Raw genomic sequence first — 59675 nt, 5'->3', positions numbered from 1 at the left:
ATGGATCTCTTGGGAACATTTTGTTTTCCTTAGTAAGGTTCGGTCTTCATACTAATGATGTTTGACTACTAACTGGTCTATGTTGCTTTAACAGGTAGACCAGGCTTTAAAGCCTTGTTGCCGCCTGCTGTCAGATATGTAATTTTTATGGTCAGAGATACGAGTCTGCTAATATGCATAAAACATGCAGTGTCTGTGCCGCACAAACCACAACAGACCAGAGCAATTATCAGATTACTAGCTGATATTTACTTTAATAAATATAACTGTTTATTACATTCATTCACCCACAAAACAAAATACATGATTACAATGATTTAATACAGTGCATACAGATAATCTTAGTGTAGCAACAGTAGGCTGTGGATTATATGTACAAGAGAGACAATCTGTGGAGAACCAAATGCTGGAGGAAGATGAGGTCTTGTCTTTGTGTTTATATAAAGGTTAAAACAATGGTTCCCAAAATTATACTAAAGCATTTGACCAGGAAAACTAAATTTTGGTAGTCAGAGAAGACTGAATCATAATCCCATATTTAGCTACAGTGGTTGGGTATAATGGATTTTCTTAACAGCTGGTGGAGTTGTTAGAAACCCTTTCTTGTATTGTCTCAGATGGAGTAGAGTTTGAGCTGCTCCTGCATGTCTCCTTCCGACACCTCACCAAACGTCTCTTTGTTTTCTTTCAGCAGCTGGAAAATGGCTGCCAGCTGTTCCCGTTGCACCCTTGGACCAAGAGATGAGGATGTTTATTTATGATTATTTTGTGATGACCCATACAGCAGCTCAGCATTAGAGATCACAGATTCAGTGGGCACCTGTGGTCCCAACAATAACTCCACAACAGATTTATTTAAAAGGTACCTACTAACAATAACACTAAGGTCATTCCAAGTTAATACTGAAGCTCAGTGTACAGCTCAACTCTGATGAGAAAACGCAAACAAAGCAAAACTTAACCATTATTAGGGTTCCTCCGTCTGCAGGAACCTATTGTAATTGTTGGTATTATTATTATTATTGTAATTTATCTCATGAACACATTGGTAAATAGTTTGGAAATTTAGTTTATTGATACAACATGCCACAACTACGGCCCAAACACAGACTGGCCCACATTAGACCCGAGGGGGCGCCACAGGCCACGCCCAAATGTCCACTTTTCAGAGTGGTTGCATTTCCACCCCATTACTCCAATTCTTCTGAAACTTGGTGTGCATGTCTCATTTTTCATGAGGAACAAAAAAGCCTCAAGGACCCATAAGGTCCACCATGATGGATTTTCCTGTAGAGTGATAATTTGGGAAAACCTTCAAAAACCTTCAAAATAGATCTCCTACAAAAAGGTCAAACTGACTTGACATTTTGTACATATATGCATCATTGACATATTTAAAAATGTTACTTAAGATAGTTGAATCAAATACAACATGTCTGAAAGGGGTGTATTTATGTAAATTTCCACATTGCCTCAATAAGTTTGTGTCACTAAATCGAATGTAATTTTGAATGATGGTTTTTCAAACCCAATGGGCTTTAAGATGACACCACCCTGGAGTACCCTGCAAAGTTTCACCTTGATATGTAAAAATATGACTGAATTACAGCTGTTTGAGCTTGGACCAAATCTGACAATGCTTTCCATTGGAGAAACATCTTATTTTACTATCCAGTTGATGACTGAAGAAATTCCAGATCTGGCAATGGCTCAATTGGCTGGGATGTTGTGCTGATAAACAGAGGGTTGTAGGTCCAAACCAGTCAGAGGTTATTATTATTTTTGGACACAACGGTTTCTAGTGTTCCGGTCAATCCTCCGGTTGTAAAACATAGCAATTAGTGTTTATTTGAGCCCATAACAACACTCCGATCATCTGTTAAGCGAGACTGTGTAAACCACTGCAAAACAAGCCAGGTTTACAACAGTAGCAAGCTACTTGGAGTCTACATATGGTAGTGTCAGATTTACAACCGAATTAGTTCAAATTAAGTAAATTGATCATCAGACATCTCTCTGAAGTACCATAAACAATTTCACCTTGGTATGTCAAAATATGATTGAATTAAAGCCGTTTCAACTTTGGCTGAATCTAACAATGCTTACCACAGGAGAAACCGCTTTCTTTTTTGTACAGTTTTGAACATGACAATGTTCAACACTGAGAATAGCTCAACGAGCTGGAACGGTCATCTGCAAAGTATAAGGTCGTAAGTTCGAACCCAGCCACACTGTTTGAGTCTGTCTAAAATTTGAATATATGTTTAGTTAAACAGGATGACATTGTTCTGAAGTACCATGCGCAATTTCACCTTGATATTTCAAAAGATCATTGAATTACAGCTGTTTAAACTTGGGCCGACTCAAACAACACGTGCTCCAGGAGAAACAGCTTTCTCTTTGTATACAACAAACTGACCAAATATTCTCATCCTTGCGGGTAGCTCAATGGGTTGAACAGTGTCCTACAAAGTGCAAGGTCAAGAGTTCGAATCCATGCACAGTCTTTTGGCCTGTCATAACTTTGATTACTTGTTTAGTTAAACAGGCAGACATCCTTCTAAGATACCATGCGCAATTTCACCTTGAAATGTCAACCGTTTCTTAACCTTTGTCCCAAAGCTGACCAAAAACTAATACTCATATCACGCAGTCGGAGCACAGCTAGATAATCAGTGTCAGCACCCTTGGGTACCCAGCATGCAGTGCGACAAAAAACACAAAGACTTATGGAAAATAGTTTGTTTACAAATGCCGTGCCAGGGATTTCAGTTGTTGTGTTTGTTCAGTTAGATGTTTGTAATGTTATTGTTGGTTGGTTAATATAATCTTGTTGGTTACCCTGATTGTGCATGTTGTGTAGTTTAATGTGACCAGAGCGTCGGCTGCTTTCACAGGCCATTCTCGCAAGAAGTTGAATATGAGCTCTGCCCTAGCCCAGTTGCCCACGTCGTCAAGTTGTTTTGCTCTCTTGTTGTCCAAGTCTCGATCTTCTGAAGTGTACATGTTTATAATATTTTGCGGAGGAACCCGGATCGCTGCTTGCAGCTATATTTCATTTTTATTTTTACTACCACTGGTCCCACAATGAACGCTGCTGCAAAAAAGTTATATTTAAGGTCTATACACACTTTTCTAAAGATTCTTATATGTTTACTGTTTGCACCTAGCCTGGTCCTTACCAGACCCTCGTACATTTCATTTGTACAGAGGGTCTGGGATCGCTCCATTGACAAGCGTTAACTTCCTTGAAGGCGGGTACTCTGTTGAAGTTAAAAATTATTGGATCTGCACAGAGCCACTCTGATCTGCCATAATTAATCGCTAGTGTTCGCCTTAGCCAACTCCTTCACCACTACTTTAACGGAGCTAGCTGCCGTAGCTGGAAAATCCAACTTTTCCCAAACCCCATGGGGAGGTGGGATACAACATCATGGCCACCAACAAAACTTAGCAAAGATTGTTCTTGCTCCAGCTTTAACCTTTGGATATTCGGCAGCTTTGCCACAACGGACCAAATGGCTTCGCCCGCATCTTTCTCCACTGCCATTACTGAACTACAACTCAAACTAGTGCACAACATCATTAATACCTATTCTGATTCTGATGAAAAATTAGGTGTGCTAACCAACTGAAAAATATTTTATCGTTGTTGTTAATAAGCTGAAGAAGTTCATTGAGGATTGCAAGTATTGTAGAACATCAGTGATTTTCAGAATACATTTCCTGCAACAATATATAGATCTGATCATTAGGAGTAACTCATTTTAATACCTAGTAACCATTATAGAAAGTAGCGATGATGAAAGGATCCATGTAAGAACTCAGTCGATTAGTGTGGCCAAGCTGAAGCGAATGCCTTTGTCAAGAGGAGATTCAGACAGTCAGAAAATGAGAGGATAGACAGAGAGAAAAAATGAGGGGGATAGACGAACACTGAGAGAGAGAGAGAGAGAGAGAGAGAGAGAGACAGAGAGAGAGACAGAAATGACCTGATGAGCAACCAGGGAGCCTGGGTCCTTCATTCTTAGTGAACTATATAAGCAGAGTACACTAAAACGTCTCTAAATCTGACCTTGAATGTGTTTTAGTGCCTAAAATTCAATACATAATTATTTTTTTTTGCTTTCCTAGCCAAACAAATGTGGTGGTGTTGTTTTGGCAGCAGGGCCGGTTCTTAACATCTATGACAGGGTGGGCAGTCAGACTTTTAGTTGGGAAACTACTGTACATTACTTTTTTGTTAAAATTGCTACGCAAAAGGCCTACTTGATCATACTGTAAATTAAATTATTTTTTATATTTTAAACCACCCCCACCCTCTTTTTCATTGCATTTAGCACTTGATTACCACTTGTCTTTATACTCCTGATATCCCATTTTTACACAAGTACTGACCTCTGCTCTTCCTCCAGCTCCTCTCTGGTCATCATCTTCTCCAGCGGACTGGTCCGCAGCGTTCCGGGGGCATATTTAAGGGATTGACTGCTTGGACCTACATCTTCCACATCTTCTTAGAAAGGGGAGAGGGAGAAAGCAAATCGTGGGAATTTACTTCTTCTTCGTTGAGACAAAGTGAAAATAAACCACATTTATTTTGTTGGTTCAGGTTTGGATCAGCAATCTCCCTTGCTGATAACTCATGTAACTTGCTATTTTGAAACGCTGGTTCAAAATAGAAACAATGGAGGGTGATAGTAAGAAATCCGATATTTGCAACTGAAAGGTGGTATGATGTTGAGAATCCCTCCCCTTCAGTTGATGTTCCAGAGCCTTATCAGTTAGAGCTGTTGGCACCAGACTCAGCCAGCCTGTCGACTAAGACAGTGGTAACTGGGACTGGGACTGCATTTTCTTCCAAGTGAAAACATTTCATACGTCCTAATGCCACCTCTCCAGTTGCTAAAGCACTCCTCTAGGTTGTGGGACACAGATATGCCATACAATTTGACAGCCCCATCCAATACGAGATAGCGGCGCCATTCTGTGGGGAAACTACGTAGTCAGGACCTGGGGTCTCATTTATAAATGTGGCATACACACAAAATGGGGCTGAAAATGATTGTATGCCACTTTTTAAACGCAAAGTTGTGATTTATAAAAAACAAACTTGCGGACCTCCACGCGCAGGCCTACGCACATTTTGGAGACAGCGGGAATTGGCAACGCAGATGACCGTACTGTAGTCAGACTGCAGAAAGTAAATGTGGGAAGAATGATTACTTGTAACATATATATATATATATATATATATATATATATATATATATATCTCACACAGGTTTTTTTTCACTCCATACCATCATTATCATAAAGATTAAATCAAGCCGTGTTTTTTGCACTTGTACTGAGTGATAATTGTTCCATAAACACCTTGTAAATCCAACTCAAATCAAAATTCAACGCTGTCTCACCATCACATTGTCCACTACGGGAGTGCAGGAGGAGGAGATGCCCCGACTGCATACAGCATAACATCACATATCCCACCTTTAGATAACTGCAGAACACAGTATACAACTAAATATATTTATTTAAGACTGTGCATATATCATCATATGTCAAAAACTGGAAATACAGCAGTTAAGCTCCGGCGCAATCCTTACACTCTACGACCATGTTATCAGTCCAAACTTTAATACTGTTCAATAACAAAACCGGCAAGAAGAAACGGGTTTTTACCTATTATGCATTTGTTTTCAAATTGTATCTCGACTCGGGGTATCACTGGCACAGTTGACCGCAGCAGCAATATGCTGCCAATCTCAGTTTTTTTGGGGGGGTGATCCCGCTGCTGTGGCCAGCAAATAATGTGGTTTTTCAGGCCTCCACCTCGTATTTCAGTATTTCAATGTTAGTGTCAGAGAAGTTGCGCCTTTTCGTTCTTTTCCCACCTGTCGTCATGAAGAACAATCGCCTGCCAGGGTCATTAATATACAGGATCAGCATTCATGAGGTGCTTTGCATCGACTATTTATGTTTAAAAATGGGTGTGTTCAGGGCGGGATAAGATACTGATTCGGGTACGCACACTTGTGGGTAATCTGTGATTTATAATGGGAACATTGCTTACAAGTGTGTGTACGCACGGTTTTAAGTTTGAATTATTTTTATCTTACGCCATTTTTGGCTTTTGGAAGTACGTACACTTTTAGTATGAAGATTTACCACCAAATAAAAAATAACCTGTTGGACCGGATGTTGGATCGGCGCCGTCAGTCTGATCTCCGACGAGTGATGTTAGAATCGGCATCCGATACGATATTGGATCGGATTGGTCCCATTTCTAGACCAAAATTCTTCTTAACTTACCCCAGTCATCTAGGCTCTCTGTGGTTCTTGTGTGAGGGTAGCTGGGAGTGCCGAGCTGAGACACTGAGCTGGGGAACCCCATCATTCCATGTTCGCTTCCTGGACTTGAAGTCCGGTCATTCATCTCTTCAGTGACAGCGGTTTCCGAAACATCCTTGCAAAATAAGACCAAATAATAACAATGTATACATACACTCTTACAGACATCTAACAAATAGACGCATATCATACTCTACATGAAGCATATGTAACCGGTGTGAACTGTTGAAACTCACTCCTTGGGTATGTAATGGGCCACCCGCATCAATAAATAGCTAGCTTTTCTTTGGCGTGGTTGTTAGTGGTGGCACTTGGAAGTCAAGAGGTGGCAGGTTAGACTCCCAATGGGAGTGAACATTGGCCGGTATGCCTCTGACGGAGCTTGCAAGACCACGTCCGTTACATACCCGTTACACATACTTGAAAAAAGTATTGCTTTTCAGCTACATAAAGATGATGTTAAACCAAGATGAGATGCTGTAGCACAAACATTTCTTAACTTCAGCACATACAAGTGAAACCTGCAGAGGAAGTAGATCTTCTGTTGAATGAGTGGAATGGAATGAGTCCATGTTACTGATGGTACGGCAGCCACAGCCTACCCACAGTGGACAGTTCTCATTCCCGTGGTGGTCAAGCTTGTTTGGCCTATTGTGTCTGATTAAAGCGTTTCAGATAAATTAAGCCGCTGATAAATGTTTGTGTCCAAGCAAACCACCATTCTACATTAAATCATTTATATGTGTAAAACAATACAACATGGCTATGGGTAAGGTAAATGTTTGATAGACATGGTACAGTGGCAGTAAAAAAAATATATATATATATACACAGGGCTCCAGACAGCGACCAAAGTTTTTGAGACAGTGCGAGCATTTTTTTACAAACAATCGCGCATGTGCGACCTACAAATGTTGAATTCATTGGGTGTGCACAATGTCAGCACAGCAACAACGCATAGATATGACGTTCTAGTCAGACAGCGATATCAGTGTTCCTTCTATATTTGTACAGTAGCTAAAAGTCTAGGAAAGTTTAGGCTATTTTTTACTAAGTAAACCTATAAACCTAGCTAAAAGTCATCTTTTGATGAGCAGTTTCACGAACCTTTCTTACCCGGCGTCATGGAGCCTAGCAGCTAAATACTTATTTAGCACTAGCTTTGCTACTGTATCCCTGCCTGTGTTTGAGCTGTTGCGCTGTTATACTCAGCAAGTATCGTGTTGTGGTGTCGGAGGAGGACTGATTGAAAGGTGCATCATACATTTAAGTCATTTAGCTAAGACTTGCATGTACAGTACGTAATGTCACATTAAATAATGTATTTAAATTGAAGCTTATTTGGTGTGTCGCTTTTACAACTGATATATCAGTTGTAAAAATTACAGTAAAAAAAAACGACCCATCTGCAACCGACACAGGCACACCCTAGCCTGGCTGTCAGCCCAACTTCTCCCCGCCCACAAAAAAATTTGGTCGGGAAGTTGGGTCTGGAGGGTCTCGTATTGGGAAACAACTACAGAAAACCTGAATCTGGGCGTACCAATGAAATTGCCAGGGCGGGCTTTATACGTCACATATCACCCACGTCACAAAAGAGCGCTTAAGTTGAGCGCTTAAGTTTTGAACAAACAACATATTACATTGCTCTGATTGGTTGTAGGTCTATCCAATTGAGCGAAAAAGGGAATTGTTTTCCAGGCTTGTTTGAAACACGCCCCGTAGTCAAAGCCCAACGGAGAGTTTTCAGACTCATATTCTGACTAGAATTATGAGTTTGACAACGTCAGGCTAGGCACACCCCACAATTTCCCCAGAAATTCCCAACGGGAATTCCCATAATTTCCCCAGAAATTGTCCCAGGGTGATTCTAGGATCAGACCTTTAGGGGGGCTCAGCTCCCAATGAGAATGTGACATGAATACAGTGCCTTGCAAAAGTGCTAAACATAAACCCCCTTGCTAATCTAAATCCCTAATTTCACTGGATAACAATTGATACATTTATGTATTACTATGCAAAATATTGAATGAAAACACTAAGGATGTCCCTTTCTTTATGAACTACCAGCATCAAATGATAATAAACAATATATTTAAAAAATATATTATTTTTAGGGGTGCTGAGATTAAATTTAGGGGTGCTTGAGCACTCCTAAAAAGGGTCTAAAAAGCATTGCTACTAAATTGTACCCTCTCTAGTTACATTAATAAATTAATTAAGTGATTAATAAAGTGATTAATAAAGTGATTGACCTTTATGAAGTAATTTTTAGTAACAACAATGTTGTCACTATAAGTATTGCCATGCATGGTAGTTAATGTAAGCTTAATGTAAAGTGTTTTTGGGCCACATTTTCAATATATGTATATTCTTTGTACAGAATGCGAATAGCGAATGACATTTTGGGGTGGCACCTGGGGTGGCCAGTCCGATATCAGGGGGTCCAGTGCCACCCCGGCCACCCCTCTGGCTCCGCTACTGATCTAAAGGTAGATGGCATCAAGTGTGTGTGAGAATACAAACGCTGTAACGCGAGTGTTGTACACTTCCTTGTTATTTGGATAACCGTTCTGCTGTTGGTGTTATGGCGCGCGATATCCGCCTTTCTCCTCATTGAAATTAATGTGAGTGTGCATCTCTGCAAACCAGGGTGATCAGATGAGAATGGTTAAATTCGAGGCATCTTAAAGCAACAGGGGCTACGAGCCATTGCAATATATCCATTGTAAATATTAGCGCATGTTGCCTCTCTCCTCCTCATTAGCATTTAAAGCTACAGACACAGAAACAGCGCGTTCTGAGGAAAGCTCATTGTGGGACTGCTGGTAGTGGGTGTAATTATGCACCAAGTCTGAATTTCGGGAAAGATACTTCAGATACAGTAATAAGGAACCACTAAGGCATATATAAAAGCATCCAAAAACAGCATGTCATGTGACCTTTAATTTAATAATCGCTTTTTCAGAATGTATTCAACAAACACATTACAAAAACACATCGAAAGATTAGGAATCATAGGACATGCCTATTGAGCGCAAAGCTTACATTGGAAGAATACACATAACTTGTATTTGTCCGGGGCGGCTGTGGCACAGGGGGTAGAGAATGTCATCTGTTTCGCAAGGTTAGCGGCAGGGCCGGCCCGACCCAATAAACAAACTAAACATTTGTTTAGTGCCTTGCGATTGGTTTGCCACCCCCCCCAAAAAAAAACAACCAAACCAAGTGTCCTTGAGTCCTTGTATAGCTGCTCTTCGTATCATTGGTTGTGCTGAAGTCCCTATGGTGGGCTGAATTCTGTTGTTCCAAGGCTTCCACAGCCTCTTGGAGGATACAGACTTTGCCATCACGCAATGACCGCGAAAGTCAGGCTTGGGTAGGTTGCTTAAGGTGTTCACGCAAGAGAAAAATTTGACGTTTTAACTGAAGACCCGCCTTGAGAGGGCTGATGGAATTTTGTCCCTAAAAGAGCGTGGTAACTTGAAAATGGAAATGAACTTGACAGGGGGCGCTGTTGAGCTTATTGCATTTGTATAAAGTCCTCTATGGGCTTCCGTATAAATGGGAAACATTATTAATATTGTCACGATTTATTACATGAGGCCATTACATCTTTGTGGGCCCCCCGCACCGGGGCGTGTCGGAAGCCTCTGTCAAACGCTGATTTAACGTTTGTGTCACCTCACAGGGACTAACCGGGACAGTCAAAACAACCTTAAGACAAGGATGGCCCAGACAGGGCCTCCACCACTGTCCTGAGTACAGCCAACGGCTTGAGCCCCAGACAGAAGGCCTGGCCAGGATGTGAGAGACAGGTTCGCTATTGTAGACCAGTAATCCCCCTGCCCCAGAACGCAAGTCTACTGGTACTGTCAGGCCAAATAGTGTCCTAGGGCCAAATAGTGTCCTACCTTACGTCACAATGCCGTTCCGTAGCAAGGACGCGTCCGTCGCTATGCCGACCTTAAATTCCTGAGATATCTAATTGTGCTAACAGGAAACTGTCATGGTTGCTATACTGGTTACTAGGTAGGAAGTTTTGTATTTAGGCTTATTTAAACCAGTTTATTCTACTCTACTATTTAAAGTTTTCACTCGTTCAACATTCCCGAGACAGCAACGCGCGCAGGTAGAATACTATACGTGTTGCCTTCCCGGTCTGTTAAAATTGACGCTAAATAAGTAATTTTGTTTTACGAAAACAACTGGCTAGCTAGCACCAGCGAACGAGTGAAAACTTTAAATAGTATAGTAGAATGAACTGGTTTAAATAACCCTAAATACAAAACTTCCTACCTAGTAACCAGTATAGCAACCATGACAGTTTCCTGCTTGCACGATTAGATATCTCAGGAATTTAAGGTCGGCATAGCGACGGACGCGTCCTTGCTTCTGAACGGCATTGTGACATCAGGTAGGACACTATTTGGCCCTAGGACACTATTTGGCCTGACAGCACCACATCCATCAAGACTTTAAAGGTCTGTACAAATACAGTGTAAGAACATGGTGTTGGGGTAGCCTTGTGTGTCTTGATGCCATGATAGTGTGCTTGTGTGACAACACTGTGCTCCAGGTGTCACGTCTGTGTGTTGGAGGTGGGGTGCTCAGTACAGGACTCTCACGGTGGGCAGTTTGTCCCTGGTTCCAGGAGTCGTTATGGCCTTATTTCCCAAACATAACGTGTCAATTATGTGTTTCGACGTTTCCCTTTAAATGCATCCCTAAATCTAATTTCTGAAATGGATTAGGGCCTGCCTGTGTAGCACTTAAGATCCTCTTTCATTAAGAAACACCTACGGGCTAAAAACACTACATTAGGCCTATTGCCCAACATCACATAGACATCAATTATGGACTGTATTTTAATTGTCAGCGCATACCATGGGAGATTGCCTTCAGGGGTTCCCAATCCTGGTCCCAATCCTGGTCCTCGGGCCTCCCTGCCCTGCATGTTTTAGATGCTTCCCTGCTCCAACACACCAGATTCCAATGAATGGGTCGTTATCTAGTTGTGCAGAAACCTGCTAACGACCATTCATTTAAATCAGGTGTGTTGGAACAAGGAAACATCTAAATCATGCAGAGCAGGGAGGCCCGAGGACCAGGATTGGGAACCCCTGGATAGTGTTAGATATACAGCTTTGTATTGAAATTGGATACGATATTATGAGTAGAGACAAGTTTCTTAATAAATGTCGTCAATATTGTCAATTAAAAGTCTAAACTTTTTACTTAGGAAGAATTTGTTTGTGGGAGTGACGCAAGTTTTTTCAGGAAAGAATTGGCACGGCTTGGCCGTTTGTGACAGGCAGCTATGACGGTAGTAGCACTGTTTAGCCTCGATTTGAGTAGATTTCTATGAAACTCTATGTACACTTTAAGCTCAATGTACATGCCTTGTCTAGTCAATTGGGGAAGAATGTCAAACTGTTTTAGTTACGGAGAGGAGGATCCAGTCATAGCGCTAGCTACTTTTGGGGGAGAGGAATTCCGGTTTCCCCCATGTTTCCATCACTATAATGGTCAAAACTTTTAATCAAATTATATTTCTAATCTGTCTTCTGTTCTATATTGCCCACAGATTTGTGTTGATATTCCACCTACTCAAAGTATTCCTCCATCTTGTAATTAAAGTGGTTACAAATTCAATTGGCTGATGAGGTATGCAGGATGGAGAAGATTTTTGTAAAAAAATAAATGGCTTCCTGAAATCACCTTGATAAAGGATGATTTGTTTAAGTAATCATATATTTACTCACATCATAAAAATCCCCAAGTTCTCCTCTTCAATAATATGGTATTAACAGTTAGTGTATTTAATATTCAAATTCATAACATATGAATATTAATATGAATATCATATTTCAACAGCATATAGAATGTTCAGAATTTTGGCTCAGACAGGAAAGGGCTAGCTAGAGCAGAGGTTCTTAACTCTGGTCCTCATGGTACTCCCATATGAGGCATGGGATCCTGCATGTTTGAGATGTTTCCCTGCTATAATACACCTGATTCAAATGAATGGCCGTTATCCGGCTTCTGCTGAGCTAGATTGTTACGACCCATTCATCGAAATCAGGTTTAACACTGAGTGTGTTTTAATTATATAGTTACAATTATATAATACATAATCCTATATCCAGGCAAAGAAACGCGCATTGTCAAGACGGTGTTACGTCCCAACTGGTTCCCAATTTAACTGGTTCCCCAGCTGTGCGTGCACCTATCAGTCTGCCTCTGTCACCAGATTCGTCACAAATTCACAAACATATTACTGGCGATTTTCAAGTCGGATCTCATATTTGCTGCGGCAAATATGAAAGTAGGCCTATAGGCTACGTGCGCACTACATTAGGCTACCATTCGCGACAAAATAAATGGAGACAAAATAAAACATTTGCAGACTCGCATGAAGTGGGATTCGATCGCACTAGAGTAAAAACATAAACGCACCAAAGTGCGTTGACTAACACCATGAGCTATATCAGCTCACAAAATGTGAGAGAATCGTTAGGTATTTCTTAACTACATTGGCCTTCAGGTAACATTTTGAATTGGCGTCTTCTGATTCAACTGGTTCCCATAGACACTACCCGAATGTAGGCTTAGTATGCACGTATTTGGGGTTGTTTCGAGGCAATAGCCGTATTTTCCACGACATCCCAGCTGCTTCTGACACCACATATTACAAATTCATACTAAGAACGTCGCTGCTAACCCAGACGATACGATAAAAATACGCGTAACACAACATGGAAACATTCGTTTCCTATGCGATTTCGTATTGCTGAGTGTTTCTTCGCTATATCTTTTGAAATCAATTCATTTCATAATTGTATATTCTGAACAAATGTACTGAGCACTACATTACAGCCATTCACGCCATAATAAATGGAAACTAAGAAAATAAAAGATTCGAGTGGTCTTCGATCCCACGAGCAAAAACACATACAAAGTGTCAATCCTGTGCATTACACCGTAAGCTACTGGAGCACGTGAGTAATTTAAGAACTCAGTCACAACTTGATTAACTACGTTGGCCTTCAGGCAACAAGTTGTTTAGGTTCTTCTGAATCAACTAGTTACCGTAGACACTACCAGAATGTAGGCTACTCATCACGTATTTGGAGTTGTCTCAAGGCAATAGCCATATTAACCACAACCACCATTTGTTCAGAATATACAATTATGAAATGAATTGATTTCAAAAGATATAGCGAAGAAACACTCAGCAATAGGCTACACGAAATCGCATAGGAAACGAATGTTTCCATGTTGTGTTACGCGTATTTTTATCGTATTGTCTGGGTTAGCAGCGACGTTCTTAGTATGAATTTGTAATATGTGGTGTCAGAGGGAGCTGTGATGTCGTGGAAAATACGGCTATTGCCTCGAAACAACCCCAAATACGTGCATAGTAAGCCTACATTCGGGTAGTGTCTATGGGAACCAGTTGAATCAGAAGACGCCAATTCAAAATGTTACCTGAAGGCCAATGTAGTTAAGAAATACCTAACGATTCTCTCACATTTTGTGAGCTGATATAGCTCATGGTGTTAGTCAACGGACTTTGGTGCGTTTATGTTTTTACTCTAGTGCGATCGAATCCCACTTCATGCGAGTCTGCAAATGTTTTATTTTGTCTCCATTTATTTTGTCGCGAATGGTAGCCTAATGTAGTGCGCACGTAGCCTATAGGCCTACTTTCATATTTGCCGCAGCAAATATGAGATCCGACTTGAAAATCGCCAGTAATATGTTTGTGAATTTGTGACGAATCTGGTGACAGAGGCAGACTGATAGGTGCACGCACAGCTGGGGAACCAGTTAAATTGGGAACCAGTTGGGACGTAACAACGGCTACAGTGTTTCGGTCATAAAAGGTTAGATAAAAGATCAGAACAATTCAAGCATTTTTTTTGTTTTGCGATTTAAGATGGATCCGGCCATTCACCCAGCTAAGAATAAGAAACCAACTTTAACCTCGGTGAACTAATCGCCTACTGTAATGCAGTAGGCTATGTGGGCGCGCAGGGCTCCTACCGTAAAACCCGATGACACAATCTCTTCTTTTCTTTCAACTTCAACTCCGGTGGCGGTACACTTTTTCTCCGCAACTGCACCTATTTCCGCAGCAACATCACAACTCTTTATCCTTCCAGTGATTCCATGTTCCATGCATTTAGTTTGATCGGCATCTGGTAACCCTTTGTTTGTCTTAACCAGTTTTTCTGTCACATTTAGCAACCGTCCCGATACCTTTAATCCTGCTTTAACCTCTCCTTTTACCAACTGTGCTTTATCCGCTTTGGGTTCAGTCGATGAGCTGTTGTTACGAAATAACTTTGAAGCCAAAATAATTGCGAGAAGCGTGAACAGAACGGCTGGCAATAGAAAAGTTAGATCCATGATTGTAGATGGTGATAACTCAAGACTAATTATGTTGTCCTCGACCTTCGTTTTTCTGTCGCAGGCTAAGAACGGGAATCATTTAATATAGCATTATTGAAGAAAAACTGAAGCTAATAATAATCTACGTTCACGATTACTGGTACAGTTAAAACATGCATCAGTGCATCATTTACACTCTGATCCTGTGAAAAATCGCATATCGTTTTCCTCGACGCTGACCACAAACTCAATCAACCTTAAGTCACGCCTCAAAACGGATGCGTCACTTCCTACTCTAAAGTCTCCGTTAACTCTTGCGCTTTGTTAGAGAGGCAGGTGGCTGAAGGGCAAATAAACGCGTTGCAGCGTGTATTTGCATATGCAATACAGTAGGCTACACATCTTGTTGACTGGATGTTTGCAGTTCGGTCTAATATTTTGAGAAAAGCGACTACCAAAGCAGTAGCCTAATGTACTAAATAAGTGTCATGCAAGTGTTGCTAGTAAGGTAATGGTAATCAACCCCTCATTAGACGTGTTACATCAACTATGATTTTTTTAATTTTATAAAATACAGGGGCAAGAAATGAATTGTTTCTACCACTCCGTAATTCTTACCTGAATTTAACACGAATCAGGATTCAATTAAAATATTCTTTAATCTTTCTCTAGTTACCAACCAACTTAGATTTACTTGAATCATGTTGCTCTTAGATTTAATAAAAATGTAATCTTCAATTTGGTTCATATGCAGTGGTTTAAGTTAGTAAGCTTGGCAACATTTTGGGGTCGGCATCCCCTTAAGTGGTGGTGAACCTGTGTTTCTATACCACTGGATGCACTGATGCTTCTAGATGAGGCGAGCTTCCAGATGAGGTGATGGTATCTAGGGTTATAGCAAGTCTGAATAAGTTGACGTATTTAATAGATTCTTAACAATAAGGGAAACCTCAGCTGGTTTCTAAAGGAGCAGCATTTTCTGAAGTTTTGTTAGCAACTCACTGTACACACATTTACATTCGAACTCTGGTGTATCTAATGAAAAACGATGCTGCATGGTATTTTTCTATCCCATTTCCTTACTAACTGTGCAAGTTGTGTGTGATGACAAGAAACATATCCCAAATATATTGGCGGGATGGCCAGAATCTATACATGACTGCAACAAGTTGACAACTGCCAGCTAGGAGCTCCGTCTGAGAGTAGCACAGAAGGCCAGCTGCTGGGAGAGGACACATCCCTGTCATGCCTTCTAAAAACCCCACTCTTCAAAGTGAAGGGCTGATGCTTTTCTAAAGGACTACAAATGCACCATTCTAGTGGTTAGTGCCAAGGAGTAGTGCATACTAATCTAATTATGATCTTAAAAATATTGCATATAATGAATGGATCATGTAATTCGCAACAACAGCATCATATTTCAAGTACATGGTATGACAATCCCAGAGAGACGAGTCCTCCCGGGTGCTTTCAGCACCAAGGACAGCGGCCCAGCCGCCTCACGGCCAGGGTTTAAAGAAGAAGCAACGCCTCAAGCTGCAGAATGGGTGTGGGACGATTTCCAGCAACAGTACTGTGAGCATGGGTGGCGCTAAGGAGGGGCTAGCAGGTGCTTTAGCACCTCCAAGAAAGACCAAAGCACCCGATAGCACCCCTAAAAATAATTTCTGGAAAATTTGATCGCGGTGGTGGGTGAGATGATCTCCAGCACCAGTACTGTGAGGTGGGTGGGATGATCTCCAGCACCAGTACTGTGAGGTGGGTGAGATGATCTCCAGCACCAGTACTGTGAGGTGGGTGAGATGATCTCCAGCACCAGTACTGTGAGGTGGGTGAGATGATCTCCAGCACCAGTACTGTGAGGTGGGTGAGATGATCTCCAGCACCAGTACTGTGAGGTGGGTGAGATGATCTCCAGCACCAGTACTGTGAGGTGGGTGAGATGATCTCCAGCACCAGTACTGTGAGGTGGGTGAGATGATCTCCAGCACCAGTACTGTGAGGTGGGTGTGTAAGGAATGTAAGGAAAACAGGGAAAATCTGTTTCGTTATTTCGAAGAAATTTGCTTTTACAACTGATATTCAGCTGCATTCAAAGGGGCTGTCTAGCTAACAGAACAACAATATAAAGTGGAACCTCTGTAACTCCACTGCACATTTCTGATCACTACTTTATCCAATTCTCTGTCTCTCTCCCTCCAAATCATCCTACCTCCCCCCCCCTCGTAACTTTCCGGCGCAACCTCCGCTCCCTATCCCCCTCCCATTTGTCCTCTATTGTAACATCCTCCCTCCCTCCCATTGACGAGTTCTCATCCCACCCCACTAACACTGCCATTGACACCCTGTTAACCACTTTAACTGCATCACTTGACTCTCTCCGTCCCCTGTCAACCAGGCCTGCGTGATCTTCTCCCTCCTGCCTGTTGCTCACGGATGTTATTTGTGAAGAACGGTCCACCCTTCGAGCAGCTGAGAGGAGATGGCGCAAGTCCAAAGACGGTCTGGACCTTGATAAGTATCACTCCCTGCTTAAATCCTTCTCTTCTCACATAACTGGTGCTAAAACCCTCTACTTTCTGAACAAAATGAACTCTGCTTCAAACTCCCACAAACTTTTCTCCACCTTCTCCACCCTTCTTAACCCACCTCCCCCACCCCCTCCCTCCACCCTGACAGCAGACGACTTCTCCTCCTTCTTTGAGAAAAAAGTCTCCGACATTAGCAGTCGGTTCCCTAAACCCACATTTCCTACCCCCTCACCCTCCATGACTGACCCAACTAAATGTCTAAACTCTTTCTCTCCCCTCTCCGAGTCAGAGCTCTCTGACCTCATTCTCTCTCATCGCCCCACCTCCTGCCCCCTTGATCCTGTCCCCTCCCCTCTCTTTCAAACCATCTCCCCCTCCATCATAACTGTTCTACTCCATGTCCTAAACTCCTCTCTTACTTCTGGCACCTTCCCCTCTGCCTTCATACAGGCCAGAGTTACCCCTCTACTCAAAAAAGGTATTTTCTAAAACAATTGAATGTGCTGCATCTAACCAACTGTCTAACTTTCTCTCTCAGAACAACCTGCTTGACCCCAACCAATTGGGCTTCAAGACCAGCCACTCCACAGAGACTGCCCTAATTTCAGTCACCACTGCCCTCCAGTCTGCCAGAGTGACTTCCAGGTCATCCGTCATCCTTCTGTTGGACCTTTCTGCAGCGTTTGATACGGTTAACCACCAGATCCTGCTCTACAGACTTTCTGAGATGGGCATCACTGGCATTGCACACTATCTCATCCTACCTGTCTGGAAGGTCCTACCAGGTCTCCTGGGGAGGCAAACTGTCTGACCCTCACCAGCTCTCCACCGGTGTCCCACAGGGCTCCGTCCTTGGACCCCTCCTCTTCTCTCTGTACACCACCTCATTTGGACCAATCATCACCTCCCCTGACTTTTCCTACCACTGCTACGCTGACGACACGCAGCTGCACCTGTCGTTCCCCCCGACTGATCCGGGATCTCAGCTAGGATTGAGGCCTCCCTCGCAGGCATCCCCGCCTGGATGACCAAGCACCACCTCCAGCTGAACCTCGCCAAAACAGAACTTCTCATCATCCCGGCCAAACCCTCCATCTCTCACAACCTCTCAATCACCCTGGGATCTGCGACGGTGACCCCTTCATCCTCTGCCAGGAACCTTGGGATTACCATGGATGATGAGCTCTCCCTCACGGCCCACATTGCTCAGGAGATACTTGTCTGAGCACTCCACCCAGCTGCTAGTCCAAGCACTTGTCCTCTCCAAGTTGGACTACTGCAACTCGCTGCCTGCCGGTCTCCTAGCATGCGCAACCCGCCCTCTTCAGAGGATTCAGAACGCAGCGGCACGCCTGGTCTACAACCTACCCAGACGCTCCCACGTTACTCCGCTCCTCATTTCCCTCCACTGGCTACCCATCATGGCCCGCATCAGATTCAAGATCCTGATACTGACCTTCCGAGCAGTGAACGGGACTGCACCCGACTACATCAAGTCTCTCCTGCAGCCTTACACCCCCACCCGCCACCTACGGTCTTCTTCAGACAACCGCCTGGTGGTCCCCCCCGCCCAGTCCCAACACAAGCTCTTCTCCTGCCTGGCCCCCCTGTGGTGGAATCAACTCCCCACCTCCATCAGAGACAAAGACTCCACCTTCAAGAGAAGGGTCAAGACGCACTTGTTCCGGGAGTACAACGGTACTTAGGAATGGTTTGCTGAACCCAATGCTAGTTTCCTCAAGGATCACATGACTCGAGACTTGTAGCTCTTGTTGGTTGGTGGTAACTGATTTAAACTGTTGTATTCGCTGTGAAATATTCTATTTTAGTTCATCTTATTTTTATTTTTATTGTTGCTTGCTTTTTCTCAAGTACACTTGCACTTAGAGATTTATGTTGTTTAATTGTAACTTGCCTGTGATTGTATTGTGTCTTAATGTGTGTGTTTTAATTATTTGCTATTGTGCAGAACTTTGGCTAACAGCTGTTATTTTTTAAATGTGCTTAATAAATAAATGACTAATGAAATAGTATAATAGTAAGTGTTAGCAGTGTAGGTTTTGCAAAAGTGTAATAGCCAAGTATGGGGGAGGGGTGTAAGAGGAGAGTGGATGTTGAAAAAGGCAGTTGAAGGATGTATTACCAAAACAAGATCAATGTTAACATTTACTTAACCCTGAAAAGCCCACCTCTCCCATAACAAGTATCGCTTGTATAATAACTTGTTGCTCTGGGCCGTAATGAAGTGAAACTACATAGTAGTTATTTTGTAACTATAATGTTGTTACTATGTTGTAAAGTATTGCTACATATGTGTTCATTTAGCAGTTAATCTAACTTCATATCAAAACCATTGATATGTTTTGACTGCAGGCAAATAATGATTTAATATAAATAATTTCTGCTTGAGGGGCTGACAAAAATGGCTGTTATAATTTTAATACTTGTCATGACCTGGAAATGTGTGGACTTCTTCTGTCGGAATCTAGAAACATCGGGCGGTTGTCTCAGACGTTGCAGTTTATCCACCACTTACCAAGACGAGGAAGGTAGACGACAGCTGAGTGTATAAATAAATATGTGAAGCTTTAACAAACAATCTGACATGATTAATAGTGTGGTGAGATGTGAGAAATTAGACTAAACATCGAAAACACTGGAATGTCCCTTTTAGTGTGTAGAAGTGCAAGTATAAATGTGAGTATTCATCAAAATTTATTTATTATTTATTATTAATTTAACAAAAATCCACATGAACAACACAGAAAAGTATCTACGTGTGAACTAAGCACTAAAATAATACAAAATAAATGTTTCACATAGGATGTGGGTTGTCTTTTAGACAGCAGATGTGTATTTAAAATAAAAAGTATTGTAGACAGGAGTGCTGTTCTTTAAAAGTGCAGTTCAACAACTGTATATGTCTTTTGGATGCAACATGGGTTTGTTGTGTGGTGTCTCAGTCCAGCTATAATAATGCTGATGTAATAGGACTGATATTGGAGGATAGTGGGTGGATAGGGTCAAGGGTTCAAATGTCATGGGTGTATGTTTGGACTACAACTGATTAACACATTGTTGTTTTCCCCCTTTGGACTCAAAGGCATACTTACAGGCATACCCTTCATGATCATTATTACATTAGGAGAGACTTGGCTCCCTGTCCCCATTTCAGTTAAGTATCACTAATTGTTATGGAACAGGTCAGCCATTTCATGATATCTTCCAAGTCTAGTTTATTACTATAGCCAAAGTCAGATACAAAGCAGGTTTTAACAGGACAAATCGCTGCTGAGAACAATATGGATGAAGTGGAAACCTCAAGAGGACTGCATGCTAAACCAGGACCAGACTCACCGGGTCCATAGAGATGTCTGGTCTAGCCTCATCCAGTGAATGTAGACTAACATTGGTCACTTGTTTTCAATGTTTAAACAGGTATTAAACACAGAACAGAAAAACCTAATTTAAACTAGATGACAGCTCACAGTAGTCCCTGATTGATTGGTTCTTGGTAGCGAAGAAGGAGAGCAGCTTGCAAAAAGTTATAATGTCAGGTAGTTGGACAAAGTCATGTGATCAATTATTCCCAAGAAAACAAAAGCACAAAGAGATGCTGGAATAGTATGGTGGTGAGCAGATAAATATATCAAACAAGGAATTTGAAAAGGGTCAAATAACCATTGGAAAGTGGTGTGGTTTTGGTACACTTCTAATAGATCCTACCAGTTGGGGATGAGTATGGATGGGCGAATGTGAGTGGGTGTGTTACATAATGAGTGGTCCACAAAGGGCTCAATTCTAGGGATTGAGGCTGAGCACCCATCAGCCAGACACTCCAGCTCACTGTGTGTGCGCTAGTGTGTGTTACACAATGAGTGGTCCGCGACAGGATGCTTTTTTGGGGGACTATGGCTGTCCCCCGCCTCTGCCTCCTGCTCCTCAAGGTTGATATTACTGGTTGAAGCATGGTGGGGGAGGGGCACCAAAACAGGCCTGTAACCCCCGAGATACATCCGACCTGAGAGATAGACAACGAGAGGGGGAGAGACGGAGGTGGTATTAAATCATAACATATCGTGTCTTCTACATGAGCACTGGTGTAAGCACTAATCAATCCAGTGTATAGGAGATGAAGGAGAGAAAATTAACACTTAAATTTTAGTCCAGGGTACTTAGGTATTCATCAGGTGACTTTCATTATAATCTCACATTTATCAGTCACCAGAGTTGGGTGTGATGATCTGGCAACACTTTGCATTAAGGTTTCACTAGCTACCATGTGTTGTCGGTGTAGGTGTAGATCAAGAGGTTGCAGGTTCAAATCCCCACACTAAGTTCCTTTGAATCATGGTGTGTCCTAAATATGTACTGTACATTACACATAGCAATCCCTCAGGTTTATTCCTTCACAACTTCAAACCCCAGTCCAGGGACCACACCTGTTTCTCATACCCTCAGAAGCCAGATGTGGTCCCCTCTGCTGCAATGTCACACAGGAGCAGCACCCTTTGGGCATGTGGAAGGAGCACTTGGTGGTGGGTATATAAGAGTGCACACTTCCCAAAAACAGCGCCCCCTTGCCCATAACCACATTGCACAGTTATGGAATTCAGTGCAAGCATGCACACCCGCATGTTCATCTGTGGTAATAGCATGACCAAGCACAATGTAACCACTGATGCTTTTAAATGGAGAATAATGTAGTCATTGTTTCTGATGAATTAACACATTTTGCCATAATTCCACACTTGTCATTATGTATGTAAATTATAGGCAGTGGATGCCATAATACATAGTAGATGGTACTATCTACATTTGTCTGAACTATGCTGTGAAGTTTGAGAGGTTGTATGGCGTTATTGTGAAGAAAGTCCCAACATATCAGAAACCCTCTCCAGAACGTAGGTGTATATCTCTGCCTACAGGCAGTAAATCAGAGGGACGACAAATAACAGCAAAGTTAGAGGATGTTTACAAATTACATCTGAGAGCCAGGAGAGTATTGCATTGATGAATCGATAAAGAAATACCACGCTCTGGAGAAGAGCGTCTACTAAATGACAGTGTAAAGATGAACAAAAGACAAAAATTGACAAATACTAGGGAGATCGATTGAAAAAGGTTTGACGAAAAAAGGAAATCTCCACGAGCATGGTACCTTCTGTGACACGGTGGAGGTGCAGTCAAGCAGTCTTACTTCTGCTGTTTCTCACTCATTCGTTTTTATTGATGATGCGACTGCTAACATATCAGGAAGACTGTGACTCCTGTGATCTGTACAAGACTATCCCACTCCTGAAACACTGTGTATGACATATTGTGCATCATGTATTTCACAATAATTGTCTGGTATTTATTTGATGAAACACAATGTTCCCAGTTTCAGGGAAATGTATGGACACTTTGTTACACTAATATTTTAAATCAAGAGTGTTAATCTGGCCTAATAGAAACTAGTAAACTCTAGTAGCCTCTTGGGCTACATCTTGGCATTGTACGATACCGTATGGCTTTTATCAAATTTTGTTTCTGTATCATTCCATGAGTTACAAATAAAATGCTTTTTCCATAACTCATATAAGTGGTAGTGTTATTATTAAAGAAACCTTTTTACAATGATAACAAAAGTATATTTTCTGCCTGATTTTTTTATTCGATTAAGTCCAGACCAAGGCTGCCATTCGGTCACATTTCACAGACGTATTATTATGAACTCTGCCATGACCATTCAGTACTATATCTGATCTCCAGTACCAGTCAACTTGAGTCATACCTATTTCTCAATGTGCACAGGGCATGAATCCTCCTCTGTCCATCCAAAAGAGAGCAGAGGAAGCAAGAAAAAGAATAGAGAAGGGAGGAGAACATTCAGAAGAGACAGACAATGATACTCAATGGTGGGAAAAGGAGATAGACACCGAAAGAGAGCAGAACACAGTTACGGCCCACACCAATATAATCCTTTAGAACATCCACAGTGATGGTTGGGATTAAAGGAGAGACAGTTAGTCATGGAAAGAGAGTTAGTCTTGGTGCTTCTGGGATTTTTTTGTCCAATGTATTTGATAATCGAGTTCTGTCACTTTTTCTGTTATATTGTATTATTTCCGTTGTTGAACGCAATAGGGGAATTGATTAGCTAACAGATAAGAAGACAACCAAGTTTGATAAGTAAAGCCTATATTCTCATCACAGTAACCCAACCAACCTTGCAGATGAACACATCTTTCACGCGGGAGAAGAGGAAAAGCTGAAATGTAATGAGAGGAAGAGGAGTGTAGTCGCAGATGTGAGGCGAAGCAGCCTGGAGCTGGCAGACACTGAACATGAACCCTGAACAGACACACTCAGACCCACCGCACAAACAGTGGCATGCCAAGACATAGTCATCAAGTCATTTTCACATACTCTAACATACAGATATGGAGGAAGAGTCCACAGCTAGCCACCCCTGACAAAACAGACACGAAAAAGGGGTAGAGATGAAAAGAAAGATTTCTGATCTGTTGAACCTGTTCAGCCTGGGAGATGAGTAAGAGTGGAGGTGATACTAGTCTTCTCAAACTAACCAGCAACCATGCTGTCCTTCTAGTCCACCAATATCTTCCTATAAACCTCACCTTTACTATGAATAAAAACGGTGTTCTGCCCCTCCTTCTCCTCTCCCTCCTATCCCCCCTTCACCCAACCCTGCCCCCCCCCTCCTTTGGCCCATGCCCAGTTCTCAGCTCTCATTGGTCCATGTTCGGTAGGTTGCCACTCACCGGCGAAATGGCTGTCGGGAGCGTGCTCATTATCCAGCCCCAAAGAGGCCGTGTCACAGAGGGCGACGCCCTGATTGTTATTGGTGAACTCTGGACACCTGCTCCGCCCACCTGTAAGCGAGGGCAAAAGTCAAACAAGAGCAGCCAGGCCCAGCATGGTTGAAGTCAGCAGTCACTGACTGGCAATGCTAGAATGGAGTACTATTTCACAGGACCCATTCATTACCACATTACGGGTAAGGTTAGGTTACGGAAAGGACTTTAAATGGGTTTGTTTGTTCAAATTGCTTAATTCATAAGCAGTTTCCACACTTGTGCCATTTCTAGCATGTCCAGGTTATGACCAGAAGTGCATGCATTGTTGTGTGTACGTATATGTATGGTGATCTAAAATGAATCAATGAGAGCAGCTCAGCAGGTATACACAGTGCATGTGGAAGCTGGCAAGCCGACCTGAAGCAGACACACGCCTGTGCATACAAGCTTAGAGTGTATCGTACATAAACACTGTATGACACTTTACAACAAGTTTTACATTTCGTCATCAATTGTTGCAGTAGGTTTACTGACATTTATTCATAATTTCAGTTTGCTTGAAAGGATCTGTGTACAACTTCAGCAATTCTCATACATGTGCACACACAATTCCCATACTATCGTACATATGTAACACAACCCTTGTGGACATAGACAGCTCTTATGGAGAGGGATCATGTCAGCATCCACACCAGTCTATCTGACCTTGAAAAAAGGAGAGCAGGAGAGAAAAGAGATAGAGAAAAGAGATGTGACACACACTCCCCTTACCCACAGACTTACGGAAGCACTTCATCCAGAGTGTAATGTGTGGATGGTGTACATATTGTAATTTCAGGCTGCAGTAGGCAATTAAGCATCCCATATAGAGCATTGCAAGCAAAAACACAGCATGAGAAAACCGCAATTCATCTACAAGCATCCAGAAACACACTCATACTAAGAGACATACAGGATCAAAAGAGCCAAGCAATCAGGCACACTCAGATGAGGTACAGTATGGACAGACATGTATGAATACAATTATAGTAAATTGCGCTGGCGATATTGTTTTCAGCTAGCCTTTCAGTAGCTATAGAATGTGGTACATTCTCTGGAGGGCCTTGTCTGATATGCCTTAACTAATACCACAGGACTGGTTTGTTAGGGTGGTCACTGACTGGTCGTGTTAAAAGCACAGAAGTGATCCAGTGATATTTTTGTGCATAGTTACCATGCTCATGAGGCGGGGAAGGGCAATCTTCCTCTGTCACATCATTTCCCTGAGAGACAGAAAGATACATTGCAATTTGTTCAATATGTGGAAATAAATTCACAAATCTGGGGATTTAAACTAAACCTATTATGTATATTACTACTGCATTTACAATCCTACTCCTACTGAGGCTTCTTGACACCATGCTCTACCTGCTCAAGCGTTAGGGTTGAGTGGTTAAATTAGGGTGTGTTCACACTTGGCAGGTTTGGTTCAATTTAACTAACTGTGGCTCAACTGCTCTGTTAGTGCAGTTCATCTTAAAATGCCAGTGTGAACACTAAACAAACATTGAGTAAATGTAACATTTTCTATTCTGGTCCGGACCAAGTGAACCGAAGTAAGTGTGAACACGTCATCTTTTCTGTCGTGCAGCCACACAGTGCAATTACTTTCTGTGATAGATTTACAAATGTATTCAAGGATGTGCACCCCATTCTTAAATCTGATGATATGTAATGGAAACGGTCCAATACTTAGTAGGCTTCTCAATGGTTTCATGGTTTATGGTTGTAAATTAAAACTGACAGGACTTAACCATTTTAAGAAAAATCTTAATTTTGGGAATGGGGAATGGCACCTTCACCAAAGCATTTATTTCCACCAATTAGATAAGCAACCCCAATTAGGGTTAGGGTTACATTTTTGTGCATTTTATACCCATAAAAACAATGTCAACAATTAACAAAAAAGTGTTTCGTTGCCTAAAACATTTGCCTTTCGCCAACGTGAAATTATGTTAGTAAATTCCACTGGCAGATACTGGCTGGCCTAATGAAACATGTGTATAGTAACCTCAGAGTCTCTTTCTTCAGACACAGCCACCACAAGGTTCTGTTCCTTTGGTTCATTAGGAATCTCCTGAGATGAAGGGAGATACAAAGAGAGATGACTGTAAATTACCTGTTTGTCTGACATTAAATATGAACATTTTAATAGGTAATTATTTTACTGGTATTTACTTAGTTACTTGGTATACAAAAGGGCGGTATCAGTAAATGACGGCTGCTCTGCTACAGATCTTTCCAAAATGCAACTCAGAGCTTTAGGGTGCATTCACCCATACACTTTTTAGTATAATCTTCCCACATTTATATTCTACAATTGATTAAAAAAAGACAATCAATCTACAAACTGATCACACATTTAAGAGCTTCCACAATGAGTGCCTGATAGATGGAGCCCTCGGAAAAAGGTTTCCATATCCTATATTGTGTTGTAATATATGTATACTATATTATGTATTGTTTGATTTTGCTGTCCCAAACTCTTTCGTGCAGGTTAGGGTTAAACTCAAGGTACAATCTCGGTCAAAGACGTTCAACTAGATACCCGTCTTTTCTTGTGCACTCACCCCGTCCTGCTGTGAGGGCCCCCGGCTCTCCATGGGGGCATCCTGGTTCTCCTCCCCCTCTCCCTCTCCTCCCTCTGGCACCTCCTGCTCCCCCTCCACCCCGGCCAGGTAGGATCCAGACATGGAGGACATGGTGTCGGTGCTGATGTGGGAGTGCTGAGAGTGAGAGGAGGCCATGGACATGACTGACTGGGCCAAGCTGCTGCTCGCTGGCTCTGGGAGAGAGGGCAACAGAGACAGCAGCAGGTACTAAGGCTGAGGCTTGGAAGTATTCAGATGCTTATTTTGGTGCAGGATCTCTTCAGAGTTCAGACAAGTTTAACTAGTGTGTACCTTCAGGGGATGTGATGGTGGAGGAGAGGGGGGTACCAGTACAGGACGACTGATCAATGGCTCCAGACGAGGACAGAGTCAAGTTCTCACTCTCTGGAGTAACACCATACTGAAACACAGAAGAAGAGTGAGACACACACACACACTGTACACACACATACTGTATGCACACACACACACCTGCTGTTCCACAGCTAGTTTTCGGCGGCTGGCTCTGGCTTGAACCTCTGATTCACTACATGATTTCTCATCTTCCTCCTCTGGGAGCACAGAGGAGTTCTGAGAGAGCGACCTGGTGGAACACAATGCTGCGCTGTGAGAGACCACACCTTCTCTACAAATACTCCAAGAAAAGAATGCTCATGTGCATGTGTGTATGCATGGCTTCATGTTTGTAGTGTGGATCAAGAGTTTGTGTGCCAATATGCCCACAACTCCACCTCCAACTTACTTAGAGCCACTTTTCTTGAGTTTAAGTTGGCTGGAGTTGTAGTGGTCTGGCGGGGAGAGAGAGCGTGCTGGGGGTAGGTTAGCCTCACTGCTGTAGGGGGGCAGGGGCCCAGACACATGAGCCCCAGACAGGGTCTGCAGTGGGGGCACCGAGGGAGACGTGCTCAGGGGGCCGTTCAGAGCCTCCAGGAGAGACACTGCTTCATACCCCGGGGGGATGTGCTCCGACGCCTGAGGGAGACAGATAAGAAGGAGATGTAGAAGAAATACACACTGTTTTACATCACCGCGATGATTCACTCTGACCTCCCAAACACAGTGCACCCTTACACAGTAGACTTAGAAAACTGTAATGTCCTCTGAGAGGCAATGTGTTGGACAGCACAGAACAGTAGGTAACTGTGTATGTGGATGTGTTGTGTGTGAGGTCTTACCTCCTCTGAGTCAGAGGTCTGAGAAGTGATGACAGGGTTCATCCCGGCCGGAGACAGACTCAGACGCTTCCTCATGGCCCGGATCTGCAGAAGAGCTCTGAAGGCTGGAGAAAAGCATGGACAGTGCAGGAAAAGTCACTTAACAACAATAATCAATGTGTAAGATGACTTTGGCGTGCTTCTGCACATACAAGCTGTTGTGACTCACGCAGTCTGCAGATGGGGCAACAGTTGGCCTGGTAACGGAGTGTGTCAGCACAGGCATTGCAGAGACAGAGGTGTCGACAAGGCAGGATGAGAGTGTCCCTCACATCAGACAAACAAACTACACATTCTGCACTGTTGTCGCTAATTTCATCATCTGCCACCTGCAAAACACCGAATGTATGTTTGGATCAGGCACATCTCATATGCATTCAGAGAGTATTGTTTGTTCCTGTCAACTATAGTTGTGACTTCCTGTGAAGTGTAGATTTAGCAGAAGAACCACTGGATCACCTTGGACTCTTGGCTGTTGTATTTGTTCTCGATGCCATAGATCTCCTGCAGGAGATAGCTCACTCCATCAACCTGAGGTAAGAAATGGCTCAAAGAATGAGAAACAGTTTCTTCAAGTCTGCAGAACAAGAGGACAGGAGGTAGAATAGTATCACCTGAAGGCAGGTAGATACATTGGTAGGTAGGTACTCACCACTTGTTTCTGCTTTAGAGGTTTGATACAGAAGCTCCCATCCATGTGCTGTAACAATGGACTCTTTTAAACTCACTTCACATAACCAAGACTTACTGAACATCCATTACTAGAATATTGCAATTTAGACTCACAGAACTAAACAGATGCAATGTCTGGAAATAAAGTTGAAAATAAATACTTTTCTTTACCTTCTCAAAAGTAGCTAAGAGTACATGTGAGTGGCCCAAGTGATCTACAAAGGGGATTATTAATTAATTCATGTGTTTTTATTAAGGACTTTGGTCAGACTTGAGGTAACAGATGTTTGCATGACTCACCTTCCCCTTCATCTACTACTGCCTGCACCACCATTGGAAAGATCTCCCTGTCCATGTCAAACAGCAACTACAGAGGAGGCAGGCAGGGGAAAGGGAGGTTAGTCGTGGGTTAACTGACACAGAAACAGCTGCAGACACACTCTACTATACCTCCTCCTCAGCCCACTCTGACAGGTTGACGGAGTGTGACGGTAGACAGAACTGCTGGCTCACGCCCCTCTTAAAGTGCACCGTCTCTGACTGTAGAGCGCTGTCCTGGGGGAGGTAACTAGACGGACCGGGAGAATTACATCAGAATACACACACACACACACAAGACCACACTGACGACACCTCTAAAACTATGGCAGTGCTTCCCTCAGTCATTTATTCCCCAGAACTGGGGCTCATGATTGTGTTTGAGAATATGCATATGTCAGTCCCAGACATACACTGGCACTCCGCTGTGGAACTCCTCTACGGCCTGGTAGAAGATGGTGATGGCCACCTGTGTGTCTGCATCAAACGTGAACTCAATGTTGTAGCAGGCTCTGTTCTTTTCCACCATCTCCTCACCAGGTAGCTTTACATCTTCACTGCACCTGTGTGTGTGTGTGTGTGTGTGTGTATGTGTGTGTGTGAGAGAGAGAGAGAGAGAGAGAGAGAGAGAGAGAGAGAGAGAGAGAGAGAGAGAGAGAGAGAGAGAGAGAGAGAGACAAACAGACTTAAGTGGAACATATAAAGCCTGATAATTATATATTATGCTAGAAATGCATTAGCAAAGTAGTGTAAATACATTACATTTTATTGGCATTAATATATTTCTATGAAGGAAAATACTAACCTTACAAGTCGCAGTGTGTCTTTGCGGATGTTTATGAGGCTTCGGAGCGTCTTCACTGGTTCTTGAGGGGGTGGAGCAGCATAGGGGAACTGCAAAAGTAAGAGTTGGTACTGTAGGTTTACTGTTGCTCAAGCGGTGGCACAAGTACCCCAGGATTGTGCAGAAAATGTTTCAACTTTACAGAGGGCCTTTTCTTTTCCCTTAGTTTTAGGCCTGGTTGGTTGTTGAATGTGTGTGTGAGCAGATGCAGGGTGAATCGACAGTCTGTGGGAGGGTGTGGTTCCCCCATACCTTCACAGTACTAGCTCTTATCTGGACCTGGACAGGGAAATATAGCATAAGTGTGTGTGTGTGTATACATGTGTTTTAGAAAATGGAGCAGTATTCAAACATCTGGGCCCTTTACTGTAAACCACTGACACACAAGAAGATGCTTAAGAGCTGCTTCCAGTAGGTACAATGTCTCATATCTTATAAGACAATGTAGCAAACATGATTAGCTGATCTGTTGAGTCCAATGCCAACCTTTTGTGATATATTTAATAATTATTTAGATACAGTATAATTCCACAAAATCAGTTCTGGGTTCATGAGAAGGCAATGTTTAATACTGTTTCATCTTTCGTTCTTTGAGTTTGTCTACAGTGAAAAAAACACCAGAGGTGTTTCTCCAAGAGCAAACCCCCCCAGACAAAGACTACAGTTTGGACATGCTTGTTTGTAAGAAACCAACCAGAGGAGTGCATAATGTGGGCCAGGAATGAGAATTGCACTCACTCACTCCCCACTCCCTTGCAGCTAGAATATGCCTCTGTAATTCCAGTGGTCAGCCACTGTATCAATTCAAAGCATTGCTGGTCAATACGCTTATCAAGACACCAAAGTTGAGACAAAGGTGATTGTAGACACAAACACACCAAAAACACTGAAGCATTGTTGAACAGAGTTGGTATAATCGGTTTCAATTCCATCTTTCTGAAACTGAAATGGTTCTTTTGCCTATAGATGCCTAAGTTAAAAGTATTGCCCCGAACAGAATAGCCTGACAGACAAATGATTGTGGGGTCCATTGGTTGAGGTCAGTGAGGTTAGTATAACCACCTCTTTGGCCGACAGAGGAGCCATCAAACTCACTTTCAGTTCTATACTGTTCACCAGTGTCAGTTATCATCTAGATATGCTGAATCATGCACCAATTTTGACCCTGGCCGGGTCAAAGTAATGCACCTAGCTCAGTTGAAGTTGTTAGCGTCATAAGATATTTACATTTTACATTTAGTAATTTAGCAGACGCTCTTATGCAGAGCGACTTACAGTAAGTACAGGGACATTCCCCCGAGGCAAGTAGGGTGAAGTGCCTTGCCCAAGGACACAACGTCATTTAGCGTGGCCGGGAATCAATCTTTGTATGTTCCAATCATTTTTCCTATGGCAAAAAGCACATCTGAATATTAGAAAATAACAATAATATATGTAAACTGAAATAAAACTGATGTTTCCCCACAACAAAATACAATGTACGCAAAGACGCACAAGCAAGCCAGTAGGACGTGGTGTCTGCCCAAATATATGGAAAACCAGAAATGGTGAAATATAGTAAATGTAGAAATGTAAATTCATATTACATTATACATTTTTTCTTATGACAACATTGACAGATGAGAACATTTATCAAGCATGTAACGAAAGTACACACAGTGCACACATGGGCTAATCTCTCATGGAAAGCTATCAGAGAGAAAGCGAAATTTGTGGTTGGTCTGTGACTTGGCACTACCATCTGCTTAGAGTCTGACATGAATGACATAATGGTGAGGGATAATGATACAGCCTCACAGACACTCATCAGAGCTTTCTGGGTACCGTGGAAGGTTACAAAAACCTTCACATTCAGCCCACTTCATCTCAGTGTCAACAGCAATAAGAGACATGATTTAAAAGTGGTTATTTATTGGGACAAGATGCCCTCAGCATGATTCTGCTTCAGCACAAAAGCTGACCAAGCTACTACAAGCCATTAACAGCGGTTACCTACCCTTCCTCAATGAATTTAAACATAACTCCACTCACGTGAGAAACATTTTTAGGTGTATCATTAGTTACTTAAAAAATAAGAATACAATGAAATGCAAGTAGTCTACAAACAAGCTTAAATTCAGCAATGTTAAATTCTCATTAAATTATTATCATTTAATATCCCCGAAGTCAATACTAGTCAACAAAAAGCTAATATATACTGGTGAACCAAAGCAAACTTGGTTCTAACTAGATTATCTAGCTAACTAGCTAGGTAGTAGGGCATGCTAGCTGGCTGGTTGACTGGCCCACAGCCACCTATATTACCCATGGAGAGTCCTTCAATGTCATACTGTACAAATCCAAGTCACTGATTTAGTAGTCATGTGTAACTTACTTCCCCACAGATGTATTATATGTAATAGTTTGTATGTGACAGGGCATTTGCAGAGTGAGTATCAAAGGGCCATACTTTTTAGATTTAAAGGGAGGAGTTAACATAACAACTAAAAAAATAACGGTAGTAATAATAATTGCAACAACAAAAAAAAATTAACAGCTTTAATTGACTTAGTACATGCACTTTGTGTTGTTGCTTTGAATGAAAGTGTATGCTGAGGGAATATTTGTAAATCTAGTTAACATTTTTTAGTTTTATTTCCCCTCTGCTGTCTCTGGGACGGGTCACTTCTGATTTGTGATTATTCTGCCAATGTAACGGGGGTGTAACAGACGTGGTCTTGCTTCGTCCTGAAGGCTTTATAAACCATTTGTTCGTCCCTGTCTGGTCTCGAACACGCCACCTCTGACTGCCAAGCGCAACCACTATCAGCTATGCCAAAGAAAAGTTAGCTATTCGTTGACACGGGTGGCCTGTTACATACCTGAGGAGTGAGTTTCACCGATTCACACCGGTTACACCAACACACACAAACACCTGTCCAATCAACTGAAGTCAGATCATAATTGATCAGATCAACCCCCTAGAAAACTTGCAAGTTAATTAATTACACCCTGATGAATGAGGGTTTTGGGTTAGGGAAGGTATTTATATTGTTTCACTCAAAGCCTGTTGTAGCCTGAGAATACCTACTGCCACTGGTCGAGTCCCCAGGAAGTTGAGGTCTGTATTCTCCCCAAACAGATAGCCTTCAGGGTGAGTAGAGTCAAACTTCTCTCCGCCCATGATGAAATGACTAGCAAAGTAACTTCCTGTGGAGATAAGAACAGAAACTGTTTATCAGGACATTCCAACAATACTAATCATAAAATCAGATCCACTGGTTCGAGACTAGCTCATGATGCTTGTTGACCTAGGTAAGGGTCTAAACAAAGACCCACATCCAAGCCAATTTCAATGAATCTACAACTGCAACTGAGGACAAGAAAAACTATTCTCTATTAGGCTGATTTGGATGCTTCATATACTTATTTTACTATCACTGTATGACTTTTTAAACATCCTAAGATTTTGATACAGATGGAAATTCTCTACAATTATTGAGCAGTTTTTCTTAGTACCTATGACAAACGGAATAGAAAAAATACATTAAGCTAATACATGTAATTTATGAGCCTAATATGAAAACTAATAAATTAGCAGTTACAAAGACCACATATATAAACGTGCTGAGTAACGCTAAGGAAAGTGTCAAACGAGTGGCTCGTCATCAGCCCACTATGACACCAGATCCCAGGAGGCCTGAGACCTCTGACTGCTTAATAGGCCATGGTAAACAAACTAGTTGTACTTCATTCACTCTCTGATATGGCCATGAGTTAACAAGAGCTGATTAGTGGCAGCTGCAAGCACATATGGTTAACACAGATAAAACACATGTCAGCTTTTGCGTGACCATCTAAACCAAGCAAGCACACTGAAGACTTTACACAGCACAGATAAACAAGGAGTATTGAGGATCGTCAAATTAGATCATTCAATTCAGACTTTCTGTGATGACAAAAAGCAACACAATTGTATGATGGATGGGTACAGTATGAACATTCAGTATCACAATGGGTTTCTAACCAGGGTCCTCTGTCTCAAGCAAGCAACAACCACCTTTTATTGACACCACTTGAGCCAGCTATACTGCCGCAAAGTTAGCAAGCTGAAGGCATGGGGTGGGTCGGATGAGTGAAGTTTTGCAATTCAACTCAGTCATACGTTTGGTATGAAAGGTCTGACACTCGTTGACAAGCTGTGAATATACGGGGTATCCCAAAATTCATTTTTGTGACCACTGTGAAAACTAAAATCTAATATTTTTACTAAAATACAATATCTGTAAATGAGGTGATATTTCGACAGAATAGTATCTAACCCCCAAGATATTCCTTGGCAACACGGTCCAACAGCGACACCTATAAAGAGAGACTCCAAGGATGGCAGAGTTGCCTCTGCCATCCATAAAGCCTGCTACCTTCTTTTGGTAGGCCACTAGTCAACAATGCATGGATACGGCCATGACAATGGTAATGGCAACATGTCTATTGAATATCACATTAGAGGAGACTGAGCCTCCGAATCACTGTGATTGACAGATACCCTGTATCACAATGACGTGTCCCTGTATCTACTTCAGGTCCAAAAATATAACTGGGTTATTAATAGTCACCCCTTTCAAACTGTATTTTGAATTATTGTTCCTTGTCTAGCTCTTGTCGAACAACTGTTCATTTGCAAAGCACACCTTTACACACAGGCTATAGTTTGTAATCACACCCCAAAAACAAAAGGCTTTCTTTTTCTGTGGCCATCTGGTGTCGGTAGAAATCTAACAGTATGAAACTTTTGTCAAAGTGATTTTTATCTAAACATACTGAAATGCATTCAATATTTAAATGGCACACATTAGTATTCTTTAAGTGATTTTCATATGCATAGATTTTTTATTTGAGGAAGAAACCTCCAAACAGGTCCAGCTCTCTGTCTTTCATTTCACGTAGGCCACAACACACTCCACTGATCTACGAAAATGTATTCCCTTAATTAGATGTTGCAGAGACCTAGCTTCCAGCAACACTACTAAACCGAAATGCACCACTGATTTAGAAAGTAAACATTTGTGTAGGCCACACTGGTGCCACTGCCCTGGTACAATAAATACCTCTAAAGCTATAGCTGAATCGTCTGATCGAGTCAATATGTTGTAGTCTTTTGCCAAAGCCTGTTCAAGACAGCTTATTTTTCCCAATAGGTTTGCGTCTCCATTTAGGTTGCGTTTCGGCGTTTGCGTATTTAATCCTTCACACATCTATAATTTTCGTCCTGGTGCCAGATGCATAGCCTAATGATTTACTGATAGGATACAGTTAGGCTACCAGCACTTACCAGTTTTCGGTGGATAACGGTATACCGAATTGGACGGAATATCCACCTCCTCCACGCCTGCATTTTGTCTACTTGTCAATGCTCCCATTTCCAGTCAAATAACTAATCATATACATAACACTACACATTCGCAATGCTATTTAAACGCTCTATTCCCTAACAGTTCGTCCTGTTTCCATTATTTGTGTCTTAATCCTTAGTTCTGCTTGTGTCTATCGTGTGTTGTACAGGTCCCAGGGATTAGTTGTTGTTCTTGTTGCTTATCCAAAGCCCCGTTGGACTGACTTCGATTGCTTATTTAGAAGCATAAAAGAAGGGTCCCGTTAAAAACAAAGATTTCTCATTTTAGCGACGCAGCTATCGCTTCAATTATGTGCGTTTCGGTGGCTTTAAGAATCTAATTTTAAAAGAGTTTTCCTAAGAGTATGACGTGTCGGTGTACTGATATCTTTCGCTACCTCTCCAATTCGACAACCGCACAGTGGATGCTGAGAGCTATCGGTTTTCCATCTAACTCTGTGCCCTGTCAAAGAACGATTCTAATGGCGACCCATGACGTCAGGCACAAATCCGGACTACAGGTTTTGCGCAGTAGAGGCTACTATCCATAGACTCTCTACAGCAGCTCGTGGCTCGCTACAACGTGACCTTCCCCTAGTGTGGGGACAGTTCACTGCATTGCAGTGCAGCATCAACCAGATAATGGTTTAGCGAATAATAACGCTTATTGGAAATACCCAGATGTCTCTAATCAGAACACATTCTTTGCCCATAATGTAACAGTGACACCATTCTGGAATTCGAATGTAGATTGAGCCACAGGCACTTCATAATAAACATTTTACTTACTGGCATACACCAATGCATGACTATATAAAGTAGCCTATTGCTTTAGCCTAGAATAGCCTACTCATACAGCTACAAATCAAATGCCAGACTTACAGACTACAGACAGAACCTGTTAAAATGCAGTTTTGTTTTGGTTATTTACTCTGGTCTATGACGATTGGGACAGTGTTCAGGCAATAATCATGGCATTTGCACCGTTAATAACTAAATGATACTTAAGTGTAGTAGGTAAACAGACTCGGAACAGCAAAATGGAGTTTGTATCTTTAATAAACCTTCCACATAACATCCACTTGTCATCATCTCTCCATCTCCTCTGCTATCCAGGTTACCTGTTTAGTAACCCTTATCTATACTGCCTTCTACTGGCAGTATACAATGCAATATACTTTTTACAAGGTAAATACTAAAACGACAACAACAGAAACGGTTGAAAAAGAAAGCAAAAGGAGTTGGCACAGCCCGGCCCCACAAGTAATGCCGGTTCTGCTAGGGTTATTCACCTCCGGTAATGCTGTTTCTACTAGAGTTATTCACCTCCGGTAACGCTGGTACTAGAGTTATTCACGTCAGGCAATGTTGGTTCTACTAGGAAAGTATAAAGCCAGGAGGCCCTCTGGTCAGCGAGTCTAAGAACTCACAATATCTCACTTTGCCTGTCAACAATGCCAGATTGTGCCAAGATTGTTTTCCGAAGTTGGAAATAGCAGTCTGAGCTGCCTCTGTGGTTGAGTACAGATTGAGCAATTGGGTGCAAAAATGTCTGTTGTGTAATGTATGATCATCTGCGTCAGGTGGATTTCATATAGATTACTGTTAGATATGAATGATTAAAGCAATAAACCTCGAGGATGAGGTATATAGTCAAACAACCCATGGGTGCAGTCATTCGTACGAGGTGCAGCACACAACAGCTGTCAACCAATCCGATTTTGAGGCAGAAATTACCCGTTGTTTAGTACAGTCATGAAGTACATCTTTCATTGCCCAAGTACGGTTCCAATCCAAAGAACACAAGTCACCAAGAACGGCAAAAATACCTGGAAATGTTCTTGATCCGCCCCTTTTATCGAGGATGCATCGGATGGTGACTTGACCAGCGAGAACGCTTCTGATTCCCCAGAAGTCATTGCAAGATGTCAGGCGAGGCGGACAAACCTCACAACTGTAATTTTTTACTTTTCATATTTCAGCTAAACGGTACTTGTAAATTAGCATCTGAATTAAAATGTGACGAGAAATAGGCAGTGTAGTTGCTGAAAATGTTCTTATTTTATTGATGAAACGGCTTATTTGTAAATTTGCTCCGACTTTTCGATAACCTAGCTAGCAGTGCAGTGCAGACACTAGTTTACATTAGGTACTGTAAGTTAGCAAGGGCTACAGAAAACGTAAAATTACAGGTAGAAGGGACATTTTTTTTATCTTTGTTATCTAGTTTTTGTAGTCAGTCAGTGTTATCATGATGCTGCGAGTCCAGGAAAACCCTAACCATCTCAATTCATTCTCCGTCCTTGCGTCCTTGCAAGACCATTCTCGCAAGGACGCTTGCAAGAACGTTCTTCAAAAGAATGTACTTGCGTTCTCAGCGTTCTTCGGATTGATAAACAGCCATTCTCTGTTACAGTGTATTCAGGGCCGGCCTTAGCACATTTGGCGCTCTAGGCGAGCTTCACTAATGGAACATTCAGTTGGTGCCAGATATTTTTTAAGTGAATCTAAAATGATACAACAAAAGTATGTAGGCTTATCGTTATTTATTAATTGTAGCTATAAGCTACATATTAATATGTAGTTATAAGCATTTTGCTGTATTTGGACAGCCTGACATATTTTTTTTATTCCAAGATGCAAAGCTCACACCAAAATCATGTCTAAATAAACTGGCTAGCTCGCTCCACCAAAACTTACGTTGTTATGATTACTCAAATTTTTATTTCATGACACATCGAAAATGACGCAAATTACAGTAGGGCCACAGCTGAACTTGAACTGATGTTTCGACTGAATGGCAACAACAAGGAACGTCACAAGTCACTGGCCAGCTAGCGTTACTAGCTAGCAAGATTACATACAATCCATTTGCTAAAGTTGACAATACAACACTTGGATTTTTACCAGTATTCCTCACTTGTTGACAAATTGCCGTGTTTGTCTTCCTTAATGGGTGTGCTATGCAACGAGATATTTGTAGTGTTGTAGCATTGGCTATTGGCTTTATGTGCGCCCCTATTTTAATCATGTGTAAAAGTAGTATTTTGTCTGCACGTTTGCCATGACATTATACAAACTACAACAGTGACCTTAGAGAACTACAACAATGTATTAACTTTTCTAACACGCCCCCGAGCGTGGTGCACTGTGGGAAGACCAGCGGTGCAGAGCGTGCTGGCCTTCCCACAGTGCACCACGCGTGTCAGACAGATTAATTCAGAGCTGTAGTTCTCTTAAATCACTGTTTGTATAATGTCATGGCAATAAATGTGCAGACAAAATACAACTTTTACACACATTATGCAAATATCCGATACGCTTTCTAGATCTGACATGATCTTATCTACAAAAAAGATGCATCAGACATAAACGTTGATCTGTGTAACCTTTTATTATATCAAAATCTCTGCAAATCAATCACTAGATTATGACTTGCACCTACACATTCACTGTATGGATAGCAAGTGGCTCCCAGCCAGCATTTCAACGTTAAATGTCAATCGTGTGCCGGGTGAGCTAGCTAGACTATGCAGCTAGCACAGAAGAAAGTTACGTAATGTGATGATACTGAATTAAAGTACAAAATACACACCATGGACGCCGACAACCTCAGCAACCCTGCGCCAGTCATAATTTTTTTTGTTTACGTCTCTGTAATCGAACATAGATGTATCATACAATACTGGGTATGAAGACACCGTTGGAACTCCATGGGAGACACATACGAGGAGTTGCTCTTCCATATTGAAATTGTCGAACCTAGAAATGTTTACCATGAGAAACAGTTGCTACGTGACAAGAAACAAGAAACCAACCCGATTGGCCAACGCTAGCGTTTTCACGCTCCTCATTTACATAAAGTTGAGAAAATCCAACCAGAGCCTGTTTAACCCTTGTGCTACCTTAGGGTCGTTTTGACCGCGAGCTGTGTCGAGACAACTTTTCATGATAAAAACATAAAGTGAAACATTTTCTTTATCCTTTGCGTGGTATCAGGGTTGTTTTGATCCACAGCTATGTTGTGACAACTTTTCATGATAAAAAAACGAAGTCAAACATTTTCTTTATCCTTGGCGCGGTATCGGCGTCGTTTTGACCCATAGCTTTGTTGTGGTAACTTTTCATGATAAAAAAACGAAGTGAACCATTTTCTTTATCTTTGGCGCGGTATCGGGGTCGTTTTGACCCATAGCTTTGTTGTGATAACTTTTCATGATAAAAAAACGAAGTGAACCATTTTCTTTATCCTTCGCGCAGTATCGGGGTCGTTTTGACCCATGGCTTTGTTGTGATAACTTTTCATGATAAAAAATTGAAGTGAAACATTTTCTTTATCCTTTGCGCGGTATCAGGGTCGTTGTGGCCCATAGCTTTGCTGTGATAACTTTTCATGATAAAAAAACAAAGTGAAACATTTTCTTTATCCTTCGCGCTGTCTGAGGTTCGTTGTGACCCACAGCTATGTTGTCTGCGTCGTTGTCTATGACATCACCCTCGCGCTGTCTCCGAGTCCTTGTGACCCCTCTGCCGTGTCTGCGTTGTGTATTACAACACCGCCACTCATGTGGCATTGTAATAATGTGTTTTGCTCCTTGTTTATTCTAAAATAAGGAGCAGGAGGACCAGCATACACCTGGTCCAAGCCACTAGTCTGAAACCTAGTTTCATTCTCAATATAATGTTTCAGTGCTTTTGAAACCATCGTGAGTCAAAGTTGAGTCATAGTTGGTGTGTGATGATGATGATAATGACAGTGATATAGCCACATCCCCAGACTACCAGCACTAACTGGGAGGGAGGGCTGAACACCTCCAAAATAATTGAAACTAACACACACTGACAACTCTGAGAGACAGGAAGAGCGAGACAAAAAGTGAGAACATGTCATTTGGACATTCTATTGTATTTTTATTGTACAAACTTGAAAAAAATAGCAACAACAATATCAGTGGTGACCCACAACCCTTATTTACAGACAAGTTTATCTTTCAGACAAGGGACAAAGTCATGGATCAGCAGACTACCCTCTTCTCATATAGGACAAAGCATTTACACCCTCATCCAACCAACCCACACCGACATGCACAGAGGCCTATATTTTGTTAGCTGGAGTGTAGACTAAATGACTCGGACTCTGTAGTGGTAGAGGTTCCTGGGCGTCTAGGAGGTGGGGTCTTCAGACGGGAGACGAGGCGACCAAGTGTTGAGTCCTCCCGTCTGACGGACCTCTTGAAGTCCGCCCCCAGGAAGGCATACAGCAGCGGGTTTAGACAGCAGTGGGCAAATGCCATTGGTTCAGCCAGCGCCAGCCACACATCCAGCACCGCTTCAAGACCGCAGCCCCTGGGGAGGACCCCTAGGCGCATGAGGGCATCCACTGTGATGCCAGCACCGTAAGGGATCCAACACAGGAAGAAGCAGATGACCAACGCCACAGTGGTCCTGACAGCTCTGCGCTTCCGTCTCTGCCCCTGCAGAGGGCCGCTGCGGGTCAGCCTGGACACGATGACGCAGTAGCACACCAGCAAAACTAGGCCCGGTACCACCAAGCCTACAAACACCAGCTGCAGGTGGAACATTGACACCCAGAGAGGAGAGTTGTGAGCTAGGTATAAGCGCTGGCACACAATCGTCACAGCCAACAGAGCCGCCGGCAACCAGGCCCATGGAAAAAGGGAGGGGGAGGGGGGAGGGGGGGGGTAAGGGAGACAAAGAGGAGATTTGGTGGTCAGATCAGGAGATGGAGAATACAGGCAAAGATGTACCTCTGTACATCTGAGGCATGGGCACGTCGTGAGAGAGGGATAAGGGATGAGGCTAGAGACGTAGCTCACCTACAAACACCAGTCTCCGTGCCAGTAGCTGTCTCGTGCTAGATGTGTGCACGTCTGTTGCTTTGACCACGGCCAGGTAGCGGTCCAGACTGATGAAGGCCAGGATGAGCACACTCCCATACAGGTTCACCGTGTAGATGACGTGCACGGCCACGCAGGCGCCTAATCCGAAACGCCAGTCCGTCAGTGCGGCATCCGCTGCCCAGAACGGGAGCGTCAGCACAAAGAGAAGATCGGCAGCAGAGAGGTGCAGCCAGTAGCGGTCTGTCAGACTCCATTTTGACCTGGGGACAATCAGAGAAAAACCCCTCTCTGTGTGTGAGTGTGTGTGTGTGTGTGTCATCTTCTACATCCAAATGTGTTTTATCCGCCATGTTGTGTAATGTGTTCACACCACAAACAAGGAATTGACTGTGACAGGAAGGTGCATATAATAAACGAATGTATACGGATCTTTCGTTCTTTCTTTTTCAAAAGATTAAAGTGTACAAAGTAACTCACTAAACGTACTAATGAACTAAACAGCTATGACATCTCATTGTCATGGTCTTCACCATTCCATCTTTATGCTCACCTGTGCTGGCAGCCAAGCACCGTCACCACCAGGCCGTTCCCAGTGATGCCCAGGACAAAGATGAAGCCATAGACCACAGGGAGGAACACTCGCTGCAGGTCAGGGGATATCACTTGATCCGGGTCACGCGGATGCTCCAGGGCCAGCCCCAAGTCGCCAGAACCAGTGTCGTTTATGTCATAGTCAAACACAATATGCTGTAGGGAGAGAGAAAGAGAAGGCAACAGTCATGAGGATACATAAAAAGACACTAGAAGATGAAGTGAGAGAGAATAAATAGTTTCAAGCCAACTTTCCTTTATCCTTTTTATAAATATAGTTTATCTAAAGATTGATTTCAAAGACCCCAATGAACTAGACAGACCTGCCACATTGTGACTGTGGGACCTTCCTTTGGGGAGCAGCAGTTGTAAAATGACCTTCAATGTACACCTACCATATGTACGTAAATACAACAACAACAAGAAAGTTGAATGAGACCTTGCTGCATACCTCATAGTAGGACATGATTGAGCGGAGCCTGGGTCTCTGTCTCCTCTTCTGAGCGCGGTGGAGCTGAGTACACTTCTCCCTTCAGTGGAGTTTAATATCTATCTCCCCCATTCACCCCCAGAGCCCATACAAGTGTTGGTAGGAGGACTACACTTCCCTGTGTCTCTAGGTTGGAGAAAATGCACTTCCTCATCTCGGTCGGACAAATGAGCAGCCTTGGTCTCTGTTGGATAAAATACACTTCCTCATCTCGGCTCCCACCCCCCCCACCACCGTCTCTGTCGGAGGACATGAGCGCCCATCGCCCACTCCTGCAACTGTTGTCTGGGGAATTGCTACTACTTACATACATTCAGTGGGTTAGCGGTCAGGCCATCAGTGGCCAGCCGTCCTCTAGAGTCACGCAGCCATGGCTGAGGATTTCACTGCGCTCCAAGTTCTACAGCACATGTTTGCAAATGTCGAGCAGGGTGACTCTGAAGAGGAGACAGAGGAGGTGTCAGAAGAAGAAGACGTGGAAGAGCGCCATGCCGAGAATGTATCAAATAAAGAGGAAGAAGAGGAAGAACAGGAAGAAGAACAAGAACAGGAAGGAGGCAACGCCAACCTGTCGGCTCCCAAAGACGTTGACAATGATCCTCACGAGGACCAAGTGCCAGATACTTTTGAGTCGAAAAACGGCAAAATCCAATGGTCTTCGGTTCCGTACGGGAGGAGGTCGCCGTCGCTGCTGCTGAACACAGAGAGACCCCCCGGACCCACAGCTTACGCCGTTTCCCACACTCACGACATGGTCTCCACGTTTTTACTCTTTGTCACGCCACAAATCGAAAGAGTGATCTTGGAGGAGACAAATCGGGAAGGCTATCTGAAACGCGGAGAGGAGTGGAAAGCCATGGACGCCACTGACCTACGTGCCTACATAGGGCTGCTAATCCTGGCTGGCGTGTACAAGTCCCGAGGCGAAGCGGCCGCCAGTCTATGGGACGCGCAAAGCGGCAGGGTGATTTTCTGCGCTACGATGCCGCTCAAACTCTTTTACACTTACTCGTCAACGATACGATTTGACGACCGTGCGACGCGAGCTGCGAGACGCGCCACGGACAAGTTGGCGGCGATACGAGAGGTCTGGGATATGTGGGTAGAGAGATTACCCCGCCTCTACGACCCAGGGCCCGAAGTGACCGTGGACGAACAACTGGTCGCGTTCAGAGGACGGTGTCCTTTCAGGCAGTACATGCCAAGCAAACCGGCAAAGTATGGGATCAAGTCGTGGGTCACGTGCGACGCTAAATCAAGCTACGCTTGGAAGATGCAAGTGTACACCGGCAAGTTGAGCGACGGAGCCCCGGAGAGGAACATGGGGATGCGCGTTGTGCTCGATTTGACAGAGGGCCTGAAGGATCGCAATGTCACGTGTGACAACTTATTCACCTCTTACGAACTCGGACGAGAGATCGCGACGACGAGAAACATGACCATGGTTGGCATCGTGCGTCGGAGCTGCTAGCGACAAGAAGGCAACGGGTGCTGTCGTCGCAGTTTGCCTTCACGCCCACCACCACTCTAGTTTCCTACCTCGCCAAGAAAAACAAGAATGTTTTACTCATGAGCACACGCCACACAGACGACGAAATCAGTGACAGAGACGACCGGAAACCGACCATCATCCTAGACTACAACCGCAACAAAGGAGTGTTTCAATCAGTGGTTAAATCCCTTCAATATACTGCAATAGTACTCACTGTAACTTCATTTAAATTTGTTTGCCAGCCTTATCATTAAGAAATATAATGTCATATGCCGCTGAACTTTGGATGCATTTTTTCTGTATAGACCTCTTGTCAAGCCAGATCACGCCTACTCTGATGATGTCAGACAAATAAAAACCACTGCATAGTGACTAGAAGTGTTGTATTTACGAGTCAAGATCAGCTCCGGTGATGGGATGTCAGTTTTGCACATATTAAATCATCAAAATGCATAACTGTACCACTTTACCTGATGTCCCACATTACCTGAACTCACCCTACTTTATATCTATGTGTTTGTTTCTCTGCCTGCATACTGGGTTCTTAGATAAAGCTACCAGCCCCTGGTTGTCCTCATATATCTTGACTGGTACATTCTAGTTACTACTATCAATTCCTCTAAGTAGTTATACAAGGTACATACTCTCTTCAGTAGTGGCTGCTAGTGCCTTATACTCAGCTTCCCAGGTGGATAATGCCACCGTTGGCTGTTAACTACTCTTCCACAATATAACTGGACCATTCTTAGTTAACCCTTGTGCTGCCTTTTCTTTTAGCCTCACAATGTGGGGGGTCTGAGACAGCCCAAGGGTTAAAAGAAAATGCTTCACTTTTTTGTTTGTTTTTGTATATGGTAAAGTTGTCGCAAACGACGGTGGGTCACAATGACTGATGGGTCAGAATGACCCGAAGATAACAATAAGGGTTAAGCTGAAACAGTATCCACTTGTGCTCATCCTATCATCCCTATCGGCTGCCCAATCAGCATCACTATACCCCTCCAGCTGTAGTAGGCTTTCCTCACATTTCTGGTAGTGTAGTTTTTGATCTATAGTACCCTTTAATTACCTCAGTATGTGTTTTGCTGTAGCCCAATGTTGTTGCTTTGGTTCTGCTAGATATTGAGATAGTTTACTAACAACACAGCTCAGGTCAGGTGCCTGTACTACAAATCATGATCAACCTGCTCTGGATTACTTTCAGTTACCCGGCTACGCGAAGCCTAACAATCGCAATTGTGGCGGCGGTTATCAATTCTCTAACTCAACCCAAGTCTTTCCAATCTAGAGACGTGCGAGTTCGCATAAAGGGGTGGTGTTTGCACCGTATGTCCAATCGCAAACATAGACAAAACAAGAGACGCATATTTCACGCAGGAGGCGCAAACAATAATCTTACAAATCTTACTTCACTCCTGCCGAGGAGCTGGCCCTCCAGCTATCAGGGTCACCACATGATGGAAGGAGTTGAAGGGGGCATTTCTTCAGACCCTGGTGGCAGCAGATTGGAAGCCCAGGCATATGTATGTTTCAAGTAGCCTAATCTATGTGACCATGTTCATTCAACAATTATTTATGAATTTTGTAGGAGTGAAATGTATTACTGTTCTCTGCAGTGACAGGAAATACGGTGGTGTTGCTGCAACAACCCAATGTCATCCCACTGTGCCATGCAGAGGTAACTGTGAAACTAATAGTCATACGCCAGTATGTATGCCATATGTGGTTGCTGAATATTGATCAAATATACCATTTACTTTCTCAAGTGGAGGTCCTAGATGATCAGGAAACTGTGTCTGCCTGCTTATTTTGGTTTCAACATAAGACAGAAGTCCTTAAAGTGCTCATTTCAAATATGACTCAATTGATTAAATTGCTATGGTGTTAAACTCAGCAGGAAGAGGAACTTCTTCCTCCCCCTGAGCATAGGGCCTCCACTTCAAGGCCAACACAAAGACATAAGGTATAAACAATGAACCTTAAAACCCAGTATTTATATGGACTCCTTCAGCTTTCTCCAAGTGTGCCTTGAAAAAGGATAATGTTATTCATTGGTTTCAGGTTGGAGCAGACAATGTGAGGGCCCTGTATAAAAGAACGCTGGAGCTCGACTATAAGAGGCTTTTAATAATAAAAAAAACAAGGCTGGAGACAGAAAAACTGGAATATGAGAAGAGATAGTACATGACTGAATGAATGACACTAAACTTAGTTACACTGACATATTTTCTGTGTTCCTAGGGAAGGGAGAACACATGAGGATGTATTTGTTCAACTTTTTTTTCTACGATTTGGTATTTTTATACCTTTTTGTGGCTTTTTTGTTGTGCCTTTTGAATCTTTTGTGGGGGTTTTCAACACTTCTCTCTTTCAATGTCCTATTTATTATTTTTGAAAAATGCTATAAAAGTGAATGAAACATCAAAATTCAATGAAAGTAGTGAAATGATCATTTATGCATCATTTGTAAAGAGCTTTGTACAGATACCCATTATTCTTTTTGGTTTGAAAGGTTTTGGTTGAAAGAAATCCCAATTTCTGATATGGAAATGATTAGAAAATGGGTCAAAGCAACCCAAGGACAAAAAGGTTAAGGGGAGACACCACAGTGAATAGGGATAACATATCAACATGAAACCTCCCCAGTTGATAACTAATAGTAGGTCAAATATTGTTTTCATTACTAGTTTCCTGTAAATGTATGTTAAAATGAGCAAATGATTAAATTGTAAAATATGATATCATTTGCATACATTTCCAGAACAGAAATAAGAACATTGAGTGAAAAACCTTGTTTCATGTTGTCAACATATTAGAGTCCAAGGTTTTATAAAGGGCACTTTGGATATCTAATTTTCATCACTCCATTAATCAGAATATGGTGGCAACAGCCATTAAAGAAAATACGTTGCAAATTGCGCGGCAGACCGTGTTCTTGTTCAGGTTCTCCGCATCACACTCACTACAAAAGTACCCATAGCGAAATAACAAAACGCTATGCATATACAGTCTGTGGGACTGTTGAGTGCACAGCTTCAATGTGTCGCATTGGCAACATACGGCTCAAGAAGCTGGCAATATACGTAATTCCCTCTGCTAAGAATCTATATCTTTCAGAAAGATACTCATGAGGGAAGGCAAAAGGGTTTTGCCGGTCTCTAAATGTTCTGGCTCTTCTGAGCGCACCTCTCACTATCCACGCCCCAAGCTCCACAGGATCTTCAATGAACAGTGACGACGTTATCGTCAAGAATGAGTTAGTGGGCAGGGTTTTTATACCGGTTGTTCTCTGATCTCCAACTTAACCTGCTCCCGACCAGGTTAGCCGTTGATGAAGAAAGTTGCTTCCACAGATGTTGCCGCAGCACAGACTGCTCGTAAGCACGGGGGGAAACCTGCTTCCACAGTATCTAAAGAAGAAACTCACATAGGCGATAGGCCTCTTAAGATTACCATGCTGCCGGGTCAGTACACCCTGGTGTATTCTGGCAGACCGAGAGCTGGCGCTTTGGCCAAGGCCTGTTTAAGAGATACAAATGATTTATCAGCTTCAGTTTTCCACAACAAAGGAGTATCAGTCTCCTTCCTTTAATCAAGGAGAGGTCTAGCCAACACAGCATAATCAGGGATCTACTAACGACAATACCCGACTGAACCTAGAGTTGTTTTGGTGTTCTAGGCTTCGGTATCCATCGGATGGCCTCCACTCTATCAGGCGTCAATAGACGCTCTGTACCTTTGAGTGTATGGCCCAGATACTTGACCTCCTAAGACCATAACTGCAGTTTTGCCTTTGAGGCCTTGTGGCCCTTCTCAACCAGTGCCTGTAGCACAACAATAGTGTCCTGTTTGCAGGAGGCAAGATTCTTAAAACATATCAAAAAGGTCATCAATATACTGCACCAGAGTAGAGCCGGCTGCTAAGGTGACATCCTGGAGGTCCTCTCATAATGCTTGACAAAACAACGTAGGTGATTCAGTGTACTCCTGCGGTACAATTGAAATGTATAGTAGACCTGGCGAAACGTGAATGCCAACAGTTACTGGCTCTCTTCTGCAATGTGAACAGAGAAGAAAAGCAACCAATAGTCATTTACAGAGCTAGAAAGTAACAGGGTTACTTGCTAAGTATCGTAACAGAGTTAGGCACAACAGGATGTATAACACAGGCATTACCAGCTTATAAACCCAAAATAAACTTCCAAGTATTTGATTAGCCTTAAAGCATCAAATTGACCTTAAGTCTACCTATGACTCCTTGTTTCAACAAAGCATCACTAACAGGGACAATACCTTTCCCTACTTCTCTATTACTAGCATACTGAGGTACGGTTCTCAAGAGTCGTACTACAAACAATGATGATAATATGATTAGCTTGTGTGGACCACAGGAGCTCAGGCCCAGCTTCTAGCAAGGCCACATCTGCGGTCGCTAAAATCTCTGCATTCCACTGCTGGGGGATGTGTATGGAATTGCTAGGCCAAGTGTTCTTTATCCTAAGGAATAGACAAGAAAAATCAGTAGTGCATATCATTTCGGTTCAGTTTGCACAACAAATTCCTTTCCAACAGATTTATTCGACACCCCATAGTTGAAAGAAATAGAACTCTAACCTCAAGGATTTCAACCAATTTTTTTCTTTACTTCAGAGGATTCTAACCTCAGGGCCTCTAACCCTATTTTTTAGAGGACTCTAACCTCAGGGACTCCAACCCTATTTTTTAGAGGACTCTAACCTCAGGGACTCTAACCCTATTTTTTAGAGGACTCTAACCTCAGGGCCTCTAACCCTATTTTTTAGAGGACTCTAACCTCAGGGACTCCAACCCTATTTTTTTGAGGACTCTAACCTCAGGGACTCCAACCCCTTTTTTTTATATTATTTTTTTCTTTCCGTAAGAAATTCATTTGCAATGTCATTAATTTCTCAACTTTCTTTCCTGCATTCTCCTGCATCAATGTACAATTATGTTTGACATAATCCGTAATCATATCCACAGGTTTGTTTTCCCAATGTAGAACCTGTTTCTTAACTTCTACCTGGAGTTCAGGAAACAATCCACATATGAACACTTGACAAAGTGGCACGGGGATGCAGCTGCTGTAATATCAGAAAGTTTTTTGGTTTTTTTTTACATTCTAGTAAGTCTTTCCAGATAATCTTTAGGATCCTCATATTTTCTCTGTTTGCGATCATACACTTTGCTCCAGTCAAGCAACACTCCTCCAGTATTACTACCATTAAACACCAACAGAAATGTATGCTTTAAGTTTTCTCAACATACCAGGCTGGAGTTCACCCTATAACCCTTGATTCAAATCAATAAAAGTAGGTATGTTAGCATTGATAGCTATTTGCAAATCTCCAAAAGTCCTCTCATGTCAGGAAATCCCTTTCCTAGCTCCCTCAGCTCAGTCACTGACCATGGGCGATAAAGGTACAGAAGCTGTCATACATCAGGGCCTGGATGAACCATAGGGTTCATTGATACCTGGGGGTTCAATTGATAGTTACAGGCCTTCCTGAATAACCTCACCAATCATATTTGTTATGATATGAACCTCAACCTTCTCTTGTAAGTACTGTTCTGGCTGTACCTGACCCGCTGCTTCCCCTAATAATGCATTTTCCCTGTCTCTGGCTCTCCTCTGTATAGCCACAGCTATAGCAACAGCATCATCTTCATTGTCGGTAAATAGGCTACAAATCTTAGGCAGACTCTTTTGTTTCACTTGAGAATTAAGCTACCTTCAACCTGTTTCACAACTACTGACTTCTCACAATTAGTTTTGGCCCTGTTAGTCTGTTCAAGCAACTTCATGCTAACATGTTTAAGCAATGTCTTGAGTTCCCTCACTCTATGACTTTGTTCAGTCTGATCACCTTTTAATAATGACTTTTCTGTTCATCTCGTCTCTTTCTGAATAGACTAGCATTCTATCAGAATCAGTTTTAGCTTGATCTGACCTTACTTTCTCAAGAAAATGCCACATTGTCTCTTAGATTCAGTTAACCATATCAACAGTTGCCAGCTTTAATATTGTTTACACGTCCGACTTGTTTCCTTGTCTTTCAGAATGGCCTTTTAAACTCCAATGTCTTTACATCAAACATTTCCTCCAGCGGAAAACAATGTCTCGAGTCATGATTAATCCACGCATGCAATCTCTCAATACTTGAAACTGCTTGAATTCCATGTAAATCACACATATATCGGGCTGGACTAACAACGTCTCTATCGCTCCCATACTGTAAAATAGATTACCCATACTGAATTACAATGTATCTGAATACAAAGTATCTGTAACAAATCTCATAACTGTAGGCTATGTAACCAACTTTTAGGATTTACTGCAACAAGAATCACACAGCACTTTAGAATATCGGCACAAACCCAACCCAAAATCACATAGCACTGTAGAACAGTCGCACAATCTGGTAGCACTATAAAACGGTCACAATATTAAAGGATAAAAGAACTACAACATCATGTGGTTGTGAACTACAAATATGGCCCTTTTCAAGCCAAACTATCCTCGCCCTCCGGGCGCTCCATCATGGGACGCGCCTACAAAGACCCAACTCTTTGGGAACGCGCATACAATAATCTCCACAACTCCGTTACCTCATAAGTAACAAAAAAACACAATTTGTGCTTAAAAGAGACGAGTTAATTCATAAACTGCCAGTCTGTCTTTCCCTTAGTATTTGATTGTGTCCCTCGCTGATCATTACATGCCAAGCTTGTCAGTTAAAAGCCTAACTGTCCCTTTACATTGTCAAAGTATCCCTAACTTGTATAAAACCACTTTACCCTTAAAGTTGGTCTCTCGCATAAAGCCTTTGACCCTAATTCATTATGACCGCCCACCTACTGTGCTTGGTCTTAAGAATAGCCCAAAACAAAACGTAATACAGTTACAATATAAACAAAAATAAAAGTCCCAATAAGATCTCTGTTCAAAAGAGAAAAGCCCAACACAAAACGTTATACAATCCAGTTCAATTTAATACAATTCAAACAAACATAATATCTCTGTTCAACAAAAATTTTCAGCTGTAAACATGCATGAAAAAATAACACATACCTTTCCTTGTTTGGTTCACCCCTGGTCTGTATCTGTAAAACCATAACTCTCTGTTAACAGATCCTTTACCTCAGATCAAGAGTATATGGTCCGTATTCTCTGTTAACAGATCCTTTACCTCAGATCAAGAATACAGATTCTGTTACATACTTTTTCAATACTTCCCGCGACCAGGGTTCTTGTACGCTATCAGAGTTTGTCAACTCTGACCTAGACAAAGTAAAAATAGCAAGTCAACAAATGACCTTAATTTACTAAACCAAAACTCTAATATTATCTTCCTCCTGTTGAGGCCTAGCAGACTCTAGTCTGCTAAGACCAGGCTCCCAACTGAACGTCACAATAAAAGGTTCTTAAATTGTTTACGTTACCAGCATCGCAGAGGGACAGCAGGCGCACCAAGCATAAAGCAGTCCATGAATGGGGTTTTGGAAAAGGATCCCCTTACCATTTTGTTTTGTGCACCACGGGTTCTGTTTTATACTGGTGCCGCCGTGGGTCTCTCCTGGATCTGGTTCTGCAATCCTGCTGCTCGACAACGCCAATTGATGAAGAAAGTGTTTTGTCCGTCTCTTCATAAACGGAATGACTAAGTTCAGTTGAGTTCTGGATTTTAATAAGTATTTATCAATCTGCAGATTGGGAGAGAAAACCAGACCTCTGACAATAAATGACAACACAACACCAGGCTTAGGTCTCTATGTCTCTCTCCGCTCTGAAGGACAGAGGACCATCTTTTATAGGGCACAAGAATGTAAACATAGATAGTGACAGTCAGGCAGTAATGACATTACAACAGTCTCAGAGAAAGAGATTCACAGCTCCCAACACATGACCACTCAAACTACAGAGTTCATAGTTGGAGCTCTCCTTGTAGTCATGACAAGGACTATTTAGCCAGTACTTTCTCCTGATCTCAAACATCTATTAACCCTGACACATAGACACAATCTACTCTTATTAATAGCAAGCTTACATGAGAACATACTAACTAGTATCCAATGACTAGTTCTCTTGATTAGTGAATAATGTAAGCACACAGGAAATCTAAATTTCTTCCACACCGTTCAGCATGTGTTACCATGGCGATCTACCTCGGTAACAAGTGATCCACCGTCGTAGTACAGAAAACCCTGGGTTGAACCTGAAGTTACCTAGCTCATGCCAAATCCTGATTCGTAGTACAGGCCCCAGGTCTGGTACATGTCATAATGTATATCAAGCTACCTACTATCTCTCTATATCCTGTTGCATCAATAACTTCACCCTCACTGTCAAAGTTTAACTTTTGCTCACATGGGGTGGATCTTGGTTTGCCTTCGGACATTCCAAATGTTGCTAATATCTTCTCTACGTGCCTCTTTTGAGTCATTTTGATCTCTCCCTCACTCTGTCTGAAATCGATACCCAGGAAGTGTTTAAGTGGACCCATATATTTCATATTAAACCTTCTCTTCAACATTTCTTTTACATCACTGAGTAAGGTGTTGTCACTCCCTGCTATGATTAAGTCATCTACCCATACTAACAGAATCACTTTCTCGTTCTCAGATTGTTTGCTGTAGACACAATGATCAGCATCATTTTGCACAAACCCATTCTCTGTAAGGTCATCATGCAGTAACATGTTCCAGTTACGCCCAGACTGTTTTAAACCATACAATGACTTGTTGAGTTTACACACTAAGTGTCAAAAACTTTTTGACTTGATCTCAAAACCTTCCGGTTTTCACATCCATTTGGTGTAGGGTAAGATCCTCCTGTACAGCCACCTGCATTGATGCTTGTACGAAGGTCATGTTAGCTTTCGGTGAAAAGGTCTCTTTATAATCAATCCCTTCCACTTGACTATACCCCTTTGCAACATATCTGGCTTTACAAGTCTCAGATCCATCTGGGCTCTCTTTCACTGCATATACCCAGCGACCTCCCACTGTTTGCCTCTTGGCAGTGGGGTCAGAGTGAAAGTCTCATTCTCTCGTTCATCTCCTCTTTCATTGTGTCAGCCCACATTTTTGACTTCTTAGAATCCATTGCCTCTTCAAGTGTTCTAGGTACATCATAAGTCACTCTGTAAAATTAATCAACATTTTCACTTTCGTCATTACACTCAGCTTTACACTGGTTCTCTTTTAAGGACTCTGGGACCTTTCTCTGTCTCGTAGGGTATCTCTTTTCTCTGAGTACTATCTGTCTGGCTCGGACCTGCCTCAGCAGTCTTCTCAACATTGGACTCTTTACTCTCCTTAGGCTGTCTCGGTTTACTCTCTTCGGTGGTGTATCTCCATTACTCTCAATGTTTTCCCCCATGTCACAATCTGTCTGAGTCTGGCTATCTGTACTACTTTTAGTGATAAATTTCACCAGCCTATGTTTTAGGTCTCGGGATAATACACGTTATATGCTGGACTATATTTGTGATAGCCTTCAAGGATCCCATTTTTGCATCTAGAATCCAGCTCTTTCTTATCCTGCTAATATACGTTAGCCTGGCTCTGCCCTCCTATGTACTTCCGCTCAATTTTGATTTTGCTTCTGTACTATATCTGGTCATTCGGTACGTAAGTCAGATTTTGCAGGTTGATTTTCAACCGGCCAATCAGCGAACAAAGAGAGTGGCTGAGTAGTTTGTGTTGTAGTTCCGTAATGGCGGCGGAGAAATATGCGAGCGAAGCTATTCAGTCCGTTGTGGCAACGCTGCCGAATATCCAACAGCTAAAGCCGGAGCAAGGACAAGTTTTGCTGAGTTTTGTTGGTGGCCATGATGTTGAGGCCCTCCTCCCCACGGGGTTCGGGAACAGTTTGATTTTTCAGCTACGGCAGCTATCTCTGTTACAGTAGTGGTGAAGGAATTGGCAAAGGCAAACGCCAGCGATGGGGCAGATTGCAATGGCGATCTGCCCAGAGTAATAAACTTCAACAGAGTACCTGCCTACAAGGAAGTCAACGCTTGTCAATGGAGCGAGGCCAGACTTTCTGTACAAATGAAATGTACGAGAGTCTGGTAAGGACCAGGCTAGATATACGTAGCATTCAGAGCCAAATATCTTCATGTTAGATAGGTTAGGTGTTTTTCCTGTGAAAACACGGTAAGGTGTCTGCTCTAGCCGCTTACTGTAGCACCTGTTGCGGATTTGAGCTGCTGTCTGTACAGCATATGTCCATAATTGCTTTGGGAGGTTACTCTCCAATAGCATGCATCGAGACATCTCAAATAAGGTTCTCCAACCTCTTTCGGCAGTTCAATTCTGATGAGGTGAGTAGGGTGCACTTTTCTCATGCGTTATCAAGTTACTCTTAAGTAAAGACTGAAACTCCTGCCCGGTAAACTCTGTGCTGTTATCAGACCTTATGCACTTTATCGTTCATATGGAGCTACATCTGCTATGAATTTTTCGGTAGCTTTTGTCGTGTCACTCTTTGCTTTAATAAAGTATGGAAAAATCATCCCACTGTAATCATCAGTAAATGCTATTGCATTTCTGTATCCATCTTTATCTGTCAGTTCTATAGGACTGCAAAGGTGGCTGAGCGTCAGGTGGCTGAGCGGTTAGGGAATCGGGCTGGTAATCTGAAGGTTGCCAGATCAATTCCCGGCTGTTCCAAAATGTTGTGTCCTTGGGCAAGGCACTTCACCCTACTTGCCTCAGGGGGAATGTCCCTGTACTTACTGTAAGTCGCTCTGGATAAGAGCATCTGCTCAAGATGTGCTTTAAGTGCAGACTTTCAGCTTTAATTTCAGGGTATTTACATCCAAATCAGGTGAACGGTGTAGGAATTACAACACATTTTATATGTGGCCCCTCCTTTTAAAGGGACCAAAAGTAATTGGACAATTGGCTGCTCAGCTGTTCCATGGCCAGGTGTATGTTATTCCCTCATAAAGGGAGTTTGTTATTTCATTGACAAGGACCAGATAAAAGGTCTAGACTTCATTTCAAGTATGGTATTTGTGTTTGGAATCTGTTGCTGTCAACTCTCAATATGAAGTCCAAACAGATGTCACCATCAGTGAAGCAAGCCATCGTTAGGCTGAAAAATCAAAACAAACCTATCAGAGAGATAGCAAAAATATTAGGTGTGGCCAAATCAACTGTTTGGTACATTCTTAAAAAGAAAGAACGCACTGGTGAGCTCAGCAACACCAAAAGACCCGGAAGACCACGGAAAACAACTGTGGTGGATGACAGAAGAATTATTTCCCTGTTGAAGACAAACCGCTTCACAACAGTTGGCCAGATCAAGAACACTCTCCAGGAGGTAGGCGTATCTGTGTCAAAGTCAACAATTAAGAGAAGACTTCACCAGAGTAAATACAGAGGGTTCACCACAAGATGTAAACCATTGGTGAGTCTCAAAAACAGGAAGACCAGATTAGAGTTTGCCAAAAAACATCTAAAAGAGCCTGTACACTTCTGGAACAACATCCTATGGACAGATGAGACCAAGATCAACTTGTACCAGAATGATGGGAAGAGAAGAGTATGGAGAAGGGAAGGAACTGCTCATGATCCAAAGCATACCACCTCATCAATGAAGCATGGTGGAGGTAGTGTTATGTCGTGGGCATGTATGGCTGCCAATGGAACTGGTTCCCTTGTATTTATCGATGATGTGACTGCTGACAAAAGCTGTAGGATGAATTCTGAAGTGTTTTGGGAAATATTATCTGCTCAGATTCAGCCAAATGCTTCAGAACTCATAGGACGGCGCTTCACAGTGCAGATGGACAATGACCCGAAGCATACTGCGAAAGCAACCAAAGAGTTTAAGGCAAAGAAGTGGAATGTTCTGCAATGGCCAAGTCCATCACCTGACCTAAATCCAATTGAGCATGCATTTCACTTGCTAAAGACAAAACTGAAGGGAAAATGCCCCAAGAACAAGCAGGAACTGAAGACTTGCAGTAGAGGCCTGGCAGAGCATCACCAGGGTCGAAACCCAGCGTCTGGTGATGTTTATGACAATTAGATTTATGATGTTAGTTTGTCCAATTACTTTTGGTCCCTTAAAAAGGGGGGGGGGCACATAACATGTGTTTTAATTCCTACACCGTTCACCTGATTTGGATGTAAATACCCTGAAATTAAAGCTGAAAGTCTGCACTTTAAGCACATCTTGATTGTTTCATTTCAAATTCATTGTGGTGGTATACAGAGCCAAAATGATGAAAAGTGTGTAAATGTCCAAATATTTATGGACCTGACTGTATATGATGACCTGATCAACACTCCAAGTGTAATAGACCGGGAAGAAGTTTGTCTTTTGCAACCGACATGCGCAGTTGAGCCTGCTTGACAGTTGTGTGAGGTAGGGTGATAATTGGTCTATACGGTCATTGGATAAATGCTGCAATTATGTCCCGCCCACGGACGCTCAGCGTCTCTGGGGATGAATGGAGGAGTGGGCTAGCCTGGACGCTGGGCTTCTGCTTGATGATTGGAGGGTCTGTCGAAACACTGCTCTCCTTTTGATTGACAGCCATTTAGGACTATAAAAGTCGCCAAAGTTATTAGAGCTCAGCCGTATCGCGGATTTTGGCCCCAGTCTCGTGCTTTCTTTGACATTTTCGCGCGGATATTTTCGCACATTATTTTTGTTTTCACTCTGAATGTTTCTAATGTTATGCGCGGTGCCGTTGACCCATTCGGCATCTGGCAACCTGAGGCCCCCCTGATCGCGAGGCCCAGGGCTGCAGCCCCTGAAGCCCATTGCCTTAATCCGGCCCTGCCTACTAGTAGTTAATCTTCACGGGAGAAAAGAGTACAGACTACCATCTCTCTTTGGTCTAGGAACTCACACTGACCGTTTTATCAGAGCCTGTTTAACTCTGCTATTGCGTTCAAAAAGTTTTTACACCTTTGGTGTTTGCGGGTCAAATTTGACCCGTGTTTGAATACATTGACAAGCACTGAATTAAAGCAAAAAATATCATCCAATGAAATGTTTTATCTCCCAAGTCACATATTAGCTATCCATATCCATAGTTAAATATATATAACTTTGAATTTTTTAAGTAACTTAGACTATATTAAACTTACATGTTTTATGTACAAAAAAGGTACCATTTATCTATTTTATTTGGTTATGATGTACAGAACAGGGAAATTATTTATAAGACCATAAGAGGGTAATGATAATATCATTCCAAAAATAGTGGCCTCATTGTTTTATTTGTATACCCCGGGAAGATACACCAGGTAAGCATTGAAATGACATGTGGAAATGGCAATGTGGCAATCTCCCTCCGACTGGCTCCCTCCGACAAACAATAGTCTTCCCTCCATGTTGGTCATGTCAATAAGAATATTTCTATAGGCTGTAAAAGATATCCTTTGCTCATCAACGGCAGTTCAGTCAAGACACATATTAGATTTCAGCAGTAATTGATAACCAAAAACATGAAAATAGGTTTGACTTTGGCACAGTGGATGTATCTAGGGGAAGCACAACATACATACACTATAGACAGCAAATAAAGAAATAATCCCACCTGATGGATAGTAACATACAGAAAACACGGGGAGATGAGGATGGTGGAGGGCAGCAGCACAATAATACAACAACCGGGAGTGAGTGTAGGAGTATCCGTGCGGCCTTATAATGTCGCCGTATCGAACGTGGGCCGATGGGTGAGGTGTAGAGTGCCATGCCTGAACTTGGCTTCACTTATATGTCGCTTCAGAATGGGATGTGGGTAAGACCTCAAAGAAGGTTTTATCAAAATTAGGTTACCACTCCCCAATTGAAAAAACCTTTGTCACATCTATGACAATGAAAGGGTTCCCAAAATAATAACAGCAAAAAAGTATTCAATATGAGAGATGAAATGGTGTGTCTGTGTGTGTGTGCAAATGCTGCGGTGAGATGTTGGTAATAAAGTGTGAGAAAGTCCAAGCCTATATACTGCTATACAACTGGGGGGACAGAGAGATGTGGATGGGGTTGGGTGAGGGGGGGAGAGTGGGGGGGGGAGAGTGGGTGGGTGGGTGGAGGATGTGATTGAAAGAGAGAGTGGGATGGGTGTGTGTGTGTGGGATCATAGTATTTGCTGAATAATACAATCGAATTCAAGTCAATGCGATTCAGTGGCATGAAACATACTTTTACACAATATTAATATACTATTATTGTAGGTTTTTATTCATAGTATTTATGTGTTGTTGATCTTTAGTTATTTATGATGATTTGGCAACATTTGCTGTTTATTTCCCTGCTTAAACCACTCAGAATGACTACCGGGTCAAATTTGACCCACAACAACACAGATTGGTATTTAAAAAAAAGAAAACTTATAAAATTGTGTTTGATTGTATTCAGTAGACCACTGTGGAGGCATTAATGAAGCCTTGTTTTGATCAGAAAAAAATTAAGGTGTTTTTCATGCATCTAAACTTCAAAATGGGTCAAATTTGACCCAAACACAATAGGAGGGTTAACTATGTTCTCCTTCTTCTGAGGCTGGCTGGAGGCAGCAGTCAGAAAGTCAGCCCCCTGCAGGAGAGGTTGAGGCCAGCAGAGAGCAGCACAGTTCTACTGAGGAAGTTCTAGAAGGAGCGGAAGTTCTCATGAACTCTATGACTCTGAGGCAAACTCAGGAAGAACAGTCACTGCTGTCAGTGACCTTATCATGATCAGAGATGTGGTTGGTCAATCAAAGTGCATTCTCGCCTGCTATCCCTCCATTCCTCCAACACCTCTCCTTTCTACCCTATCCCTCCATTCCTCCAACACCTCTCCTTTCTACCCTATCCCTCCATTCCTCCAACACCTCTCCTTTCTACCCTATCCCTCCATTTCTCTAACACCTCCTCACCTCCCCTATCCCCTCATTAACATAACATCTCCTCTGTCCACCCTCATCCCTCCATTTAATCTCATCATAATGGCAGAATCTCTGTCTGAGTGACTGTGGCACAATAATTTTGAGAACCAGGCACTGAGAAATAAATATGGGCTATTTATCATAACTTGTTTGCTGCCATTTCTGTCTGTATGACTATCAACGTGAGATAACAATTGACTCATCCTCGTGCAGGGACATGTAGAGGTTTCAGCAGGAAAAAGACAGTGGTAATACAGTAATTAATAAAAAGAAAATACAATGTACAAATAAGACACATTAGCTAAAAGGCAAATTAACTACTAAACTTACCTGAATGGCTAGTTGTTCTCCCTACCTTGGTCATCTCAGAGAGCCATACCTTTCCGGTTCAAGTGATGAACATATCTGGTGAGGATGTCTGGTTGACGCCGAAGACGAGGCTTGGAGTTCTGACACATGTAGACAGTGTTTCAGCTGAGGAGGGCTGTGAAGTGTTTCAGCTGAGGAGGGCTGTGAAGTGTTTCAGCTGAGGAGGGCTGTGAAGTGTTTCAGCTGAGGAGGGCTGGGAAGTGTTTCAGCTGAGGAGGGCTGTGAAGTGTTTCAGCTGAGGAGGGCTGGGAAGTGTTTCAGCTGAGGAGGGCTGTGAAGTGTTTCAGTTGAGGAGGGCTGGGAAGTGTTTCAGCTGAGGAGGGCTGGGAAGTGTTTCAGCTGAGGAGCACTGGGAAGTGTTTCAGCTGAGGAGCGCTGGGAAGTGTTTCAGCTGAGGAGGGCTGGGAAGTGTTTCAGCTGAGGAGGGCTGTGAAGTGTTTCAGCTGAGGAGGGCTGTGAAGTGTTTCAGCTGAGGAGGGCTGGGAAGTGTTTCAGCTGAGGAGGGCTGTGAAGTGTTTCAGCTGAGGAGGGCTGTGAAGTGTTTCAGCTGAGGAGGGCTGTGAAGTGTTTCAGCTGAGGAGGGCTGTGAAGTGTTTCAGCTGAGGAGGGCTGGGAAGTGTTTCAGCTGAGCAGGGCTGGGAAGTGTTTCAGCTGAGGAGGGCTGGGAAGTGTTTCAGCTGAGGAGGGCTGGGAAGTGTTTCAGCTGAGGAGGGCTGTGAAGTGTTTCAGTTGAGGAGGGCTGGGAAGTGTTTCAGCTGAGGAGCACTGGGAAGTGTTTCAGCTGAGGAGGGCTGGGAAGTGTTTC

The 59675-nt window shown here is 42.7% G+C and overlaps 3 protein-coding genes across 14 annotated transcripts; all 3 read right to left on the bottom strand.

The window, feature by feature from the left end:
• Positions 1–226: 226 nt before the first annotated feature.
• mxra7 (matrix-remodelling associated 7) lies at positions 227–14986 on the bottom strand. Of its 2 annotated transcripts, none has more exons than XM_084670442.1 (4): positions 14401–14986; positions 6313–6466; positions 4399–4510; positions 227–728 (listed from the first exon to the last, which is right to left on the bottom strand). In XM_084670442.1, exons 1-4 carry the CDS (start codon positions 14764–14766, stop codon positions 614–616), a joined length of 747 nt encoding a protein of 248 aa, XP_084526568.1. In that variant the 5' UTR covers positions 14767–14986; the 3' UTR covers positions 227–613. The 2 variants fall into 2 exon arrangements, with proteins under 2 accessions (XP_084526568.1, XP_084526569.1); XM_084670443.1 differs by lacking the exon at positions 227–728 and adding an exon at positions 745–1287.
• A 5046-nt stretch (positions 14987–20032) lies between these two features.
• On the bottom strand, positions 20033–35670 carry rnf157 (ring finger protein 157). 11 transcript variants are annotated; one of them, XM_084670731.1, is made up of 21 exons: positions 35093–35669; positions 32852–32970; positions 29743–29831; positions 29351–29500; positions 29070–29187; positions 28920–28986; positions 28791–28834; positions 28600–28647; positions 28407–28478; positions 28117–28276; positions 27909–28012; positions 27476–27705; positions 27205–27316; positions 27025–27133; positions 26692–26906; positions 26133–26198; positions 25296–25344; positions 24047–24157; positions 23491–23532; positions 23056–23090; positions 21208–21300 (listed from the first exon to the last, which is right to left on the bottom strand). In XM_084670731.1, the coding sequence occupies exons 1-20, from the start codon at positions 35178–35180 to the stop codon at positions 23056–23058; spliced, it is 2028 nt and encodes a 675-aa protein (XP_084526857.1). In that variant the 5' UTR covers positions 35181–35669; the 3' UTR covers positions 21208–21300. The 11 variants fall into 11 exon arrangements, 10 of the variants coding, with proteins under 10 accessions (XP_084526855.1, XP_084526859.1, XP_084526857.1 ...); XM_084670733.1 differs by lacking the exon at positions 23491–23532 and having other exon boundaries at positions 21205–21300; XR_014729573.1 differs by having other exon boundaries at positions 21249–21300; positions 23056–23532; positions 35093–35670.
• A 4407-nt stretch (positions 35671–40077) lies between these two features.
• On the bottom strand, positions 40078–42293 carry LOC146260518 (C-X-C chemokine receptor type 4-like). Its single transcript, XM_084669931.1, has 4 exons — positions 42056–42293; positions 41564–41760; positions 40990–41273; positions 40078–40820 (listed from the first exon to the last, which is right to left on the bottom strand). The coding sequence occupies exons 1-4, from the start codon at positions 42068–42070 to the stop codon at positions 40258–40260; spliced, it is 1059 nt and encodes a 352-aa protein (XP_084526057.1). The 5' UTR covers positions 42071–42293; the 3' UTR covers positions 40078–40257.
• Between the last annotated feature and the right edge of the window lie 17382 nt (positions 42294–59675).

Source organism: Hypomesus nipponensis, chromosome 13 (genome assembly GCF_054491055.1).
Source record: "Hypomesus nipponensis isolate SF chromosome 13, ASM5449105v1, whole genome shotgun sequence".
Lineage (NCBI taxonomy): Eukaryota > Metazoa > Chordata > Actinopteri > Osmeriformes > Osmeridae > Hypomesus > Hypomesus nipponensis.
Note: the sequence above shows the minus strand (reverse complement) of the source record. Positions and strands in the feature narration are given on the sequence as shown.

Excerpts from the sequence above, each read along its gene's own strand:
- mxra7 (XM_084670442.1), bottom strand. The coding sequence starts at position 14,766 with ATGGATCTAACTTTTCTATTGCCAGCCGTTCTGTTCACGCTTCTCGCA. Across the intron at positions 6,467-14,400 it reads TTGTGTCATCGGGTTTTACG|GATGTTTCGGAAACCGCTGT; the intron begins GTAGGAGCCCTG and ends TTATTTTGCAAG. Across the intron at positions 729-4,398 it reads GAGCTGGAGGAAGAGCAGAG|GGTGCAACGGGAACAGCTGG; the intron begins GTCAGTACTTGT and ends TCTTGGTCCAAG.
- rnf157 (XM_084670729.1), bottom strand. The coding sequence starts at position 35,180 with ATGGGAGCATTGACAAGTAGACAAAATGCAGGCGTGGAGGAGGTGGAT. Across the intron at positions 28,835-28,919 it reads AGTAGTAGATGAAGGGGAAG|ATCACTTGGGCCACTCACAT; the intron begins GTGAGTCATGCA and ends TCCCCTTTGTAG. Across the intron at positions 26,199-26,691 it reads GGCCCTCACAGCAGGACGGG|GAGATTCCTAATGAACCAAA; the intron begins GTGAGTGCACAA and ends CCTTCATCTCAG.
- LOC146260518 (XM_084669931.1), bottom strand. Across the intron at positions 41,274-41,563 it reads GTGCTTGGCTGCCAGCACAG|GTCAAAATGGAGTCTGACAG; the intron begins GTGAGCATAAAG and ends GATTGTCCCCAG. Across the intron at positions 40,821-40,989 it reads ACGGAGACTGGTGTTTGTAG|GGGCCTGGTTGCCGGCGGCT; the intron begins GTGAGCTACGTC and ends CCCTTTTTCCAT.